Source organism: Thalia democratica, chromosome 7 (genome assembly GCF_965202585.1).
Source record: "Thalia democratica chromosome 7, ktThaDemo2.hap1.1, whole genome shotgun sequence".
NCBI lineage: Eukaryota > Metazoa > Chordata > Thaliacea > Salpida > Salpidae > Thalia > Thalia democratica.
Genome location: NC_139171.1, coordinates 36,640,824 through 36,712,912, shown reverse-complemented (window position 1 = coordinate 36,712,912; position 72,089 = coordinate 36,640,824). Strand labels below are relative to the sequence as shown.

Sequence of the window (72,089 nt, the reverse complement as noted above, 5' to 3'; positions counted from 1 at the left end):
TTGCGTGGTCCTCCGACAGTCATGCATTGAGACCTAAAAGTAATGACGTCTCACATGATCAATTAAACAAGCGTTTAAAAGTTATGAAATGATATATTACCAACAATTTAAATGTTAGCAGGGATACTAAGAAAAGCGCTAATGTTCTCAATGATCGCGTCAGAGATGTTGAGACTAAAATAAAGATCATGATTTGGAACATAGTGTTTATTCTATTTAGCTCTTGCTTATTTTGGTCGTTGGTGTTTCAGAAACTTCTTTTTTGAAATTCAGAATTTTGTTATTCGACGGTCTGAAGGTATGAAAGTATCGTTTTTCAACTAATTTGAGTAATTAGTTTTACTAGTTGCTTAATTTTCTTTAATAAGGTTTTAAAATTTATTAAGGAGGTTGTAAATTGTTGTTTCTTTAAACTATCGCTTGATCTGTTTTTTTTTTTGTGAAAAAAAAACTCTACAATTTAGTATGCCAGTTCAGTCATAATTTGTTTACAAATTAAACTGAAATAATCAATAGATAATATTATTATAGAATAGATAAATTTTTAAGACTCCAGCACATAGTTTAAAAAGAAATAATTAGAGTTGTTTACATTAAAAAGAACTTGAGAAAATTGGAATTTAACCTTAGTTTATCAAGTAACTATATTAATTAAGTAGCTGTCTAAATTGCACGAGCGTACAAAATTTCACGAGGGGAGAAAATTGCACGAAGATACTTTTGCACAAAGGTTCACTTTTACACGAAAACACTTTTGCACGAAGACACTTTTGCACGAGCAGACAATTTTGCACGGAATAATTTTTTTAGTTTTATATATTTTTTTTTACAATCACTGTTACCCCTAACCCTTATCCTCGGTCGGTAAGCTTTTTTTTTTTACTATCACTGTTACCCTTATCCCTTACCCTCGGTCGGTAGTTTTTTATTTTTTTATTATAATATAAAACAGTTGTTTATGTTTACTATCACTGTTATCCATAACCCTTACCCTCGTCAGTAACTTTTTTTTATTTTTATTTTTTTTTATTAAAGTAATTTTTTTTTTGTTTATTTTTTTTTTTTTACTCTTGTGCAAAAATATAACTCGTGCATTTTTGTGCCCTCGTGCAGTTTAGTAACCTCGTTCAATTTTGTCTTCGTGCAATTTAGACCCTTTCCCATTTTAACTATGGTATTCTTGAGTAATATTCAATTTATAATTTGATTTAGAAACTTTTCATTCACTTAATTCTTTTTTCAGTTGTTACGATCATATTTTAGTGGGCTAAATTTGAAACGCACAGTAAACGTGTTAATGTAGATGCTAGATAACTGCTTCACATTATCAAATTAAAATATTGAATATTGTAATAGCCTAAACTCTGCAATTTAAAATTTGTTGTCTACATTACAATTAACAAATGTTGTACTAACAGTTACGATTTAGACTTAATTTCACCAACTAAAAATTTTTCAAAACTAGATTATTAGCGATGTTTTAAAAATTGTCCCGTCCAAATGAGGTTATTATACTTATAAAATTTTAACGCAGACCATAAGATTGTAGCAGTCCTATTTTTACTACTAAACACAACTGGGAAAATATTTTATAAATCTATTTGTATGCTTAGCTTTTAATCTTTTCAAAAGATATTATTTTAAATCGTAAATATTAGAAAGTTTTCCAGTTATAGCTGTTAAAAACTGTTCAAATCATTTAGTTTTTGTAACAAAATTCTTCTTAAAATATACGTTGTTAGAACTAACTTTGTTTGAAAAGTTTCAGTATTTTTAGTCTACAGTATACTTAACTCTAAACACATAACTAAAATTAATTACCTAATTTGAAGCTAATTTACTTGAACATATCTTTAGAAATACTAAAACAAAGTAAAACATTTAAATTACTAAGAGTTTATTCGTTATAAATCTTCGATAACGAACGAAAAAACTTCAAAATAAAAACTCAAAAGTGAAAAGTTCATCAATCAGTAGTTATTCCCAATTTATTCTTGGCTCACGCAAACCTGCTTTCTTTCTTGTTCGAAATCGTAAAACAAATCGGCAACGGAAGCCAATCAACAATCAATATCTTTGTGAAGACATTAAAAAGCAGTTGAAAGCCGCTCATGGTGAAACCAGCACCAATCCTTTAGTGCCACTCTAAGCTGCAGGGTCGATATTCAAAGTAATTACATGCGGATACAACGCCTAACACCGAAAACGCTTCAGTTCAACGTTACTTCATTTTTACTTTGATCATCGCAGCTTTGTTTGTTAATGTTTATTACAACAGTTGCAGCGTACTTATATGCAGAAAAATAAAAGAGAATAGAGTAAAAATAAAAATCGATTTTTTTCTATGTTCGATGGTATTACAAGATTCGAGCATTTTAGGTTATCGATTAAATGGATAAATAAAACTTTAAACCACTTTTATTACATTATTTTTTTTATGACAGTAAAGTTAATCATGGAATAAATGTGGTTTTAAGTGGTTATAAATATTTTTATACAAATTGTCTGAAAACTAAAGTTTGTTATATTACTTTAAACACAGGATTTATTTTTGTTCAAATTTTTCAAACTTTGATGGTTTTTTCGTATTTTTTTCTAGAAGAAATAAATCTTTTTTGATTCTATTTAAGCAGTGTTTCAAATGTTTTTTTGTATAAGAATATACAAGGACGAAATAGAATTTAATTATACCAATTCGATCATCAGACCACAAGCCTTCGGTAGACTGAGACCGGTTTTGTCCTGATTAGGACTTCTCAACCAATTGGTACGATCAAACCTTATGTTAACTTGAGCTTGTCTCACGGCATATGAAAGTCCAGGCTTCGGCTCTGTAGACTTTCGCCAATGTTTTCGTCGAAGAACTAAACAAAACTACTTTTATTCGCAATCTGCATTTGAGTTCCTCGACACGCTATGTTAACAAATTTTCTAACATGTTTTTTTGTTTTTTCATCAAAGCATTTCCGGGTTAAATTCTAATTAGTATAAAGGATGTAGGCTACAATTTAAACATTTTTTAAAGCGCTTACTTTTGTTGTTAAAGTACGTGTTTCATTTCGTTTCATTTATCTCTTGTTTGTCGAAAAAATATTGTTAATTTAATTTTAAGAAGCTTTTCTTTATATATTTTGCGAAATCTGATTAAAAAACAATATTTTTAATCAATTTTTTTTTAAAGAATGTATAAATTCAAAACTACAACACTATTTTAAAGATTTGGAACTAATATGTGTTTAATTTTTGCAAATAATCAACTGCACTTCCTTATTTGTAAACTTACAACAATTAAATACCTAAGAATAATTCATCTATTAATTTTTCACATAAAAAAACATATACTTTTATGTCTTTATTTGTTGTCATAATTTCATTAAGTTATTCTATTAACACCTGTGGATTAGTTTTTTGAAGATAATTTAGTTATAGTATTTGAAGTAATCTATTGTTTTATTTTAATCAATGCATTAACTTAGGGATGGGCAACGTACGGCCCGCGGGCCGGATCCGGCCCGCGAAGTGAAAATGACCGGCCCCCAAACCTTTTTTAAATTTAAATGGAATCCAGCCCGCGGACAAAATTGATCCGGCCCGCGAGTAGATGATCCGGCCCGCTAGGCATTTTCAAAATTTATATGAAATCCGGCCAACCAATGTAAATATTACAAAATTTGTAAAAAACATTTTTAGAATTATTTTAATAAAACAAAAATGTAAGACTTTGACCCTGAAAACGTTTGTAAAATTGGCTTTTTATTTTTGTGGTGATAAAAACACTGTTTTGTTAAAGTATTTTTTTCTGTTTCGAGTCAGTTAAAGTAATGCTTTCTCAAATTATCCAAAAACAATTGTTTGCTGAACTAACTTTGATGATCTTACCTACCATAATGACTTTCATAAAAAATGGACGTGTTAAAAATTGTCTTTCCCAGATGTGTAGTGAGTTGTTCTTATACTTGTTTAGAAAAGTAAAAAAAATCTTTTTAAGCATTGACAATTATTTTATGTCAAACTGCTCAACATTAAATTTTAATAAAATATTATAAGTTTAGACTACAATTTCCACTCTTTTTTGCTATTTATTTTTTTATTTTTGACTTTTTGATTAATTATATGGTTAAGTTTAGTGATAAGCAATTGATGACAATAGTTTCACTTGATAATGAGTTTGGTCATCGTTTTTCAGACTTTCAAAAACTAATAGAATGATTTGATATTGTGTCATCATAGTTGACGTTTGACACCGAAAATGCACCTAGTATTATACGGTTAGAACTGCTTAACTTCAATGTGACAGTACACTAAAAAAAATTCAAACCTTAAAAGTTTGACAGATTTTACGCCCTACTGAACAAGTCAAAGTTTGTTAATTTAAAAATGATGGCAATGAAGTTACTTGTTCTGTTTGGGTCTACATATATTTGCGAACAAACATTCTTAACCATGTTTATAAACAAAAGTTAGCTGCGTTCAAATCTTACTGATACCAATCTGCAGTCATTACTGAGAATATCTACTTCGAATATACTTCCAGATTTTAAACAACTTGTTAAAAACTTTGATGATCCACAAATGTCTCATTGACTTCTTTTAAGTGTAATCATTCTTGCTAAACTTTTTAATCTTACATTTAAAATATAATATGACAGTATTATATGTTAGTTTTTCGTTTAGTACTATTTTCATTAGTGAAACTTATCTTAATCCAAAAGTCTATTAAATTTATATGGTTATCATGTTTAATTATTAATTAATCTCTTTTTTATTTTAGTATTTCGGTACTTTATGTTATACTTTTATAAAAGTATTTTAGATGAATTGTTTGACAATATTATTTTTCGAGTACAGAACTTAGTTAAGTTTCATAAGTTGATTCATTATTGATATTTTGAAAGTAAAAGTACAAGAATTATAAGCCAAAGTAGTTTTTTATCTAGGTTTAACTGTTTTTTGTTATGTTGATATGAAAATTTAAATCAAATATATAATTTTTGTTGCTTTTAGTAGATTTTTAGATATATTTTTTTGTATTATTGAACGAGCCAAAGTTTGTCAACTTCAAAATATGACTATGAAACTAGTTGTTTTGTTCGAGACTTCATACATTTGAAAACAAACATAACCGACCATAAACATTTAAAAAGGATTAGCTAATTTCAAAACTAATCGGTATTTCAGTGCACTTGCAGAATTTCCCAAACCGTCATGCAACTAGATTTAAACAACTGTAATATATGATTTACCTTAAGTGTTTCATCGAGACTTTTTAATTTAATTTTTTCGCTTTTTATGGTAAAACTGTTTATTATATCAGAATTATTTGTTGTTTGGTTTCTTTTATACGTGCAAAAATATGTAATGAATCTTTATTAGTTTGTTCAAATTATAAGTTAATAGTTTAATTTTGTAATATTAGTTAACTTCTGAATATTATTATTAATATAAACTCCAGCCAAGGATTGGCAAAATTAGATAATTTCGGATAGTTAACAATTTTTCAATGTTTTAGCTTGAAATATTAGGCTCGAATATTTTTTAGTAAGTAAGCTATTGTTTTTGTAAGACTAACTAGTATTAATTCGGTCCAGACTTATAATAAATATAGAGTTATGAATACTTAATAAAAATTTACACAAAGTTTCATGCTTGAGAACCTTGGTACTTAAAATATTAATTCAAAATTCTGAAATACCCGATCAATAAGCATCCAGCCGGATCGAAATCTTTTTCAAATTAGCTTCCATTCGGATCCGGATCTCTTTTTTTTAAATAAGTGTTTAGCCGGATCAGGATAATATTTTCAAATAAGGATCCGGATCTAAAAATGGATCCAGCTGAATCCGGTAGATCACTAACTCGAAATGCTCCGGCCCGCTGAGGACTATTTTTTTTTTGGATCCGGCCCGTCAACTATTTACGTTGCCCACCCCTACATTAACTGGTTTATATTTTGTACTAAACTATTTTTTTTAATTTTACAGCATAAAATAGCTAACCCACATGTTTGAAATTGACCTGATAGTATTAAAATCGTTGCTGTTGTTTCAATAAAAATTGAATTGAAAGAAAATTAATTTTTGATTCTTCTACTGAAACTGTTACTCCACAACCTTGTTTCAAAACAAAAGTTACTGATTTTTTTTGTAACAAACTAAATGGTTCAATTTTTTCACTTTCAACGGTTTTTAATTAAGAATAGATATTGTTTTTCAGACTATAAATATTGACTGACTCAAAAAATTGAAATAATATTTTTCTGAAAGTAAGATAAATATTAAAATTTTAACTTTAGAAAAGAAACCTAACTTATTTCAACTCAATTCTCTTAGTATTAAACTTAAAAAGGTAGAACTACACCGAATTAACGTAAATTTTACTGATTAGTTATAGATAAAAATATTAATCAAGTTTTTTTTTTCAACTTTTTGATTATACGAACACCAAAACCTATCTCAATACATTTTAAAGAAAATTAAGCTTTTTTAGTTCGTAAAATTGTTTTAAAGAAAGCAATAACTTGAAACTAAGCAAAACTCGCTGCATGTGGTTATACTTACGTTTGATATTTATCTATTAAAGTATTTCTATATCATGTTAAAGGAAACATATAACATGTTTTTTTCGTGCACCAATTCCTGAATCAAATATTTTGAGCGTATTTTTTGTCGTTCAATAAACTATAAAAAATACGCTGAGTATATTGCGCTATTTTTACTTTTAAAAATTACTCAAGATTGTTTTAGATGTATAGTTAGTTTTGTAATAGGTTCTAATTTTCTTTTTAGTAGTCGCTTTTATGAATTTTTATTTGATATAAAAACTTTTAATTTAAAAACAAATAACTGATTTTGTACGCAAGTACTTTGTTATACTCATGGGGTTTCGTTACTAAAAATATGGATATATACAGAGTGTAAACATTTTGAAATTTTATTTACCCCGTTTTAATTTCTAGCGGGCTTTAGTTGTTTGAGTGTCTAGTATTGCGTTATTACGTTGCACCTCAAAAACACAGTTAACTAAAGTTTTGTACAAAAGACAAAGTTAACATTTTCTTATAATTTCTGTACAATATCAAGCAATATTTGCAGACTTTATTCCTTAAAGCTTTAAAAATTACAAACTGTAAACATTTTAAAGTTTGAGTACTCTTTATTTTTATTTTCTAAAGTAAACTGTTTTTCATATTTCTTATTTCTAATATGCAGCATGGGTATTTAAAATGTTATTTGAAATTTATTTTTTCAAAAAACAGACATAATTTATGACAATTATACTGCTATGTAAGTTTTATTTAGTAATTAATTTAATTGTTCTTGATAACTTTTTCGAATAAAACTTTGTAAAAAAATATACTTAGTTATTTTGATAGTTTTTTCTGTAATGAATAGGTTATACTTTAAAACAATTTTTGTTTAGCGTTTGTTTTTTTTCAGTAATAAAGTATTAAAGGCACATGTATGCAAATGACGTGTTAAGATTAAAATCACTGCTGTTTTTTTTAAATACCATTTAAGTCAAGAGCAGTATGTAATTGAATTCTATTAGAAATAACAGAATTTTAATCTATCTATTTCGTAGAAATACGCAGATATTATATTAGTTTAAAATCACAACGCTGTTTAAAAACTCGAGTTACTAGAGTCTAAAACTTAGCTTTTAAGCTTATGCTCTGGTTTTATTCCACTTAGTATTTACAGTGAAAAATTAATTTGTTCTGTATTTCTAACCACAAATTAGTTTTACATGCAACTACATAAGTAAAGAGCTTAAGGCTTCAAACTAAGTTTATGGAAAACACAAAAAATTAAAAGAGTTAAATTCTCTTTGTTTTCTTAGAATTTTAACTATTCCTTAAGTTTTTTGTGCGATGTTTAATTTTGACAAAAAACTGCTTGTAAAACTAAGCTAAACTGTCCTGGAAAAGACATTAAAAGGTATTCGTTTGCTGCGACTCGATAACCGAAATGTTTTTTCGTGCATCAGGTCCTAGAACCAAATATTTTGAGCGTCCAAAATAATTTAAATAAATCTAAAAAATATATGCGACAGTCATGGAAAACAGCATTTAAACAATTAAATTCATTTAATTTAATTGTTTAAATGCTATTTTCCATGACTGTCACATATGTTTTTTAGATTTATTTAAGCACTGACGAGGTCTTTGACCGAAACTTAGTTTGTAAAATAAATTCTTGAAAGAATAAATTCATTATTTCTCCTCCAGTAGTTGAGATCTCTTATTTATTTTCTTAAAATAAAACATATAATAATTTTATAAACGTTAAAAAGTTTTAATAATTTAGAAAAAAACTAAAAACAACAACAAAAACATATTTTAAATGTTGTCGTCGTTTTTAGTGGTTTTATCTGTTTTTTTGGTTTAGTTCAAATGTAAAAAAAACCTTTTACAAGTTCTTTTAAAGTAAAGTTCAGGTTTAAAAAAAATTTATAAAAACTTAAGTTAAAGACGTTTTAGTGTTGTTATACTTGATAGAGTGGGTAGTATTTATTGTAGTCTGAAATTCTCGCTTAATTATCTATTCAAAGTTGTTTTTTTTAAAGGATTTCACCTATTATATTGCTGTTTTAAAACATGAACGTTTTTGACCATAACTCCTCAATACTAGAGGCTTGACAATCTAACAGTTTGGTCAAATATTTCTGAAAAATTTTCTCCAGGTTTTCAAAGTACAAATTTTTTAACCATTTATAGTATTAAATCTATATCAATTAAAAAAGATGTTTTTTGATAGATTTCAACTATTATGATAAAGTATTACTATTATTCAACTTTTGTATTATTCTATTGCAACCTGTACTATTATTTAAAAATATTTATTTTAAGTTCTTCTTATATAATTGCTCAAAAGCCTTATGTTGATATATACCATGTATAGCCATACAGTCCAGTTAAAGTTTGTTTTTAGTATTAATTTGATGATTTTTTACTAATAAGATGATTTATCAACCTGTTTAGTTAATTTTTTTTTTTTAATTTGCAACAGCTAATATAAAGTTGAATTAAATTAAAATTAAAACAAGAACTAAGTGCAAAAACTAAAGAAATTTAATTAAGTATAAATAACTAAATTAAAACTTAACTAACAATTCGTCTTATATTTCTACTTATTTCACTTCGCACTAGTTTTTTACAACAGATTTTTAGTGCAAGTAAAATTTCATCAATAAAAATCTTTACTTATATTCTGCAAAATACAATGAACTTTAACTAAAACAGTAAATGAAATATTGCCTTGCTTTACTAATAAAAAACTTGAATACACTTTTTTAATTCCAAAAGTAATAAAATTAACTATTTTTTATTAACATAGTTAAAAAACTATAATTTTAAAAAATTCCAGGTTTTTCATGATTTTTGTTCAAAATTTGAGGTTTTTTTTTTCTTAATTGTCAAATTCCAGGTTTTTATAGGTTTTTGGCCACTCTGAATCCAGGCTTTAGTAAATATAGCATTAACAACCTAATCTAGAATTACGGTACTTATTATTTTTATATATACTTAAACTATGTTCTGTAAAACAAGGTGCGCTGTTAAAAAATTTATAAAGAGTTTAAACCAACATAATTCTACTTAAAATCTTGTACTAAGACCATCTGAATGCCAAACTTATTAAAAACTTTTTCGATTGTTTCAAATATACATGCACATAGTCCAAATGGCTGAAGACATTTTTCAGTAAAAAAATCAAAATTTTGAACAATTCAATTTCGAAAGCGCCTGGTACTTATTAAAGATTAAGTAGCTTAAGAAAATTTTTATTGTCTTTTTTTGTATTTTACTTGTCAAGCTTTTTGTTTAGAATACTAAATAGATTTATCTACAAAACCAACTTTGTATCGACGCCTTTACTTATTTATAAGTGCTATTTTGTTTTTGATGTGAACAAAGTAACTGGAAAGTACATCTAATTTATCTTATTTTGATAAAGTGAGCTATCAAAATCTGTTTAGCCCAGCTGGAATGAAAAACCTTTTTTATATGAACCCTTTATTATCGAAAATGTTGGTAAGATTTTAACTAGAAAAATTACACAAATTTACTGACAGGTTTATTAAAAAGCGCATTAAAACACTCTACTTATAATTTTTTATAAAGTATAAACATTATTTGCTGCAATGAAACCTTATAAAGACTAAAGATGTATGTAAAAAAATAAGTAAACTCTATAGTTATCATTAAAAAAATATTTTTAGTTTATTAAATTTACCTAAAAATTGTTTACCAAAGTGATAAATTTTGTTTAAACCGCATACTTTTATGCAATTATAACATTAAAAGTTATTAATTTTCGTAAAAGGCTTTAAAAAAAGGTATTAAAAATTGAAAACCTAGTTTAACGCTTCTATCCAGTCAAAGACATTTTACAATCAAACCATGTTTAAACATCAACCTCAGACAAACCAAAACGCAACTTCACTCACCCAAAACAACCTCTTCCACGCAAACCTTCTCCTTGCAAACCTTGCAGTACCACTTGCCCTTGGGCGCGTGAGTGATTCCCACGCACCCGTAGTGGAACCACTCTATCGGGCAGCCGGCGCCCTCGCAAGCAATCATGCTGCCGTACGACCTCGCCTGGCAGAAGCAGTACTTGCTCTCGTCCACTCTCCTCTCCACTTCCTCCTCCTCCGACGAGCTGCTGGAAGAAAGGAGCCTCCTCTTCGAATTCTTTCTTTCCCGCTCCCACGCCGCCGCCTTCGACGTTTTCGTCTTCGTCCTCGGCGCCCTGGGAGACCATTGGTTGGTCTCCAAACCGGGCTCCTGCTTTATTTTAACAAAGCTCGGAAAGCCACTCTGCTCTTTTTGTTGCTGAGAAAAGCTGAAGATTCCCACAGCCGTTCTGTCAGAAAGGTTTATCAGTTATATATATAAAAAAATCTGTCTTATTTATTTTTTCCCAGTTCCTTATACTACACCTTAAATCAAGTGTTTGTAATTATAAAACTTGTGTAAGTTAATTATGCATTTAAATATTTTATTTTATGTTGAACTTTAAAATAAACCATTAACAAACCTCTCTGGCTCCACAAACTCTTGCTTGATTTTAAACGGCAAATTGTGCTGAACGATCTGCTTCTTTTCCAAAACGCGCGGCTTTTTCGCCGGCAACTTCCTCCTCTCAGCCGCCCTCACCACCCTCGGCTCTTCCCTGAACCGGCTCTCGATGACGGCGGTGATGCCGGGGCTGTCCTCTTCCAGCTCGGCCTTGTACTTCAGAGTGTCGAAGTCCAGCTTCTTCACGTACCTGCCGATCATGCCCACCACGCAGTCGGCTATCTCCTTCTTCTGCTTGTGCATGTCGACGATCTTCTGGTGGTCCGCGTGCACCTGATCCAGCGTCTTCTGCTCTCGGCCGTCCCTCTGGTCCGCTTGCAGCCGAGCGAACGCCTTCCTCTTCCTCTCGTTGCACTTCCACTTGAGCTTCTCCGCCCGCTCGTCGATCAGCTTTATCTCTTCCAGCTTGCTTTTGACTTCGTTGGGCAAGCCCTCGGCGATGTAAACGAAGTCTTCTAGGTGTTGCATTTGTAAAAATGTGTGCGTGTGTGTGCTTAAATTACTGCAAATATATATTTTTGTTGGAACTAAAAATCAAATGCATTTTTAGACATATATAGGTTTCTAAAAAATTTTATTGCCAGATATGTATGATAACTATTTCATTTTATCATAAGTTTCAAGAACATCTTACTAATTAGGCATTTTTCACCAAAATTATTCTTTACTAAATTTGTTAAAAAGAAAAAATTGCATTTGTGTGAGACATAAAAAATTATGTTTAAAGAACTATAAGATTAAAACAATGGGCACATCTAACAGCCAATGAAAATCATAAGAGTAATTATACCATTTCCAAAGAAGGTTGGTATTGTACTGTTTTTTGAAATCATTTAAACTTAAATTACATAAGTTATCATTAAATAACTGTATGTTAAAAAAATCATAATAATAAAACTTTAACAAACGAATAAGCTTTGGATAAAAAAAATTGTAAAAAAAAAAGTTTACACAAAATTTCAATTAAAATAATAATTTGTTTGAAATAAAATAGTATCAGAAATATTTTTTTGAAACAAATACGAAAAGTAGATTTTCTTTTAATCTAATTAAAATTGTAACAGTATTTATACTCAAGGTTGTTTATAAGAGTTATTTGTTTTTGTTTAAAACATTTTACACTTAGAATTAATATTGATCAGTAAAGCTAATTATAAATAAAACAATAATAGCATACTTGTAAAATAGTAAAACTTAACTTTAATATTCTAAAAATCCATCTGATTTAAAAATTTACTAATTATTAAAAGCAATTTTGAATTACCAATTTGAAATTTAGCTATAACTTTGTGATATCTTTTATATTTTAATGCACTTTTTTTTAGTAAAAGTAAATCAGCCAAAATAATTTGCTTATTTTTGATAAAAACAAATTAAGACCCGAGTGCTGAGGTGAATTTTCACATCTATAACAGTTTTAATAGTTAAATAATCGATATAGAAATTTTATTAAATACGTAGCTCAAAAAATGTGAAGTCAACAGTTTAAGATGATCTAAACACCTCTTAAAAATAATTTTTATGCATATAGTTTAGGTTTGGTGATAATCATAAAATTTTTAAATACTCTAAATGTTGGGGTAAAGTTTGAATTTTTTTTTCTCAAGATATATATCAATAATTTCTGATTTTTTGTAAACACAATAAATTTTAATTTTTTAAAGCACATATTTAGGCTTGAATAATCAAAATATGTATGCATTCACATTTTTTTTATTGAATTGTTTATGACCATTTTTAAAACTACTTCTCAAAGTACCTAAGACAGGGTTTCCCAAAGTGGTCCATGACAGATACTCATGAGGCCACGAGCAGCAAAGGGGTAAGAGGGGGGGGCATGAGCAGTAAAGGAGTCACAGGGGGGCCATGAGGTCATAATTTGAAAATTATACTAAATAATCTTGAGTTGCAGATGAAGAGCAAAAAAAGGTCATTGGTGTTTTTATGGTAGTTTGGTAGTTTATGAGTAATCTTGTTGAAGAGGGCCATGGCTTTTTTAATTTCTTTAAAGGGGCCATTTGCAAAAAAGTTTGGGAAACCCTGATTTAAGAACTATTGACTGAACAAGTGCAAATTATTTTTAACGAGGTTGCCTTACTCATTAGATCTAATTAAAAACATATTAATTAAATAAAACTAGCCTAATATGAAGGTTGCCACTCTTTGTGACAGAGAAAAATTGCCTGAGTTGGTTTTGATAAATGTCAAAAACTCTTAAATATGAACCAAAGTCTGAAAGTTTTTGTTAAAATTAAATTGAAATAACTAAAAATGGATGACTATTACATAAAAAGTAAAAGAAAACTAAATTTATAAAAAAGAAAACCCTCAGTTTTGCAAAAAAAAAGCTTAAAGTTTTTAAAACAGTTTAAACTAGCTTGATTGGCCTAATTTTTCCTGAGTAGCATCAATACCAAGCAAGACTGTATCAGGCTTTGTAAAATCATTAGTAAGCTTTAAAAGTATATTTATACATATTATTTATATAAAAGCCTTTGTTCTAACATATTTAAAAAAAAATTATAATCTATAAGGCAGCTAATTAAACTAAAGACAAGATTGAACTTTACTGTTTTAAAGCAAGTAAAAAAACTACTAGTTTAAGCTATGAGTAGTTTTATTAGCTTTATTACCAGTTTTGCAACTCTTTAAGTCAAAAAATAATTTTTTGTGACCTTAAATTATTTTGATTCATCCTGATTTTTTTGAATCCTTAAAAAAGTTTTTTTTACTCTGGCGCAAACACAACCTTATTTATTAGAGTAGTGAAGAGCTAGCCACATGGCTATAAAAAGTAAGCTTTTAAAATAAATAAAAATTAGTTGTTGATTAAATTTGGTTATAATTTAAAATAACAAAACATTTAATTATTAAATTCTGATTTTTTAATGATTAAAAACTATCTTGAATCAGCTTGAGTTTTAAAATAATTCAAATATCTTGAGCTATCCTGAGTTATTCTTAGAATTTCAAAATATCCTAACTTTCTTAAAATATCTGTTTCTTAAACTAATTGAACCGTACAGAATATAAAACTAACCAAAGAGAAATTTACAACTTATTTATAAATCAAATAGTATCTATCAGTTTAAGGATTATTTAGAGCTATTGTAATCAGCTTACTAAAATCTAATATTATTAAAACTCAAAATAAGATTTAAAATTACAAATTCATACTTTTATTCTTTTACTAAAATAAAAAGCTCTTAAAATCTAAATACTGAAAAATAGTCTAAAAAAATATTATGACTAAAAACAAAGACATAAAAGTATATTTTTGTTCATAAATTTAAACAAATATAAAAACTCAAAATCATGTTGACTTTATCAAAGAAGTAAAATGTTGGTTTAAAATAATCAATCTATTTAATTAAGTGAAAAAAAAAAAAAAGGTTACTGATTAAAGTACACAAAGAGTTATTTTAAATTAAATTATTCAACTAACTTTTCCACATATTTATATATATATATATATAGAATTAAGTTATTTAAATTAATAAATTAAATCTTTCACACTGGGCCCACTTTAAGGGCTTTATTAATAAAAAAGTTTGTTTTAAGATGTAAAACTCAAAGGACTCGAGTTTCGTGCCTATGCACTCATCAGCTTCATCCTTTCATTTGTGTGTTTTGTTTTGTGCTTTATTTTAAACTTGTGTTGAAGCTGATAAGTGCATAGGCACGAAACTCGAGTCCTTTGAGTTTTACATCTTGAAATAAACTTATATATATATATATATATTTATTTATTTATTTATATATTTATATAATGAATTACCACTTTTTAAAATCTTCGTGGTTACAGGGTGTCAAAAAACCTGTCCTGAATGAATAAAAACTATCCTGAGTAACCTTAAACAGTCCTATGCCATCCTGAGGTTTAAAAATTCCTAATTTTTCAAAATAAATAAAAGCCAAGTTTTTCAAAACATTGGTTATTAAATAACATAACATTAATATTAAATCAACTAAATCTCATTCAAAATCTAGATAAAAACATGCCCTGAGGTTTTTAAAAGTCTTAAAACTATCCTAAGATTTTTATTGAAAAAAGCATAACTATTCTGAATTTCAAAAAAAAAACATAGTATCTTGAGTTATCCTGAACTGTCCTGAATCATCCTAATATTTTCAAAATTTTCGCAGTATTCCGAGTGTCCTGAGTGTGTAACAACCCTGAAATTAGGTGAGGTAAAAGAAATATTTTATTCTTTGTTAAGTTTCTAATTACTAAAAAAAAATTATAAAAATTGTTCTAAATTACACTTCAAAACTTTAATCTCATGTCAGATATGCCAAAATTTTATAAAGAAATATAGCCAGCCGAGTAATTTAAAACTAGTCTGAGTTGGCCATTTTTATGATAAAAATCAAAACACTTTCTGACCAATGTACAGAAAATATTAATATTATAAATCTTAAATACCCAAAAAAAAAAAATATATTTAAAGTCATAAAAACTGCAACATAGGAAAAATCTTCAATGTTACTTAAGTTTTTATTTCAAAAATACAAATAAGCTTCAGTGTGAGTTAGTTTTTAATTCGAGACTTTTATGAGTAGCCAAACTGTGTAGCAACGCTTACAATGAATGAGCTAATGAATTAAAATTGAGGAAAAACTGCAGTTTCACAGTAGTGTTGTAAAATAATTTTTTCACCTTATTAACAACAAACTGTAGTTGATTATTGCAATTTAAAAGGAAACCTTTTTTATCTGGCTTCAAAATTAAATTAATAAATAACATTAAACAAAAATTTTTTTTAATATTTAAATTTATGAAACTTTTAAATAACACAAGCAGACGAAACTTGAGCTTTGTTTTATAAATACTTGCCAACCCTTTTCAAATGTTTTAAATAATCTATACTTATTCATCTTAGAGGAAAATAAAACACTTAAAAAGTATTTTTTTATAGGATGTAAGGCAGAAGTTAGTCAACTCACTTAGTTTCAAGTTAAAACAACAAAATTACATTTAGAGCTTTTTTTTTTAATTCTGACAGCCCTGCTATTTTTTAGTACTCTGAGTATTCTTTGTTAGTAATTAATTGACTACCTAAATCAACAATATCAACCAAAGGTGGCTAAATTCTAATATTAAATCAACTAATTATTAATAAAATTATAAATAAAAAATAAATAATTTTTAAATAAAATATATAAAGCTTTTGTTAAAATGTAGCATCACAAAGACTCTAATGGTTGACGTATTAACATTTGAAAAAGACTTAGTTAAAAACTTTTAAGCTAAGTTTTATTAACAACTTTTGAGTTTATACCTAAAATTGCTACTCACCTATTTTTTATCTGAGGCAAACAAAGTAACCAATCTGTTTGCTGCTGTAAGTATGAATCTTTACAAGTTTTAAAACCAAGCAAGTTCGATACACATTAGGGTGCTTAATTTTACAGCCAATTTTGAGTTTCTAGTTAAAAAGATTTTATGTTTTGGAAATATCATAAAAACTCTCTGTGCAAAATTTTAGACTTTTTGAAGAAACGTTTACCTTGGCACTAACAAATTTTATAAAACCCGACCAAATGTAAAATGTATAGGATTCAAAAAATGCGACCTTAAATACCTTAGCTGAAAATGTTTTTACATGTAGCCAACTATCACACAAACACATTGTGAACAATTTAAAACAAATTTAAGAAAGTTTTATGGTGGCATTTCTTTTTTTTTTGTAAAAAAGACTGGAAATCCAAGAAAACTTATAAAAAATGATTAAAGTTACATAAAATTAAGAAATGCCTCTATATAACTTCTTTTAAACCGTTTTAAATTGTTCACAATATTTTTGTGATAATTAGTAACATGTAAAACTACATTAAACCATGTTAACCACATGTTAAAAAAATTCAGCCTTAAACTCTAAAGTCACATTTTTTGGATCCTATACATTTTGCATAGGGGTGAATTTAGAAAATTGGTTGGTGCCAAGGTAAAAGTTTCTTCAAATCATCTAAAATTTTTCACAGGGTGTTTTTATGATATTTCCAAAAAAAAATTTTTGTCAGAAATTACAAGTAGCTGTAAAAATAAGCACCCTAATATACATGTATGTTTGTGAACAGTTAGTATAACTTGTTATTTTAGTCATGGTTGCCACACACTTAAGCTACTTTAAGTAGCTCAGACTAGTTTGAATTTTTTGCTTAAACTACTTGACTTTTTGTAAAACATTGGATTTTTGAATACTACTTCCCAAGTCTCAGACAGGTTGGTTTGAATTCATATGTTTTATTCTTAAAACTTGCAACTTACTTATTTCTTTTGTAATTGTTTTTAGATATGTAAGATTATTTAACAGTTATTATTATTAAAATAAAATTATAACACATTATTTTCAATTATAAACTTAATTTTGATCAAACAAACAATTAGTTAATTAAGCGCATAAGGTGATCAAGATTTTTATTTTTCACTTTTACTTTATTTATTTTAATGTATTTTCATTTGTTTAAAATTTTTCTGTATAGCTTCTACAGGCATTTTCAGACAAAAAGAAAAGCAGTAAAATAAAATCTTTAAAAATTTTAAACTTTATTTTTATGATCAACCATGATTTTTTTTATTTGAAAATCTAACAGCATTTTAGTTGAAACTAGGACATACTACTTTCACATAAAAAATGCACAAAATTGTACAAATTTGGCTTTAATTTTTTAAAGTTTAAATGTTTTTTAACATGAGTTTTTTATATTTTACTTGAATCCAAATACTGGGTTTTTGTTTATATAAAGAACGCGTCTCACTTCCACTAATTAAATTAAGATAAATTTAAATGCAAATATAAGATACTATTACTTTTATAATACAAAACAAGATATTAAACATGTGCTAACAGATATAATGCATTATTAGTTAGATTAAAGGTCCGATTGTAACGCTAAGATGTTTACCCTAATAATTGATAAGTCAGCAATTTCTTAAGTAAAGTTAAGAAAAGTTAAGCTTTAATAACTAAAACTTTAAATAACATAAACAAAAATATTTTTTGCTGATTCAGCAACTATTAGGGGAAAGACTCGTGAAAGTCGTAACTCGTGATGCAATACTTTTTTGTTTATAGTGTTTGCAAGTTTACTTTTGTACTGTATGTTTATATTTTTATTACTTATTATGAATTGAGTATAGATTTTTCTAAAAACAATATCCGAATTTGCCATAAATTTTTTTTGAGATTTTTGTTTGTTTAACATAGTATATTATATTTTAACTTTGGTTAAATTAATAGCTTTTTACATTTTCAAATTCATTACTTTTTTTAATCTTTCTAAATGTTGTGTTTTGTTTTTTATAGCTTTTTGTAACATTGAAAATGTTGTTAAATGATAAAAGCTTTAAACACTGTTTAGGTTTGTTGTTCTATTAAGTAGCTTTGTTTATAGCTCTAGTAGCGTTTTTGAATATGTAATATATTTCGTTATAAAACACTGTTTTACTCCACTCAAGGTCTTTAAAAAGTTAAAAAAAACTGAAATGCAGACATCTTAGTTTAATTTAAACTTACTAACTATACTTAAGTAAAGCTATTCTAAAACAAGTAAAAACTAGAAAAAAACTTAACATAAGTTGGACAAGACTGTTTAAAAATATAAAAAACAAAATACTTAGAAGTAAATTTTTTAAGATAAATTAAAAGAATTATTAGTTAAAAACATTTAAATACTATCAACAAAAACATCAGCGAAAGTTTTCAGAGCAGAAGCTTGGACTTTTGTACGCCGTGAGACAAGCTCAAGCTTACAAAAGGGTTGATCACACCAATTCGATCATCAGACCACAAGCTTCGGTAGACTGAGACCGGTTTCGTCCTCATTAGGACTCATCAGTTAGTCACAACTGATAAAATTGCAGTCTTTAATCTACAAGCAGTTTTTGATGCTTTCGATGAAAGCAACCGTTTGCTTGTATTGATCAGTGACGTCAGCATTGTCTTTTGCCGTGCAACGTTAAATATTCTGTCCACTAGGCAAGACATCTGGTACGATCGTATTAAATACAATCAACAAAAACAACCAATGCAATTGAATTGGTGTTATCAACTCTTTTGTTTGAATACTACTTTGAAAATAATAACTTTACATTTTAAAAACTATACTTATTAACAAATTTATAAACTAAAGCCTGAATAACTTTTAAATTTACACTAATAAAAATACTAGTCACTAAATACACAAGTCTTACTTAAAAACAACCAAGGTAAATATACATTTATTCCACATTTAATTAAAAAGGAACTGCCAGTGAACATAGTAAATAGTTTTTTAAGTTATGACTGTTTTCACAACCAAGGTCATAACAGATAGTATGCTCAATTTTTACCTACAATATGTCTTGTTTTTAATGTAGCTTCTTTCAAAAATAGATAAGTTTAGAAAATGTGCATCCAATAAAATATTTGTATGAAGCTACTTTTAAATAGCTTTGTAAGTGAACAAACATTTTATGCTTTTGTGAAACTTGAAAAAAAAAACTCTTTAACATATAGTAATTAAGCTATTATGTTTTCATTAACAATGCTTTAGATAATTTCGGACTGTTTATTTAACTCAGACACTCTTTATAAGTAAGAGGCTTCTTATAAAAAGTATCCCACGGCACGGGCTAGTTTGTATTAAAAAAAATTTACAGTCTACTAGTTATAAACTTTTACTATAAAAATATTGTTTATTGTTCTAAAAAAGCATGTTTTTTGCTTAAAAGTATATATTAGACCGTATAATTTGCTATAAATGCCCGTTTGGCTCCCGAAATGAAGCTTGCCGAACCTTATTGTAGAATGTTAATGCAGTATAATTATTATGGAATTAAATATACTTATACCAAGTCCTCATATGTGCATTCGATCTCTGTTTAGATTCTAGTTTTAGTCATTTTAGTCAAATACTACAATTCCCAGCTGACTTGATTAAAATGTTTACCCTAGTTACCTAGATTCATAAAAAAATATTAGGTTTAAAGTATTTTGATTGCAAATTATACAAAAACTAGTAGCAACATATAAAATTAAATGGTTAAAAAATATCAGCCTACAACTATACCCCTTATAACAATAAACGTTTACCTAGGTAATTACCTAGTATATAAAGGGTTTATATGCTTCAGGATAAGTCTTTTTGCATTATAAGCAAAATTCAAAAATGTTAAAACAGATTTAACAAAGGAAACTATTCCAGATTATGGTTCATGTATTAAAGAATATTTATTTAAATGTTCATACAGTTACTTTTTACAAGTACCTGTCTTATATCTCAAAAGTTACTTTGCTTTAATTTATCCAGTAATGATAAACATTGTCCTTGTTTTATTTTTTAAAGAATAAGACTAACTAGTTAAAGGACATAGGGGAGAGCAGGTTAAGGCTTTTTCTTACAAAAATTAACATTGACTCTTAAAATGCAAACTATAAATGATTTTTTGTAGATTACAAAGATGTTAAACTAACTTTTGAGACATAGTCATTTTTGTGAAAAGTTTCAAAAGCAAGTGTATTAACTGCAATTTTTTATTGTTGATATATTCTAATATTAAAAAAAATCACTTGTAATCTATTGTCTTCTTAATTTTTCAAGTTATTTAACTCAAATTTTAAAAAAATGTTCCTTGCATTACAAGAAAATTTCATTCTAACAATTTTTTAAAAGTGAAAAATAACAAGTTGATGACCAAAAGAAGATAAAAAAATTGATATAATTTCAATCTTATTAAGGATAAGTACATTTTACTAAAAGTAATAAAAATTCCTACATAGGATTGGTAATTAAAGATTAAACTGAGAAGTTTTGAGAAAAAAATTCTTTAAAAGTGTAGGGAAAGATAGATTTTTAACAAAATTGACTTTTTTTCTACTTTTTTAACTTTTCCCTTCCATTAGAATCCTATTTTGTTCTCCAAATTTTTCCCCTTTATTTTTTTTTCAAAATCCAGGTTAGTTTTTTGACCTACTTTTTTTGAAGTTAAAGTTATTACGGTATTTACAAGTATTTAAGCTAGTGTACTTTTCACTTTTGAGATTACAATAAAAGTTCATGACTTAAAAATAAGGAGAATATTATCACTTCAAATTTTTAAACTATTTGGTCAAAACAGTGTTTCACTAGTTTAAAGTAACTTAACCGAGGTCCTCAGTTGATTAATAAAGTCCTAATTAAGTAGAAGCTTGAATATAAGAACTGATGAGTTAGAGTTGCTTGCAAATGAACGCGCCAAACGGAGATCTACCGTACACAAAATACTGAAAGAAAGGGAAAAAAGAATACTTTAAGAAATCAAAGAAGATGAAGAAATGATAACCAGAATGAATTTTGTTTATTTGTATTTTTATTTATTATCTGTTTGTTTAATTTATTGTATTACTGTCCTTTTTACATTATTACTATTTATTCCTTATTTTCTATGCAAGTTACGCATAGCCAATCCTGGCTGATGGCGGGCCTTTTATTATTTTATTGTTATAATTAAATGGAAACAAATAGTATTTAAGCTTAACTTAGAGAAAGTTTTTCAAATTTTGGCTCATATTATCTTTTCAAATTAGGCAAACTCATGCTAGCTTGATGACACTCAGAACTAAGTTGTTTGTCTCAAAAAGACAGTTTTGTAAATACTAATAGTTCTATAATTTTTTTATTATTATTAGTGACTAGATTAATCAAAAGTGGCATTTAAATTTAATCCACAATACCTGGTTATAGGAATAAAAAAAGACTCTAAGTGTACAAACAGCTAGTTAACTAAAAAAAGTTTTATTTTGTTTTTTTTTGTGTTTTATAGAACACAAAAACTTCAAGTTAAGCTTCAGATCTTTCCCAGTTGGCAAAGTTTTGACACTTCTAATTTTTTTCACACAGTCCTTTATAACAAAATGGAAGTTGCAAAGTCTTTACAAACCGACGAACTGACAATCGAGGAGATCCTGCAGCAGATCGAGCAGGAAGAGACGTTGAACGAGATGATGCAGCAGTCGACTGACGAGCTGAAGCTGACCGTGAAGCAGATGGAGGAGAAGCTGGAGTCGGTGGAGGAGGAGGGCAATGAGTGGAAGACGAGGTGCGAGAACCAAGTTGAGATCAACAGCAGGCTCAACTGGCAGGTTAATGGACTTTTATTGAAGTTTTTACTAATCATGTACGGTTGTGAAACCTAATTGGTTTATGTAGGTTGCTACAAAAAAAAAATTTATCAGAAGTAATATCAAGGGTAAAATTTATTGCGTTTGCCAACAAATAAGTAGAGGTAGCTATTTAAGTTATTGTGCCCAACTACATGTAACCTAGTAATGTGTTTTTTTTTATATGTTGTTAATTATTTTTTATTAACTTGTGATTTGATTTGTATAAGTATTAAAAAACTGGGTGATTCATATTTTTTAAAATAAATATTACTCAACAACAGTTCAATTATTGTTTGTTAGTATACCTAAGTATGTGATAAAAACTAATTTAAAAACTTTTGTTTCACAATGATGCTAATAATAAATATGAACTGTTATATATAGTTATATAGGTATACTGTTTAAGTTTAGTTTTATAGACATCAGTACTTTAGAAATAATAAGTTAAATTTATAACTAGTATATACATTTTTCTATTCTATGAAAAAGATTTTTTTTGAAAATAGCCTGTTTTGAAAAAAAAAATTGGCAAAAGCTATTGAAGAAAGACATTTTTAAAACTTTTAAAGTTTAAGGTATACATAATTTCTTGTTTTGTAGGCTAATTACCTCATTTTTTAGTTGTATAGTTCACTTAACTAGCCACAATCTGAAATAGTTTTTTCTGTTAAGGTATTAAAAAACTACAAGTTAGAGCTTGAGTAAGATTGCTGAAAAATAATTTTTGTAAATGTTATTATAAAAACTTGATCTTTTCAATTTTTTCTTTTCAAGTTTTTAACTTCCTTCTTAAAATATTAAATAATGTTGTGATACTTAAGAAATTTTTATAGACAATAAGTAATACATCAATCCAAGTTAAATCTTAAAATATTTACAAAAAAAAATTAAAATAATTATTTTTACGATACAAAATATATGATTAAACTTTTCTAAATATCTTGTATTAAGTCAATGAGTCAGTTTAGTATTTTGTATACCGAATTGTAAAAAACTAAGCATTTAATTTATTTATGTTTTTGTTTTTATATATTTTCAGTTAAGAAATAACGTTCATAAACAACTTATATGGTATTTATCATATATTAAACATTTTTAAATTTTATTTACTACACCGCAGTTAATTTTTTCTAAATTTTTAAGCTGAAAAATGTTAAGTACAAGGATTTTAGTTTTTTTGTCAATAATTTGCAACACTAAAAAGTGTTAGTTAACCACTTCTTGTTATAATTATTTATAATAATTTAAGTTGTCTTGATGTTTCTTGTTTTTAATTATGAATTTAAAAATATCAACGAATCTCGACTAGTAAATAAAAAAAACGATAATATTTAACTAATTTTGTTTCACAATATACAATAAATAATGTTTAGACAACTCTGTAGTTGTAGTTGAGTATGAATTTTGTCTGAAATTTTCTCTTGTTTCCACAATCTTGGCTTCGTTTAACTTTAAACTTTATTTTTAAGTGATTAAAGTGAGACTTTTTTAAGGTTAGTTAAGTTCTCAATAAGTTGAAGAAAATAACAAAAATTCAAAATGAATATATAAAAGTATATAGTGAAGTATGAAAGTATGTAGTGATGTATGAAACTTAATTTTTGCACAGTTGTATAAAAGTGTAAACTTAACTTACCAAAAGCATAAAAGTACTGTTTTAAGAAGGTAACAATCAAACACGCTATAAATAGTCTTCAGTGCAGTGTTTTCCAAAGGGAGCAATATCGACCCTTTTTAAGCAATTTGAGTAAGTCAGGGGCAAAGGAGTTGAAGTTTTTAACATTTTAGCTTACTATTTAGTAATTTTATTCTTCTGTTTAGTATTTTACTCTTTACTAGTAGTAAGCTTGAAAAAAAATTGTTTTGGTAGTGAAACTAACTTACACCAGACATTATAACAAAGGGTTTGTAATAAAGAGTAAAAAAAAGTTTGTAATTAACACTACAACTGCGGCCACCAAGATTTTATTTTCAAAATTCGGCCTGCACCCTAAATTTCTGAGGGCGATCGCAAAAATGAGTTTGAATAACCCTGCTTTAGTGGTTGTGTCTCCTTAATTTTTGAGTTTGTATATTTTGTAACTGAAATCTATGCTAAATATAAGTATATTTTTTTCTTTTGGAACAATAAAAGTTATCAATGATTTTTATTCTTTTCTAAATTTTAATCTTGTTACAGGACCAGTGCTCGAACATTGGTAATAATAGTAAGGTTTCATAAAGTCTTTCAAAACATTAAATTAACTTTAAAAATATTTTTTGTTAGCAGTCTCTTCTTTAAGTTTTTTGTCGTTCAAAAAATATTCAACACCAAATTTTTTTAGATAAATGACTTGAAAAGAAAACTCAAGCTCGAAGAGAAGCCTTCAAACATTCAAAACGTCAAAGATGCGTCGGGATCTAACCTGAAGTCCTTAGTGCTGAAACTGGAGAAGGAAAAGAACATCAGCGTCAGCCACCTCAGAAACCTGGACTGGCGGCTGGACCAGGAGTCGAAGGCGCTGCACAGGGCCATGGACCGGAGGAAGAAGATGCAGACGGAGATAGAGGAGGCGCAGTACAACCTGAGCAGCTACCAGAGGCTGCGCAAGAGCAGCGAAGTGAAGAAGTTCCTGTTGAACTCGATCAACAAGCGTCGATAGTTACTGACTATATACAAGAATTTTCCTCTCAAGTACTTTGAACACAGCCTAAAAGTGCGTACTTGACAGGCATACCTTCAAAGCTCGTACCATACTACAATTCCGTACAAGATGGAGTTGAGCATTATTTAACTTATTCACTATTATGTTTTTTTGTTGGTATTTTGTTCATCATTATTTTTTGGTTTGAGATTTTTTACAAGAAAATTGAATTGTAGCTTTCTATACTTCAAGATTTTATAGAAATAAAAGTTTACACCCTTTTAAACTTTTTGATGTTATTTAAGTAGTATTTGATACAAATGAAAAATTTAATTAATCAAAACTTCAAAAGTTTTCTAAGCTTTCTGTTGTGTAAAATTATTCTTAAAACATTTTTAAAAGTTTAATATAAAACCAAAATATACTAACTGCCTTTTTTGCAAACCACAATCAATATGAATTTAAATGTATATGTTTAAATTACACTTTAACCGTCCACTGTATTTGATTAATATTGTATGCTAAAACTGTAAGAATATCTATAAAAAGTTCCTTTTTGTTGTTTTGTTTTTTGATAAATGTTTCTAAATAATGTTGATTATGTTTTAACCATGAGATTCTAACACAACTAGACTTAAGCTAACTACGTCAGTTAGTAAAAAACATGTTTAAAAAAGTTAAGTTACTACATAAAATGCATAAATAATGTACTTATGAATTTTGTCAAATTAACTTTTATTTTATGGTACCCTGTAAAGTTTTTTTAAGTTTTTTGAATCATAAGGTAAATAGTTTTTAACAGAAGTTATTTTTTGTCATTTGTTTATTGTTTTAACAGATAGGTCAAATTTGATTGTTGATTAGTTTAACGCTTTATTTATAATTTACTTAATTTATAATTTCTCATTTTTAAAAACACTGACGTTTTCAAAATAAAAATAATTCTGGTCTAGTCATGCGTTTGTTATTAATAAAGCATTAAATCGGGCTGTTTTTCAAGAGACTAAATTCTTTGGACAAACACTTTTTAAAAGTACAACAATCGCAGTAGTGCAACAAACACATTTTACTTGTTCTGTTTTCATAGATGTTTGAACAAAACAATGTATAGAGTGTTGAAAATAGGCGTGAAGGTCGACCCACCGACGTTGATAGTGACTTACACCGACAAGTCAACTTACAAGTACCGGTACAGATGCATGCCTGTCAGAAACTTCAGGAAAAACTCAAGTATGTTAGAGTTGTTCGTTTAACGTGTAGATGTCGTATGTTCTGTGATATTATTTACAGGTTAACAGACGAAAATGATTTATACAATTACACCCGGGTTGCCACACATGCAGGCTACTCTAGTTTGAAGGTTCGGAAAGTTCTGGCTGACTCTAGCTAGCTTTGATTTTTTTTAAACTCAGACTAGTTTTTATGACTTTAAATCTGTTTTTTTTTTTCCTAAAAATAATGTTTTTATTAAGTCCTTTTGTAATTAGTTTTCTTTTTCAGATATGTAAGGTTGATTAAAAGTTTTTTTTTTTGTTTAAAATTTTAGTTCATATTAAGTTTTTTTTTCAATTTTCGTAAAAATTCAGGTTAGCTTAAATTAATTCATTTTATTTTTTGCTCAATCAGACTGGATTTTTTGCCTCAAAGAATGGCAAAACTGTTACAATGTTGATTTAAATTTATAGTAATTTGAAAAAGTAAAGTGTAATCTATCTGATGTAATTTTAACTAAATTAAACAAAGTTTTTCACTTGTTTAAAATTGTATTTACTTCTAAGGGTTCAAACTTGAGTATACAAGTTTACATTAAAAATTGACAATGGATTTATTTGTTAAACCTGTTACAGAGTTGCCAAAAAACCTGGAATTTGACAACTTAGGCTATAAAAAACCTGGAGTTTGAGAAGTTGTGAAAAATGTACCTGGAATTTTGAACAAAAATCACTAAAACACCTGGAATTTTGAAGATTTTTTTTTCAACTTGGAAAAACTTAAAATTTTAAACAATTTTCACATACCAAGAAGTAAAATTTTAGTTTGACATCAAAAATGTACCATATAGACAAAAAATATTTGTAATCATCAAAAGAATTATTCAGTAAAAGCACATTTAAAGTAGCTTTACAGTATCTTTTCTCTTTGTTATACTACTTAAAACAGTTTTTAACATTAAACTTAGCTTTAAACTAAAAATAGACCCAAAAACGTGTACTTTTAAAAGCCAGGAATATATTCAGAAAACCTTGAAAAAATTTCTCAAAGAAATTTGACAAGCCTGCTGTTAGTAACAACCTTCGACTTTAAAGTTAAGTTTAGATAATCTGTGTCTATATGCTTAAATTATTGAATAGATAAAAACTTACACTTTTATAAAAAAATTTATAAACAACTAAAAAAGAATCACATTTTTCTTTTAATTTAAAATTTTGTAATGATAGCAACAGCAATAATAGTAATTAATATTATAACTTTCATTATAAATATTCATTATGAGACTCATTAATTCAAATTTAAAACTGTTTACGATTATATACTATTATCTGTTTAGTTTTTTAGATGTGAAAGAAGCTGTAGAGGAAATAAAGAAAAATCAGCGACACAGAAATTTACTGGCAAATGTTTCAGTTGTTAGACTCGAAAAAAACCTGCTTATCATACAAAACTACATGAACGGTGTGCGGCTTTCTTGCTTATAAAAGTATACAGCGTAGTTTAAGTTTATTTTCAAATTTTGATCGAAATTATTTAAGTATTTTGCATACTTAAATCAGTTGTATTTTTATAGGCAGTTTTAGTCGATGCTTTAACTATTTTAATGTTTGTTTGGTTTACATGGTTGCCACAAAGTCAGGAAAAACGATAAAAATTACAAAATTTAGGAAAAGTCAGAAAATTTAATATAAACATATCTTAATAAGAAAAGTTTATCATTACTAAAAACTGCATTTTGCTAAAGTTTTTTTTTATTTATCTTTTGCAATCAATCTTTTTTAAGGGCTTTTTGAAGTTTTGGAACATATAAGTATCTTTCATGTCTTTGGTTATGTATTTTTGAATTGGTTTTAAAAAGAACTTGAGTCAGGAAAAATCAGGAAATTTATTTCAGCTTAATTTGTGGCAACCCTGATTTAGTAGTAGTATTTGCTTCATTATTTAAACTTTTTACAACTTTAGGTCTATCATTAGAGGAATCAATAGACAAAGCAAACTATGAAATGACTATTGACCCCAACAATGACCTTAACAAAGTCGATCCGTCCGAAGTAATTTAATTTTTTATATCTAATTTCTGTTTCAAACATGTTAAAATTTTTCAGAAGGATATATAAAAGCAATGAATTTTTAGTTACATAATGAATTAAAAATTATAGTATTCTTTTTTATTAAAATTAAGTTTTTTAATGTAAGAATTTATTTAAATTTTAAATAAACTGTTGTTTTTCACCCTTATATATTTTAGAAAATTTTTAGGCTATTTTCTTTTTTAAAGCGATATTCACTTTATTCATTTATTTAACAAAGCAATCTATTTAAATTAATTTCTAAAAATATTTTATCAATTATTTTTTCCAAAAATGCTCTTACTTTAAAATGATTATTTTTGTTTCTCAAGTTAGTATATATTTAAGTTTCAACTAAACAAAAAAATTTATAGTATACTTTTTAATGAATCTTTTCTCAAGTTGTAACAAATTTATTTAACACGAATAATTGTTGATTAATAATTTCTTAGTATAGGCAAGTAACAAAAAAAATTGAGCAATATTTTTTTCTGAGAATTATAAACCTTACAATCTACAAAACTTGCAAAACATAAAAAGCACAATTTAGTTTTAATCTCAGTCGAATTTTATTATAAAATTGTTGATGATTGAACCAGCTTTAGTTTTCTACAACTATTTTCAAACAATGCAAAAACTATTTGTTTACTGTTACAAAGTTTGGCATACTCGTTGTAATTAACTTAATGAAATTGATTTAAAAATTTCAAGGCAGTATTACTTAAAATCAAACATTCAAAGGACACCTAACTAATTTAAGTTGGTGGTTTTACTGTTTGTACGTTAATGTGAGTCGAACTTATACTATTTTTAATAAAAATTTAAGTTTAATTAACAATTAAAATTATGTTGTCAAAATATTTTGAAAAAAATATCTTTTATAAGGTTGTCAAAGCGAAAAGGATTATGGACGAAAAGTTCGAAAAAGTTCAAATAAAACCTGAAGACGAAAGTTTTCAGTATGATGTAGAGGTAAGTTACTCATACTTGTTGAAATATTTTTAGTTTTTTTCTTGATATAAATTCGAAAGCTATAATTTTTTTTTAACTTTTATCATTAATAAAAAATAAAATTTGAAGCGGTAGTTTAGTTGTTGATTACTTACAGGGTTGCCAAAAAAAACAGGTATTCTGGAAAAGCCTAGAACTTGGCAACCTAGGCATAAAAATAGAAAGCCTAAAACTTTCAACAAAAATCACTAAAAAAACCTTTTAAAAAAGTTAAGTTTAAAAAAACTTTTACATGTAAAATGATAAAATTTTGATAAGGTACAATGATCTATCACATACAATATTTTTTTATAATTTAGAATTTTATTTTTTAGAAAACACATTTAAAGCAGAGTTACAGTGTATTTTCAATATTTTATACTATTTAAGAAATTTTATTATCTTATAGTTTACTTTATACTAAAAATGGTCTAAAAAATTTCTATTTTTAAAAACGTTGAAGAAATTAAAAAAACCTTGAAGAAATTTTCAAAAAAACCTTTGGAAACCCTGGTACTTATTAGTACGTGACTATTTGTTTTTTTTTTTGTGATTATAAAATTTTACATTCCAACACAAAAAACTTTGAAAACAACAAAAAAATCTGAAAAGAAAACACTTGAAGCTGTTTTCCTTCTTAATCTTTAAAGTCGTTTTATCAATTTTAACAATACTTCAGCTAAATAAACAAGTTTAAGTTTCTTGTTTACTTTGAAAAACTATGTGTTACTTTTCAAGTAGCTGATCTCAAAAGATTTACTAACCTCAAAAGTAAAATGTTTCGAATGTTTATTTTGTAGTTGTACATTTTATAGAAAAAAGTAATTCTATATAACTTTTATTAATTTTCAAATGTTGCTAGTATTTTCAAGTTGGTAAAGTTAATTTAGTTATTCTATATTAGTTATTAAAAAATTGGTTTAAAAACTATTGAAAATAACTGTGTTAATTCTTAAAAAAAAAACCGAGCAAAATATTTTTCATTTAATAAAAACTATTTTCTATTCTTTTTAAAATATGTTCTTAATCAAACACATTCTTTATTAAATATTTCAGGTGGATTTCGGAGGTTCCGCTTGGAGGAATTCAGTTTGGGACTCGAGCGATGATGACGACTTCTGATTGGCTTTCAATTTCAAAATACTCGATTGTTATTGGTCGCGAAATTTTTACTGTAATGATGCGACATGACTTTTTATTAATTGCGGAAAATCACCGATTTGCACCAACTGATATTGTTTTAAAACGTTGCTTAGCACTTGTACAATCTTTTTTACTGCCCAAAATCTAAATAGTTTTGATAACTGTGTTTTTTTCTTCTAAACTTTATTAAATGTAGCTTTCTGTTTTTTTATCGTTTTAGTTTTATATTAATATCTTAAAGTTTCTTTTTTTTTCATATTAATTATGCTAGTAAGTAAAAAAAATGTTTTTTAAATCCCTTAAGAGAAAAACTGTGTTTTATTTAATTTTCAAAACTCTTTTTAAATAAATGCTCTTTTATAAACTTAAAATAATATAATTAAAACGAATTAAAAAAAAAATTAGTTGAGAAATATTTTAAAGTACGGAAATATGTAAAATAAATGAACTTAGTAAACTACCATAAGTTTCAGTAATACAAGTTCTGAGGACAATGGAACTGATATTTTAATATTAATCAAATTTTGCTTATATTTAAGTATTATTTGTTTTATAACATCTGACTATACTTGTTTCAGAATAAAAATATAACTTTTATCTTTTTCAATAGTTTAGGTAATCACAAAATGTATGTATTCTAGTCTCATATGTAAGTGGTCAACAACTTTTCGTTTTCTTGGTATGGATAAATGTTTGTATGGATTCAGCACAGTTTATTAAGTTATAAACTGCATGAGCAAGTAAAAATACTTTTAAAACATATGTTCCAGGTCTCAGTCTACCGAAGGATTGATGGTCGAAATATTAAGATTAAACTCTTATGAACTACATTGAAAACTTAAGGGTTCCGTTTGCAAATGTGAAACAAGAGGTTTTTGTGAGTTTTTATACGAGAGGTTGTGAAAATTTTTTTAATAATGACGCTGCGCGGTTTTTTTAATTGTTAATAGTGTTTTTTTAAAACATGCGTGATATTTGAGTGATTCTATTTAGGGTAAATTGCTTGCACTTGAAATTTCTAAACATTGTAGTTTTTTTTTTTTGTCTAAGTCTAAAGACTACTTAAAGTTGAAACTATATAAGTTAAACGATTTTTCTAATCTAAAAGTTATATAACAAGCTTTCCTAAATTTGTAAATTAGACCTAACTTTAAACTTTTTATAAGGAAATTATATTAGGTCTAGGATTTTTTTCAATATATGAATAATTAACAAGTTTGAAAAAGAAAACTTTTTAGCGTTAAAACTTTAAATCAAAAACTAAAGATGTTTTAACTATAATTGTAGTGCACGACAGTTCAAGTTGTTTAAAAATTGTTAAAAGGACACAACTCTAAAAATAATGCATATATATTTCTTAAATTGTTAAATGTTTTTTGTGGTATGACTAAAATAAATTTAAAATATAGTTATTTTTAATACTCAAAAAAAAATCAATTATTGAAAGTTTTGCAAATATGAAAAAAGCCTTGTAGATATTAATAAGACCTACATACCTATTTTTTAATGTATTTTACTTTTAGAGATACGGTCTCTTAATTTTTTGATCAAGAATTTGAATTGTCATGTAACCCTAATTATTGTACAAATTAGCTTAATTAAAGAACTGACTCAGAAAAGCTTTCTTCATAAGCACTTATGTTTCACCGAAGTTTAATGAGAAAAAAAACTTCTCAGTAATTTAAGAGTAAACTTTAAGTAAACAAACTTAATTTAATGATAAAAACTAAGGGTGAAATAATCAAATTATTTTTTTTTTCCTCAAAACACTACAGATTAATATGTTGAAAAAAGAAGAACTTAAACTAAGTACGTTTTGAAAAAAATTCAACTTGACACAATACAATTTTGTTCTATACCTTTATAAAAAACTACAATAAGTCATTACGATACTACTAATAAAGCTAAAAATAGTCCGTTGAGCAGATTGCGAAAAAGACTAAATACCATTCACGTTAGATTTTCTTAAACACACGAGTCATTTGTTTAACGTTTAATTAAATTGTTGAAGCTTTTTATTGCTTATCTAAGTTTTCTTAGACTTAAGTATTAGTTTACTTATGGTATATAACTGTCACAGATTTAATTTACAAACCAACAAACACAGCTAGTTTTTAAAATTTATGATAAAATCTCAATAATAAAACATTTAAGAGAAAACTTAAGTTAATTTAAAAAACACAGTAGTTTTATTTAAAATGTAACTATATATATATACATATATATAGTTAAGTTAGTACAGTTTAAAACTTAAGTGTTTTTGCATATTTTTTTACAAGCTATTTATAGTATTAATAACAAAAGTATGTGTTTAGACATAAATAAGAACAAATAAACGATAATACAATCCTATTATATCAAATTTATGTGATTTTTAACATTTAAAGTAGCTTACTTTTATAAAAAATGATATTACATCAAACTAATGGTAAATTTTTAAGAAAAAATTCAAGGATTTATTTTGTTTTTCCTTACTGGTAAGGTAAGCTGTCCACCAAAGCCAGGTAAAGGATGATTTTGCAATTTTTCGAGGTCTTCAGATCGTCCCTTGCCGATTGTTAAATAATAAACATTGTTATTCCTCCGCCAGTGACTTAGTCAAGCTATTCATGCATCGCATCCGCGCTATATTTAGCGTTACAAATTTCGTTCCAATCGTAATGCATTCGTCTACTAATTTCTTTTTTACTCTTAAATTGTTTTCAATATTCCAAACACACCGCCCTGAACTGTAAAGGCGAGTATACCTGCTCCAATCTGAAAAACTACCTTCGTTCAAGGTACCAACGCCGTGCTTTTCTGTAAACAGTTATTAATTTTAGTTCAACATACTTTAATAGATAGCTTGATTAGGTTGTTCAAAAATAGTTTAACAAACTAATTTATATACAAAAAAGTTTTTATTTAAAATTAGTATTTAATTTATTTGTAAATGTTTGTAAATAGATTTATATATATTTAAAATGAGTACTTGTATTGAGATAATAAAACATAAACAAATTTTTCCATTGTTAACTTAGTCCGTTTAAAAGGGCTTTTATATATCCTTAATGCAAAAACAAATGCTTCAAGTTCTCAAGTATAATAACACTTAAAGTATGCAGTAAAAGAAGCTATTGCCGTTGTGTATGTTTTTAATTGAAAAGACTATCTAAACGAAAGAAGCTAATTCATCTTTTTTGTTGACAAACTAAAACTATCACATATTGTTTTTGTTTTTACAACATTAGAAAAACCGTAGTTTTACAACTTTTTTGTCATCAAATTGTATAACAGTTGTTCATCTCTGCTATCAGATTGTTTTCAAAAGCATAATTTGTTTTTGACATAAACTTAATTTTCATCTAAATTGTGTTTAACCAAGTTATTTATTTACATATCATTGAATATCATTTTCTATTAAAAGGACAGATTCGATTTAGTTTTCTCATTTATAAATTATTTCGGTGTTCATGTTAGCTTCACTTTGTATGGCAAAACTTTCGCATTATGAATAAATTAGGACTTAGGTATACAATATATAAATATATGTGTCTCATTTTTTAGAAACTTAAAGAACTAGACTGTTTTTAAAGATTTTGCATTCTGTTTTACTGTTATTTTCAAATAATTTAAAGTTTAAACATTTTTTTGAACCTGAGAAATTTTACACAGTTATGTAGTACACATTTATGTAATTTTCTAAAGTGTATCGTTAAAAGCAACTAAACAAAATACTCTAATATTGAACAAAAAATAAGTGCAACCCCACTGAAAAAAGTCTAGACACGCCCCTGGGCTATACCACCGAAAAATAATTAAAGCACAACAATGATAAGCATAAATATGATGCTAACAGCAAAGAGTTTAATAAAATAAAACAAATTTTATTTAATACTTTGTTTATACAATTAACCTAACAGCCACTTATAATAATAATGGTAGTCTATTACTAAATTATAATTATGCTTTTATTTCAATATGTATATGCAATAATGAATTTGGTTCAGTGATAGATATACAACAATTTTTAGTAAAATTAAAAACTTAAACTTAGTTTTAAGTTACTTAAAAGACTGTATTTATTATAATTCCTTGGTTAAATTACTAAGCTATGGGCCATACTTATGCACTTATGCCTTCGTAAAATTAAAAATTTATAATCTTATAATTCTAAAATTGCTTTGTAATTGAAATAACGAAAAGTATAGTAATTTTCCGAATCATTAAAACTATCATTTCGAATAGAGTTTGCATTCACAGTTTTTCAGATTTTATGTACATTTCAAAGTTCTAAAGTTGTGGGTTGTAACTTGTTTAAAAAACATAACTTTTAAACTATAAGAGATAAAGTTTTATAAAAATTTAATATTATAAATGCTAATGTTTAAGAAACTGATATTTAAGATAATTAAAATCAAAACCTTTTAGTACGTCGAGTTCTATTTTGTATTCGTCATCTTGAAAAGCATCTAATATAAAAATATAAGAGAGGAGAAACATAAAAATAAGAGCGACCTTCTTCTTGAGATTTCTGCAGTTTAAAATGAAACTGAAGCTTTAACGTTGCACTTTTAGCTTCTAAAGTCAAATGTGTTGTTCAACTTTAATCTGTTGTTTCTTAAACAGAAAAACCCACTCAATTTAATAACCCACTCATTTAAGTAATGAGAAAGTCGTGAGAAAAGCATGAAACAAACATTTTTTAGAAATACTTTGAAAGCTAAATTTTTGATTAGTGAAAATTATATTTTAATTAATTTTAGAATAACCTGAAAATACTTATACAAAAATTACTGTACAATTATGTATATCTTATTTACAAGTAATAGTAAGATTTGTATACCAAAGTATTATTTTTTTGATTTAAGAATTGTAATTTACAGAAACAAATCCAAAATCGATTTAAAAAAACAAACAGTAGCTAAAGTTTTCTTTTATATTGATCTAAAACTATAAATTACGATTATTTTAATAGAAAAAGTCTTGTTAAAAATTTCAAAACGAACAAGTAACAACTAAATTTTGTGACATTCACTCATTTTTCTTTATAACTTAACTTAGATCTGAGAAACTGTAAAATGCTCTTTAGACGTTAAGTTGTGAATATTGCATTTATAGATCCGGATCTCAATTAAAAAAAAATATCTGGATGTTTATTTGGAAAAACATTCGGAACCGGCCGGATCTTAAGTTGAAAAAAAATCATTAATGGTCAGATTCGAAGCTTGTGGATCCTGCAGATTACTAGCTGAAATATTAAATTAAAATAACTAAATTAAAAGAATACTGAATTAAACTTTAATGCAATGTTTGACAATATTTTATTGTATTTTACTTACTTCAAAATTACAAAAAAAAACTACGATAATCATATAAATAACTTTATAGACGTAATAATACTGTACAAAATAATTTCAAAATGATCAACCATCGATAAATAACAACAAGTAGTTTTAATATCTTAATGGCTTTTATGACAGAAGAAAAAGATTAATATGCTTTAACATCTTGAAATTTGTAAGTTAGCAGAGTATCTGATGAAAACAAGTTTATTTTTGCAGAGATTATTAGAAGTTGTGAGTGTAAAAATTTGTTTGTTACTTCTATTAACTCAGTTTATCTAATAGGACTAAAAACTTATAAACTGTTAATAACTTTACATTTAGTAGACATGCATTTTTAAGTCTTAAGTGTTTCAATAAATTTTCTTAAATGAATTCATTAGTAATCAAGAAGTTTTACCAACTTGTTTTAAGATTATTTTTGAGAATATCACTTTTTAGTTCAACCGTTAAAATAGAATAACTACTTTTTTATCCATATATTTGTTTAGCAAAAGAATTCATCTTTAAATATATAGTCGCATGTCAAATTTTACCTGCAGGCCATATGCTGTTCAACCTTTTTTTTTATAACAAACTTGTTTGAATAGAAAACTAATAAGGCAAATTTTTTAAAAACTTTTAGTTATTAAGTAGAGTTTAAGTTAGGAACGGGCAACGTACGGCCATTGGCTGTACCTAGCAGAAACCTTTGGCTAGATGTTTAGTTTTTTTTATTGGGAACAAACTTCTGCAAAGAAACAAAAATTGAGCTTTTTAAAAATAAATATGCGAATAGTTAGACAATTAAATTAAACTTAGTCTAAATAGATTTGAAGGAATTTTAAATTTAGTAAAGATTTAAGTTTCTACTACATTGTTTATTCATTAGTACGTAAAAAAACATATTTATTTGATTTTATTTGTTTACTTTATAAGTTATTTTATAATATTTGAAAATTATTTTATAACTTTTTTTTTATATAACTTATATCATATAAGTATATGTATATACCGTACTTACTGAAGATTAAAGCATTTAGCTTTTTAAAACGTATGTTCTGTTTTTTTAAATCTACTTTACTTAATAAATTGTATATATATATATACACGTTTGAAGTCTATATAAGGTAATAGGTATACTTAAAGTTTATTAGAACGGTTTAAATCTGTACTACTTAACTTTAGTGTTGAGGCCCTATACTTACCATTTACAGCTAGCTATTGTTGTGAATAGTGAGTTTTGAAATATTCAAAATATACAAATGATAGTAATGGGAATTAGAAACTGTACTGCAGTGCTTCTCGACCTTTTTCTAGTGGCAGAACCCTTTTTTAAAGTTCAACTTTTCTGGGGAACCCCTAATTTAATTTTACATAAAAAGTTTAACAGGGTTCGTGCGCGTCAGGCTAAGTCAGGCTAAATCAGGCTAAATCAGTTTTTTTGAAAAAAGTTGAAAAACGTCAGGCTAAATCAGTTTTTGTGTTTAAAAATTTGAGAATCTCAGTTTTTGTCAGTTCAAATGCATGAAATTTTTTTAATTAAGATCAAATTGAGATGTGAATTTATTTCTAAGTAAAGATTTAGTTATTAAAGACAAAATCAGTCAGTATTTGTAAAAATAAGTGCTTAAAACCTTTTGTTGAATCTCTAAAATAATTTTAAGAATCTTCATTATTTTGTTTTTAGTAGATTATATACGTCATAATTATAAAAATTCATAAAAAAGTACAGTTTAAACATTACAGTTTAGTTCAACAACTTGACTCTTTGTTTGAATTTGTTTACATGAGCTTTGTTTTTCAGAGCTTAGTTGGTTAAACTGTTTTAATTTCTAATATAAAGGCTTTATACCAAATACTTTATAGATTAATACTCTTAGCAGTTTGTTCATATATTTTATTTTCTGTTTATTCAAAATTATTAGAGATATTCACAAGACTAAAAAATTACTTATGTAATATCATGATTATTTTAATTAGTTATTTTAAAAATTAAGATGCTTTAATGATAATATAAAGTTTTTGAGAGATGTGTTTAATTACATTTTGTTTTTCTTTTACAGACTTATTCACATTTCTGTTTTAATAAAAGCTTCTGGTCCAGTCATGTAACTTATAATTGACGAATTCAAGTACTAATTGACACGAACCTTGTATATGGGTGATAAGTGGTGGATGTAACTAAGCCCCAAAATTTAATAAAGGTATGAATTCATTGAAGCAGAAATTATAATGACCAGTTAATAATATTCAAGTTGCTGGGTAAGGGATTGATAGATGATGAAAAATAATTCATTTAAATTTTTATTTTCTTTAAAAGTAGTTTTGTGAATACTTTTATTGCGTTAATTTGCTAATTAAGACCCCCCGATACCCAAAATGCCTTCTGAAGGTGATTTTTTCTACTTTAAAAAATGTCAGGCTAAGTAGGTCTCTGTCAGGCTAAATGAAAAGGAATTTTGCGCACGAACCCTGGTTTAATATAATATTTTTTGCAAAAAACAAAAGAACTTCAGTGAAATTAAAGTAGCATTTTTTAAGTAAAAAATAAGCTTTTATACATATTAAATTTTAAATCAAGCTAATAGACATCTTTTTAAACATTTTTACACCATTTGAAACAATATAATATACCAGAAATAAGTTTCTAATAAAAGTTTTTTATTTTGTTTTATTGTGTAAACATTTAGAATTTGTTTTGATTGCTCCTACATTATTTGCTTTAGTGATAATAGCAGTATTTTCATGACTTCACTAAAAATAGAAATTCAAAAATATGCGCAACCAGGACACCTATTAATTATGAATACCTATTAAAAATCCTACCACTAGATACACACTAAACAGATCAATGAATGCTATAATTATATATGTTTTCCATTTTTTTATGAAGTTTTATGATTTATGTTTTTTTTTTCTTTCAAATTTCGAAAGGCTTCGCGGAACCCCTGAAAGACGTCGCGGAACCCTAGGGTTCCGCGGAACCCCATTTCAGAAGCACTGCTGTACTGTATCTAAAACAGTGCTTCTGAACCTTTTTCTAGTGGTGGAACCCTTTTCCAAAGTTCAACTTTTCAGTGGAACCCCTAATTTTAATTTTACATAAAATGTTTAATTAGATAAATGTTCTTTTTTAATTTCGAAAGGCTTTGCAGAACCCCTGAGAGGCTTTGGAACCCCATTTCAAAAGGACTGATCTGAAATATTTAAAGTTAGGGCCTTGCTGTTAAATATTAATATTTTAAAGGTTGTATATACTAAAGTTAGTCAGCTTAGATATACCCAAACTAGCAAAAATTGCTCAAAAAAGATAGCCACCAAGTTTTGTTATTTTATCTGACCATTTTTTTAGCCTTGCAGCTAGCTCTTTACTACTACTCATAGAAATAACATTGTGGTTTTTGTTTTCAATCTGAAGTTAACATTTTTCATGGTTTGAATCTGTTTTAGACAAAAATAATTTAGAGATGTAACATTTTACTCTACACTATAAAGTTTTTATAAACATTCTAATTTTATTTGCAATTAAAGTTTTTTTTTGTAGTAGAAAAAAATCAGTCTTACTCTTCCCTCTAAAACTATAAAATTTTTAAGTTTAATAAAATAATATTGTTTTATATGTTATTAATTCATATATAATTTGTTAAAACCTATAAATACTTTTTTTCAATAAACAAAGCTAAAGGAAGAGTAGTGTTGTCTTACTTTTGTATGACAGGTTAAAGTTTTATTTATTAATCAATGAAAATAATTATAATGTTATGGACAGTATTTTCTTAAAAAAATCAAACATTAGGTATAAGTAGTTTGCTCCATAGGAGAATAACTTTTTTATCAAATTTTAAAAACTCAGGAAAGTTTATAGTCACTCAGGACATTTTTTGGTCACCTTTTTACAATTTAGTCATATTTTATTGAGTTTTAACTAAGCTACAAGTTGCTTTTTACAGACTTTTAAAGCTCAAAATAAATTTTGACATATAGCAGGTCAAAGTCACATACTACAATATGAGAGGTGCAAACTAAAACAGCAAATAACTAGAAATAACTAAAAATCTAGCTCCTCCTATGTTTTTCAACATAACTACCTCAAACTTTCAGGAAATGTTCCTTGCAATATTTAAAACATTATGTTGGAACAGAATTATAGAAAATTAAAGAAAAATTTAAGAAAATAAAAAAGAAAAACTTTTTTTTGTATTTTATTTTATTAAACTTTAATTTTTCAAAACTTTCACATGTAAAATTCAGGGTTGCCACTCGGTCAGGAAATCAGGAGAAGTCAGGAAAAATTTTAAAAAATGACAAAAGTCAGGAAAAAATGGGGGGTTTTAAAAAAAAGTCAGGAAAAGTCAGGAAATTTGATAAATTAAAAAAAAAAGTCAGATTTTGTCAGTTTAAATTTAAAAAATTCCTTGTTTTCCAAAGCCTTCAAATGGTAAAAATTAAATAAAAGATCTTTGAAGTCAGAAAAAAATTCCAAAATTTTCCTAGAAATTTACAAAAATATTTAATATTATTTCCAATGCCTTCATCTGGTACAAATTAGTAAAATATCCTTTATAAAACTGCAAAAACTTTCTATTAATTTATTGAACAAGTACCCTACTTGAACAAGCAGATTTTGTAAGTATTTTAGTATTGATGATCTGTAGCAAGGACACTTCTATAGTGAAACTGTAATATATACACAAAAGTTTATCTAGCATAATTTTAGAATCAAAGTGTTTTTTGTGTAAGTAAATAATTGAGTTCTTTATAACTAAGCAGTTAGTTTAGTATTTTATGTAACAAGTTAATGTGTATACTTCTTTATAATTTTTTCAAAGTTATTTAAATTTATAAAATAAGTTGTAAGAGAGGAGGTATATGCCAAGATTAAGTTTACTTAACACTTGTATTTTTTGTAGAGTAACTTAAGGTTTTAAAGTAAATTATAGTATATCTATTTGTTACAAAATTTATGCTAAATGATAAGAGGAAATATTTTATACAACAGATATATAGTTTACTTTTTTATGTCTTTTTTTACAGTTACTTAAGTTTATTCTTTTTTAATTGATTTTTAATTTAAGGATTTTATATTAAATAGTTTGGGTAGTATTTTATTAAACTAAGTGAACAATTTATATAAGTAAAAGATGTTTTAAGTTAATGCTTTTTATTATTAGATATTTTTAACTTCAAGGTTGTTTTACAACTTATATGCTAAGTCTGACTAAAGTTTACTTTTTAAGTTAGATAAATAGCTTATTACTGGTCGAGAGTAAGTTTATTTTTAGTATTAAGGTGTTAGATTAGAATTATTTGTACAAAAAACTATTAATTTATGTATTGGGTTTTCAAAATCAGACTAACCGTTGTTATTTTTTTCAGATCAGTATTTAATTTTTTAAAAATATTTTAGTTATGTCAAAGTTTACATATTCTAAAAAATTGTGTTCTTTATTGTTTAAGGTTTAACTGTAAAAATTTGTTATTGTTTTAATATTTTAGTTGTGAAAGTTCCTTGTATGTCGTTTGTTTCTCTAGATACATTTATGCTAGGAAATGCTAAAAAATTGTGTCTTTTTTGAGACAAGCTGTGTTTATAAGGTAATAATACAAGTATTTTGCTGATAGAGCTGTTTATAAAAAACATCAATCATACACAGATGGTTTAAGTAATGTACTGGAAGTTTGATGATAGACTTCAGTTTTTAACCTGTATTTAAAATTAGATTGAAAGATTTATATAGTTTCAAGTGTTAGATTATGTATTTTAGAATAAGTTTAACTTAAGAGTTTGATTTAGAAAAGTCAGGAAAATTTTGGTAAAAAGTCAGGAAATTTTTCTCAGCTTGATCAGTGGCAACCATGAAAATTTAAATTAGATATTTTTTTTTTTTTATCATTCAGAGTTTTAATTATTATAAAACACATTTAAACTATACTTTCAATATTTTTATTCTAATCAAGACATTTTTTACCTTAATTTAATTCTATACTGAAAATGGACAAAAAAATTGTAGTTTTGAAAACTTGAAAAACTTTTACAAGAACTTTTGACTACCCTTTTCTTATTATCTTTATTGTAAGTATTTTAGCTTATATAAGTATTATTTTTTGTTCACATGACAATTCAAATTCTGATAAAACTTTTTGATTAATCATAAAGATGGGTGACAATCAAGAACAAAAAGCATATGACTTGTGGAGAGTACAAAAGACAGCCTTAGAGGTAATTTACATAAATTAATTTTAAATTAATTTATTCTTTCAAGAATTTATTTTACAAACTAAGTTTTGGTCAAAGACCTCTTCAGTGGTTAAATAAATCTAAAAAGATATGTGACAGTCATGGAAAATAGCATTTAAACAATTAAATTAAAATAAAGACAAATTTTTACTCAAAATTTTCACTTAAAAAACTAAACAAATTAAATTTCATTTTCAAGTTCTTGAAAGAATAAATTCATTATTTCTCCTCCAGTAGTTGAGATCTCTCTATTTGTTTTCTTGAAACCAAATCATATAAGTTAATTTTAATTTAAACATTAAGTATATTCTAAATTCTGAGCAAAATTCTGAATAAAATATATCTATTAGAAATAATTTTAGGTAATTGTATTTTTATATTTATTTCTAAATATTTTAAATATATTGATAAAAAAGAAAGAAAAATGTGAACGCTCACAACTATGGCCAATGGATTGGTGTGGGGAAAAACCTTTGGGTCATCAAGCCTCACACCATATATTTTGAAAATAACTTTAATAAGTTTCAATAGAACTTAAATAAAATTTAATTTTAAGAACAATATAAATGAATTTTGTTTTTTTACTTATAATAAATAAAGAAAATAATTTTTATAGAAAAAAATGGTATACTTTTCATTTTAAGCCTATTTCTGCCAATATTAACTATGAAAACCATAGTCTACCATGGGCACCACACCGTCTCCTTCCAAAGATTTTGATTTTTATGATCATGTACGTTTATATTTTTCTTATTGCCCTCTCTACAAGAGCAACCCTGAAAAATGCAATAAAAAGGACAATAATAAAATGAAAAGGGAGAAGTTGTAAAATTGCTATAACTAACATATCTTTTTTATATATGTAAAAACAAGCATGAGTTTAAGCATTAACTGTAGAGCGTAACCTATTCTAATAAGATCTACAGATCTATGTGCTTACAAGTACAAATAAGTAAAAATATTTAAGGGCATAGGGGGGGTCCACCTTGATTTTTACAAGTTAATCTTAATTTATAGAGTTTTATCTGAGCTATAAGAAATTTTTAACCACTGGAAAAAATTCAAAGTTTTTTTTGAAATATTTACCATCAAAATCGGTGACCTCAATAGGTTCCTAATGAAAGGCGCAAACTAAAAACGCAAAAAAAGACTATTTCACTAAAAATCTATCTCCTCCTTCATTTTTTAAGCAATCTTACTCAAATTTTCACAGAAAGTGTATTATTAAATTTTAAAAAGATTGAATGCAGGAATTTTTGAAATTTTGAAAAATAAAATTTTTGTTTAAAAAAAACCACCTATTTTTTTGTTTTTTTTTTATCTAAAATTTTTATTTTTCAATATTTTTAAAGTTCCAACATTTAAAGTCTTTTAATCTATATAAGGAACATTTCCTGAAAGTTTGAGGTCTTTAGCTCAAAAAATAAAGGAGAAGATATATTTTTAGTGATTTTTTAAATTTCCGAGAAAAATGACCCCAAAAAATTTGCAGTCCATTCGTTTGTATTGGAAACTTTTTCTAAAAGTTACAATATCTCAATAGTTAAATAATATTTTTTAATTCTATAAAAACTGGCTTGTTGTTTGTACTTTTAAGCTTTCATATAAGATCCAATGTTATTTTTATTAAAAAAAAATGTCAGACCCCCTCTATGCCCTTAATATTTTTTTATAGTTTACAATATGTAAATTACTCAAGTACAATAACTAGTTCTCACACTAATAAATACCAGATACATGAAGAAAATAAATTAAATACATTTTGAATGTACAACTAAATGTTTTTAAAAAATAAATAAAAAAGGGAGAAAAAAACTTAACAACTATTTAGGTAAAGAACAGATAAATTAGTTAATAAATTTCACTTAAAAGCAAAAAAGAAAAAAAAAATGTTCTATAACTTTTATTACTTGAAAATTAAACTTAACTATTATTTAGCAAAATAAATAAAAGTAATAATCATACTTAATTACAAACCTCACATGAAAGATATTGATAAAATAAGTAGTGATAGAGAAGTACTTGTAAATAAAAACTTTAGTATAAATTAATATTATTTGAAGCAGTATTTTATATTATTTTAACCATTTAGTATTATAACTAAGAGCATAGGGGAGGAGGTCCAACATTTTTTTAGAAAAAAACAACATTGGCTCTTATATAAAAGCTTTAAGTACAAACTACAAGCCAGTCTTTATACAATTTAAAGATCTTATTTGACTTTTGAAATATTGTAATTCTTGTAAAAAGTTTCCAATGGGCGCAAAATTTTCAGGGTAATTCTTTTTGGAAATTTAAAAATCCTTGCAGAGATCTATCTTCTCTTTCACTTTTGAGCTAGAGATCTCAAATTTTCAGGAACCGTTCTTTTTATATATTTAAAATACTTTAAATGTTGCAATTTTAGAAATACTAAAAAATAAAAGTTTAAGATAAACAAAAAAAAAGTGTTTTTATTTTTCCAAAAAAAAAATTGCATTTAATCTATCTTAATTAAGTGATTGATTTTCGGTAAAAATTTGAAAATGATTTGTTAAAAATGAAGGGTAACATACATTTTTAATGAACTTTTTTTTTGTGTATTTAGTTGTTCCCTCTATTAGGAACCTATTAAGTACACCAACTTTGATTGCTTATTTCTCAAAACTTACTTTTAATGTTTTTAAGCAGTTAAATATGTCTGATAGCTCAGATAAAACTCTACTAAATAAGATCAACTTGTATAAATTAAGGTAGACCCCATATATCCTAAATCTAGCTTTTCAAATTGTTTTTAGTAAATTTGTATGAGCTTTTTAAAATAATTACATATTGATTTTATTTACCTGATAACTTTTGAGTTTGCAAAATTTTTTATTTCTTTTTTCTAAAGTTTTTGGTTAATAACATAAAGTTTTAAGTTCATTTAATTTAAATAAATTGACTATACAGTAAATCTGTTCTAATCAAAAATCATATTATGTATATTTTTTAGCAGTTAGCTAATGGCATAGGGGAGCTAACACTTTTTTATTACAAAAACTTATATTAGACTTTTATTGAAAAGTAAGAATTATAAGTCAGTTTTTATAGATGTTAAAAAAAACTAACTTTAGAGGTAAAGTTTTTTAAAGTTTCACAAAAAAAATTATGGACAGGAATTCTTTGGTCATTTTTACTCCCAACACTTTGACTAAATTATATTTTTCAAGGTTCATTTCTGTCAAATTAAAATTTGTTTTTAGCAATACTGCTTAAAATATGTGAATCATTAGTATAAATTTAAATATCATATTAATATAGTAGTTTTTCAAGTTGTGAATTTATTTCTTAATGAAAATTTAGTTTTTGTAGTCTTATTTCATTAAATTTAAGATTGGCAAAGTTTCATGTTAAATCAGAATAATTCAGTGGTCCCAAACTGAGAGGGCCTGCATTCAAAATATTGTTTCAATTAAATTATAATAATTTTATATTCAAAAAATTTTTTTTTATATAATATAGTTGTTTCTTTTTGAAGCTGCGGACAGGCCCCTGGTACAGATGCTTCAAAGTTTCTGAAATTATGAAAAATACTTGAGAATCTATTTTCAAGCACTAGTTTTAAGTGAAATTTGTTTTAAACTTGCACCTTCAATAAGGAATGTTTTTATATCTACAACTTTGATCTTTACTATCAAAGCAGTGTTTAACTTTCTAGTTTTGAAAAATTATAGATAAAGAAATAAATATTAAAAGAAACTTGTTTTTTTCCTATCTTTTTTCACACACGTACTCAAGTCAGTTTATATCAAAAATTAAATCAAGTTTGGGCCAAAAAGTGCTAAAGTTGGACTTTTTTCAAATAAGTTGATATTTTTTGAATATTTCAAGTTAATTCACACTATGAAAAACTTTTTTATTTGTTTGTAACCAATTATTGTTTTCTAGCTCAATGATATCCAACTTATGTTCTTTTATTCACTAACTGTTTCAAAAAAATTCAAAATTTACTTTGTTTTTGATAAGATTTACACTATTGTAACATTGTAAAAAAAAATTTCATGCTTTTGTTCTTTATAGTTATTTTTATCATACTGAATTAAATAAGAGAAATTTTTGTTAATATTTTAGAAATTTGAACCTATAAATATGTTTAACTAAAGTTAACCATGTTCTAGATCAGGGGTCTGCATATTCAAAACTTTGTTCAAACTCATTTAATATAATTTGGTTTTCAAAAAATATTAAACTGTTACTGTTTTAATCTGTTTTACAACATTTTTACTGTTATCTTAGATAGATAATCTAAATGAAACATTGGCATAAGTCTACAGAGCCTAAGCCTGGACTTTTGTATGTCGTGAGACAAGCTTAAGTTTACATGAGGTTGATCATACCCAGTTTGATCATCAGTAACAAGCTTTTGGTAGTCTGAGACCTGGTTTTTGTTCTTAATGGAACTCATTAGTCAGTTGCAAACGAGAAATCTGCAGTCTTCAACAGTCTACAATGAGCTTTTAATCGGATGATCGAATAAGTATGATCCACCTCATGTTAACTAAAATATAATCTGTTGCTTAATTGAAAAATAAGTTTTTGACCTGCTAATCCCTGTTCTAGACAATAATATTGAAAACAAGTTACTTATCGATTTTTTTTATTTTAAAAATAAAATGTTATATAAATTTAATTTTATTTAGAATTATTCAATGTGATCTTTTTCTAAAATCAAAATTAAGCGAGGTCTGTTAGATCACTAATACTAACTAAGTTGAAAATGTAAAGGAATAGTTAAACTAGAAACCAATGAGACTTTCTGTAAATTTTAAAGTAATCACTTATCTATACCAAAAATTAATTGATAAAACTTTATGCACATTGTTTTTAGATGCTGTATGACCGTGGCTATCAAGTGGCAAACCAACTTCTTGTTCAGACTTATGAGCAATTTATACAAGAGTATGGAGAAAGTGTGTCGCGAGAATGTCTTGACATGGAGGTTGTGCATTGTACAGATGATACCAAGAAAGTTCAATTACTTTTTGAAGGTGAGTATATGCATTTTTAAAACTTTTTAGTTTTTCGTTAATAAAATGAAACACACCATAAACAGTCATTTAGTATAGTGTTTATATGAATCACACCATGGTATTCAAGTTTTTGAAGTAAAAAACTTTTAAACTGTAAAATTGTAATAGTTTATTGAAAAAAAGTTTGTATGTATAACATTATAGAATTTAAACTGAAATTGTATTTTAAAGATGGACCTAAACTTACCAAGAAAACTCTACTAAACATTTATCTGGATATCCAAAATACGGCTGCATCAGCAATTGTTGTGGTTCCAGACGGTTATACTCCAATGGTGAAAAGAGCCGCAGTCGATTGCAATATTGAAATTTTCCTTGACAAAGAGCTTATGTTCAATGTTACAAAACACGAAGTGAGTGGATTATTTTTTGCTGTGCAGTTGACACAAAGAGCAGTATTTTGAATAAGTTTCGGTTTTTTATATAAAATGAAAAGAATGGTAAAAACTTTACTCAACACCTGATTCTAATACACTGGAGCAAGTTAAAAGTTTTGTTTAAGCTTTAGTAGCAGGGTTGCCAAACAACCTGGAATCCTTGAATTTGAGAAATTTCGAAAATAAAACTGACATTTTGAACTAAATTCACTTACATTACAACCTGGAATTTTGAACTAAAATTACTAAAAAACCTGGAATTTTAAACAGTTTTCACATGTTAAATAGTAAGATTCCGATTGGACACAAAATATCTATTGTAAAGATAAAAAAAATTGTGATAATCAGACTTGAAAAAAAATTAAATAAGCTTTAAGATATCTTTTCAATGCCTTTATAGTATTTAACACAGTTTTTTACGTTAAACTTAATTTTAAACCAAAAGTAGACCCAAAAACGATTAATTTTAAAAACCTGGATAAAATTTGCCAAAAACATTTGGCAACCCTGTAGTAGTCTAAACTAGTGGTTCTCATGGTGTACACCTACGCACAGAAATTTTATTGGAGTAAAAAATCTAGACAAGTATAATTTGTCTTTTTTTGTCAGGAAAGATTACTTATAACATAAGTTAACTTCTTTTAACATTTTTTTATATCATAATACCTAAAATATAAAACATAGTACTGTTATATAATAAAAAAAAAGTGCAAAGAACTTATATCTCCGTATTTACTGCGCACAACTTCTGAAAATGTTGAGTACCTTTGGTCTAAAAGTAACCCCTAAAGTATTCAATAAATTTTAAAAAGCGTTATTTAGTAAAAAACAAACTTTGGGTGTTAAGTTCTAATAAATAAGTAAGGTGGTATAACTAAATCACTATGAATTAGACCAGGGTTTCCCAAACTTTTTTGCGAATGGCCCCCTTTATAGAAAATTAAAAAGCAATGGCCCCCTTCAACAAGATTACTCATAAACTACGATGAAAAAACACCGAAAACCTTTTTTTTTGCACTTCATCTGCAACTCAAGAATATCTAGTGTAAGTTTCTAAACTAACATAAAATAAACATGAGACCTTTTTTTTTTTTTGCTTTTCATCTGCAACTCGAGAATGTCTAGTGTAAGATTCATGTTATGGCCTCATGGCCCTCGTGTGGCTCCTTTACTGCTCATGGCCCCCCCTCTTCCCCCTTTGCTGCTCTTGGCCCCCTGAGTATCTGTCATGGCCCCCTAGGGGGCCACTTGGCCCACTTTGGGAAACCCTGAATTAGACTAATGTATATTTGATTCTATTTTTCTAAATAAAAAATTGAAAACTTGCATCATACAAGTAAATTAAGAAACTTATACATTTGTTATCATTCAATAATTAACTTTATTTCTGTTTGTAATTATTCAATATTGAAAACAAACTTTAATGAATTTGTTTAAAACCAACAGTTTTAGTAACCAATATTTTTCATTTTAGATTCAACCAAAGTTTGAGCCTATGGATTTAGAAGAAAAAAAGAAATTGCTAAAACAGTATTCAATAAAAGACACACAATTGCCCAGGATGTTAAAATCTGACCCGGTCGCACGCTACTATGGACTTAAAAGGAGAGATGTTATCAGAATAGAAAAAGATAAACTCAGCTCAAATGAAAAATATTATACCTACCGAATGGTTTGGTGAACTTATCACTCTGAATTTGTTTTTTACAATATAGGAAATTTTTATTAGGAGTTTTCAAGTTTAAATGATTTTAGTGTTAGTTAATTTATTAAAAAAAGTTTTTTAACTAAAAAAAGTCCTTTAAAATAAATATTTAATAACAGTCTATCATAAAATTTACACTTAACATAGAATTTAAATTTTATTTCGATGTGTAATAATAAATAGTATGCTTACATAAAATTTTGTTGTAAATTACCTCATTTTTTAAATAAAAAATATAAAGTTTTTTTTGATTTAAAAATGTCTAACGTCATCATGAAACAACAAAATTTTGAAATGAATAACACTATAACTGTTTTAAATAAGTTAAAAAATTGTAAAATAAGTGTGCGTTCGAAATTCTCTTCTACAAATTGAGGTAATGCTTTTTACAATGATTTCTTTTAATAGATTAAAAAGAAGCAATAAATAAGTAATGGTGATACATGGTTACTATATTAATTAACAAAAAAAGTTTTTGTAGCAAAGTTAGAACGGGACTTGTTAAGAAGTGTATTTCACATGCAAGTTCTTCTTGTGCTTTCTACTTTTTCAATTGATTTACCTTCGTTGTAGGAGTAATCTGTAAAAAACAAAGTTGTTTACGAAACTTTTACTGTTTACTGGTTGATCTGTGCCCGCTAAAGATTTAAAATTTTTAAAGAAAATTTTTTTTTTTATTGTGTGCTCAACGCTTGAATGTAGGTAATACCAGTGGCGTAGCGTGGTATTTTGGTCAGGGGGTGCGCAAATTTTTTTCTCAAAATATCCTCTAGATTAAAACTTTTGTAATTAGCTATAAAAAAACTTTTTATAAGTAATATAATTGAAATAAATTTATTAAGTAAAATAAGTTCGTTAACTGTTTTAAAAACATTTATATATTACAAAATTAAACAATTAAATACAAGTATAAATTTCATTAGAATTACTTACATTTGCAAAAATGTAAACTTACTAAATAAAAATTGTTTTTATTACTTACAGTAAACTTAATACCTTTACAAATTAATATATTCAATAAAACGAACGTATCTGTTTTATTTACGAAAAAAATATCAATCTCTTTAACATTACAACAGTGATAACAACACCTCATTGCACATAATTTTAATAAAGTTACACAGAATTTAAAATAGACCAACTTTATAACTGTTATTACAGTTTATTACAACTTTGTAAAATAGTTAAAAGTATACTTTTTAAATTTATTTTATTTGATTGTTTAAAACCAAAATCACAAACAAAGTTTATTTCTCATAGGCCGACACGCTTATCTTGTATGTTTACAAAAATAAAGTTCAGAAAACTAGCAGTAGTCTTAACAATGTAGCATAAAAAAAATAGTTTAATTTTTCTTTAAGTGTGACGTATTTTTGTAGAAAAATAATTTGCCATAAGGTTACACTACAGCGGTGCGCTATATTAATTGCGTACTTTTTGAGTCTAAATTCTTATGAAGTTAATGAACTTGTAAAATTTTTCCTTATGGAGTTTTTCATCAACATCGGTGCGCATTTGCAATTACGCACCGAATCAGTATATTGAGTAATAACATGTACTTTCCTAACTTGTCACTAATTAGTATTCAAAATTTTGTTTAACTTTTTGAATACTAGATAAACATAGTTGAAAAAAGGCAAATTAAGCAGAAAAAAAAAACTATCAAGGATAAAGATATTACATTCTTTTTTTTACATTTTTCTTTTTTTGGGTGGCACGCATGCGCCAGTGTCCCTCCCCACGCTACGCCCCTGGATTATACTGAAAATAAATTTTAAAAATGATTAATTGAACAATGAGTTTCAGTTCAAAAACTAACAAAAGAATTATATTAATTTAGACTTTTTCCAATAGCAGCTATTTAAAAAAACATAATAAAATGTTTCGGTTTATGTTTTTAATAACTTAGTACTATAAAGTTTTCACTAAAACCTAGATATAAAGATGAACAATCTTGAAATTTAGCTGTATAGGAGAGTTTTTTTTTGGATTATTTATTTTATAAAGTCTTTTAAAAGTTTGAATTTCTTAAATAAATTTAATCAGTAAATATTAAGAGCTTAAAAGTATAAGTTAAATACGTAATCGCCGTAATTCTTTTATATAATAGACGCTTAAAATAATACTTAAGTGAAAACATTTGTTTTCAGTTAAGTAAAATGAATACAAGTATATAAGCCAGGGTTTCCCCAGTGGGTTATTTTAATAAGTCGGGGCAATAAGTATTGATGGGGAGATTTCAAAATTTTAGGCAGCCATAATTTTTTTACTTTTAAGCATGTTATTTTGTAGACTTACCTTCTTTTTAAAATTTTACCCTGATATAAGAGGTTAAAACAAAAGTCCTTTTTGATCAAGTAAATAAAAGTAAATGTTTAGAGCAGGGTTTCTAAAAGTGGGTCATTTTACCCCTTAATGCTGCAATTTTAACAAACAGGAAGAAAAAAGTTGGTAATAAACTAGTAGAGGGACGATCATTCTTAAAGGTTTTGTAAAGGAGGAGATTGTATAAATAAAATTTGATAACTCTGACTTACATACAAACTTCAAAAGGAGTTGAAAGAATAACTATGTTTCTAAAATTTACTATATTTTAAATTGGGATCTACATACGTTTACTCCTGTTCACATAAATTATACTAACCTGCGTTAACAATTAAAACTGAATATATTTAATTATTATTAATTTTTTGAAAAAATTATTTTTTAAAAAGGTCATTTAAAAAAAAATAATAAATACTTTTAAATTACAACTGACTGTGAAGCGCATAATATTCTGTGAATTAACTGGTCTAAAAACAACTTACTTGAAGTGTTTTGAAATTTTACAACCAAAAGTTGCTGTAATATTTAGAGTCAAATTTGTTGTTGAAATTTTTATCAAGCTGGATTGATTAACTACTCAAACATAAAATTAATTAAAATTATTCTTACTTAAAAACTATATAAAATACAAACAATATCATTACCACCTTATGTTTTCTTAAAATTAACAATAAAACATGGTATTTCATCTTTAAATATCAAATTAAATTTTACATTACAAAAATTTGTTAACTTATTGTAGCAATACTTGAAATCTGAAAACAAAATTTTGATATATGTAAACATTTAAGATTTTTTCTCCTTGTTTCTTTAAACTAGTTTTGAGTATAACTAAAGTTAAAATACAATATATAAAATGAGTCTACAAACTACTTAGCAAATAAACGTTTCAATTTTTTTTTAAACTGAAGTACTCTTAACATAGATAATGCTTAATAATAACTTATTATTAATAAATAAACTTTTAATATTAGCACTAAAAGTAGAAACTGACATAAAACTATCTAAGGCTTTATTAGCTAATAGTCAAGCTATTATCACTATAATTTTTTATAACTGAAATCAAAACAATGAAAATGTGCTGCGAAACATTCTATCAAAACAACAACTGATACAACTTTGTGTAAAACAAACCGGCAGTAGAATCGTCGTCTTCGACGTCGCACCGCGGCAGCCTCCCGTGTTCGCTGACCAGCTTGTGAATTTGGTAGTTGAACTCCACGGGTACGAGCATGAACGCGAAGCTCACTATGACCAGCAACGCCGCCACCAACCGGTACACGCTGAATATTTCCCCGCGAAACAGCAGGTCCACCACTGAGATGTTTATTAGTATTATTGTTTTTGAAATTTTGTATAGTTCAAACATTGCTTTAGTTCAGGAGTCGGCAGATTTTCATAATTATAAGTTAATTGTTTCAAAAAAGCTGCTCACGGGCCGCACTGTATAAACAAATCTTATATACATGACAAACCGAGGTTTGAAATGAAGGGTAAAAAACTTTGTAACTAAAAATACAAATGGACTCGCAAAGTTTGTTTTTAAAATTTGGCCCGCGACCACCAAATGTCTGCTGACCCCTGATTTTAAAAAAATTTATAATCAGTTGTTTGAAATTTTGGAAGTATTTTGAACATTTAATAACTATATTTAATGAAAAGTAAAATCTGACCAACAAGATAAACTCGGTGCTTTAAAACAAAGTCTGTATTCTAAACTAAACTGTCTTAATACTAAAATTTGCATGTTGATATTATAACATATTTTTAAATGTTTCAAGTAAAAATGTTTTATCAATTCCTTTAGATAAACTTCTACCAATATGTTTGTGATTACTATAAAAGTTCATTCTTACATAATACGTAAAATACAAAACTTATAGATCATAAAACTCAGCTAATTCAAACATCTCGTATATGGCTATTTTAAGGTTGACAAGTACAAATCAGACACTTGTATTTTTAATTCACTATTTTCGTTTTAAAATTGTCGAACTAAAATTATAGGCTTAATAATACATGCTTTGTATTGTTTTTGTGCATTTTTAATCAAGTTAATATTTTATGAAAATGTCAACTCTTACGTTTCATTAGTAAAAAATAATTTGTTTTTTTATACAACATGTTAGAATAACTTGTTTAAATAATATAGCTATAATTTCACAGAATATACTAACAATTTTTTTAATTAATTGCAAATACAAAACTAAGCGTTTCTTAAAACTTTAATCGCTATTCTGCTTTTATTTTGTAAAATTAAGTTTAATTTTTATATTTACAAAGTAATGTACTTATGTAAAATATATCTTGTAAATTTAAGGATTTCTACATTTTAAAAACTGAACAAAAAATAAAACACAGTTACTTTTTCGAAATAAGTAAAGTAAGTTAAATTAAAGAACTATTTCTCAACGAATTTTATTAAAAGGTTAGTATAAAATATATCAGTGTTTTTCAAAATATATAAATTTTCACAAAAGTATCTTGTGTGCACAGATTTTTGTTATGATTAACTTTAGGTGGGCACCAATATCAAAGTGTAATTCGATATACAGGAATTTTTAAGCTTTTTTAAATAACTTTCAGTTTTATTTTGAAAATAAGTACATAAGCAGGGCTTCGCCCTGCTTATGTACTTATACTACTGAATGTAATTTTAGGTGACTCTTCAACTGTATATAACAGTGTCATTTCAACAATGCGACTTTTAATGATTTTTATTCCTTTAGTATTATGGTTTATGTAGGTTACATATCGCTGTGAATATATTATAAAAATTAAGTCGGTTTTTAGGCCTTATTAAAATCTAACGATAGTGTCATTACAATTAAGTGTCATTTCAAATTATATTTTACAATAATAGATAAACTGATATTTTCTGTTATTTTCAATAATAATAATATCGGAAAGCTAAAGATATTTTATAAAAATAAATTCTTTTTTTTTGTAATATTATTAAAGTATAGATTTTTAAAAAACTTGAGTTCAGTATTAATAACTATATTAAATTAAATAAAGCATAAATAGTATTATTTTAAATTAACTACTATTTTTAAAAAAGTTATGTTAAATAGTTGTCATTTAAATATTATCCAACAATATTTTATCGTATTTGAAACTTCATCATTGATTTTTAAACTTTTACCTATTTTCATTTTATACGATTTTTTAAAACTATTTTGTCATACAATAACTTACTTTAAAATTAAAAAGCTAGTATTTAGTTATATGTACAACACTACAGTAATATCAAGGACTTTATTTATGAAACGAAGTTAAATAAAACTATTACATTTTTGACATAGGAAAAAAAAATGCTGTTTGCTAATAAATCGTTTAAAAACTATATAAATTTAAAACTACTGTTTATAATTATTTTAACTCTAACATTTGTACCTTAATTTCAAAAAATGTATTTATTACTTGGACTTAAAAAAAAATCATAAACGAAATAATAAACAAACGAAAAAACAAAATAAACTTTTTTACTATGAAAAACTTTACTTTTAAACATAAAGCTCTTGGTAAAAAACAACTCTTATTTAATAACCGTAAAAAACTTTAATTAATCAAAATAATTTAAATAATCTTTTAATTAAAATTATCTAGTTTGTAACGAAAAACAAGTACTTTTCAACAAAATCATTCAACTTGATAACAGTGAACGTTGATTAAAATGAAATTAAAGAAGTAAATTTGAAGACTTAACTTTACACTTAAACATTAGTATACGTACTTAAGTTATAACTATAACGATAGTTAGTATAAAAGTTGTTGAAAATTGTTTATAACCTGTTAAAACATTATTTAATGACTTGATATACACAAAAAAGCAAAACTATACTTATTTCATCTTAGAATTACAGATAGCTAAAAAAATTAAGGCTCATTGATGTGCCGGCTGAATAGTAAAGCTTTGCAAGCCTTCAGGAATAAGTGATCACGAGCCAAGAGCGATCTCTTTAACATAACATACTAGACTCTTTTTTTTATTGCAGAGTTTAATAGTAAGTTTTATATATGTATCGATTTATAGTAATTAAAATTTGAATAAAAAAAAAACATTCCGAAAATTCAATTTTTATTAAATTAATAAAGTTACTTATTATATTATCATACTACCAGAGTAAACTTTAAATACATTTAAAAGCAGTAAGTATTTGCAAGAAAAATTAAATTGCCTGATATGTTGTTTGTATATTAAAAACTCAGAACAATGTATTTGATATTAAACGCTATATGCATGTTTTAATTAAAAAATTTTGGTTGATAACATAGTACCAAAACAAACAACTTTATCTAAACTTTTAAGACAAACATTAAGAAATAAGAAGTACTTGTTTTTCATTACAAACTATATAATTTTAATTAAAAGATTATTCAAATTATTTTGATTATTTAAAGTTTTTTACAGTTATTAAATGAGAGTTGTTTTTTACCAGGAGCTTTATGTTTAAAAGTAAAGTTTTTCATATTAAAAAAGTGTATTTTGTTTTTTCGTTTGTTTATTATTTCGTTTATGATTTTTTTTTAAGTCCAAGTAATAAATATATTTTTTGAAATTAAGGTACAAATGTTAGAGTTAAAATAATTATAAACAGTAGTTTTAAATTTATATAGTTTTTAAACGATTTATTAGCAAACAGCATTTTTTTTTCCTATGTCAAAAATGTAATAGTCTTATTTAACTTCGTTTCATAAATAAAGTCCTTTATATTACTGTAGTGTTGTACATATAACAAAGTACGAGCTCTTTAATTTTAAAGTAAGTTATTGTATTTACTTAGTTGAATTAACACTATAGTTAGAGTTGAATAAGGCCTAAAAACCGACTTATTTTTTGTAGTTAATTCACAGCGATATGTAACCTACATAAACTATAATACTAAAAGAATAAAAATAGTTTAAAAGTCGTATTGTTGAAATGACACTGTTGTATACAGTTGAAGAGTGACCTAAAATTACATTTAGTATTATAAGAATTTATTATTATAAAATATATTTAGCTTCCCGATGTTAATATTATTGATAAGAACAGAAACAATCAATTTATTTATTAAAGTAAAATATAATTTGAAATGACACTTAGTTGAAATGACACTATCGTTAGATTTAAATAAGACCTAAAAACCGACTTAATTTTTATTATTAATTCACAGCGATATGTCACCTACATAAACCATAACACTAAAATAAATAAAAAAATAGTTTAAAAGTCGCATTGTTGAAATGACACTTTTATATACAGTTGAAGAGTCACCTAAAATTACGTTAAGTAGTATAAGTACATAAGCAGGGTGAATGCTTATGTACTTATTTTCAAAATAAAACTGAAAATAAATTAAAATAAAGCTGAAAAATTCCTGTACATTGAATTTCACTTCGATATTGGTGCCCACCTAAAGTTAATCATAACCCAGATTTTTTTAAATTATATACTGTGTCTATCTTTAAAAAATTCTAAATTACTGGTTACACTATTATTTTGGTATATATCTATTTTTATCTTTTTGTAGAAATAGATTTTAAAATAGCTGAAATCTTAATTCTAGAAAAAATAAAATGAAAAAACTTGGTCTAGTTTTAATTCAAAATTAAATAGACTAATGAATTCCATTAATTGATATTCCTTTTATACTCTAATGTAAGTAATAAGTTTTGATTAGAAATAATTAGTACCCAAAATTATCCTTATTTTTCAACATTTTATATCTATTATAAAAAGTAAATTGTTTATATAAAACTGTCTTTATTGTGAATGCACCTTTTTGTATAACTATAACTAGTATTTAGTATAACATGATCATTAAAGATTTGTGTTATACCTTTATAAAGTAGTGATAAATACAGTAAAAATACAAAACAAAAATTTATATACGTTTAGAACTCATGTAATTAAAAAGTATATAATTAGATTAACTTAAAATAGTGTTATGTTTAAAGTCAATCTACAAAAACATACAATTTATAGTATCACTAGGATTATAAATTAATTAACAAAACGTTAAAAATTTCTTTTTTACTTACTTGCGTTCAAAGGAATTCCCAACATCATAGCAATTGAAACGAACAAAGGGTAAGTGTAAGCAACTCCAAAATTCACCAAAAAGTTAAATGCTGAAAAATAAATATTTTTAATTTATGTTATAATAACTTAGGCAAAAACAATTTTCAAAACATGTAATAAAAAACTAAAATGAATTTAATCAATTTTATGTATAAAACAAGTTATAGTCTTTTAATTCAATAAAAGCTAGCCAGGGTGTTTATAGGCTTGAGTTTGTAGTAAATGTATAAATAAAAAGTAATAATTCATTAAATATAATTTCTAACCTGACAGTTACACAAGCTGGGCAACTATACATCAAAATTAAAAATGAAAACATAATATTTTACAAATTTTTTAAAACTTATAAAAACAATTTTTTAATCAAAATAGAATTGCAAATAGTGCATTAGCTTAAGTCTTTATCAGTAGCTTTGTATATAATAGCACGGGTGTTTTGAAAAATTAATTTTAACTTAAAAAATATAAAATTAAGCTTTTGATATATATTAAATTAAACTTTAAATAATGATAACAATCACCTTTGTCACAGCAAACATAGAACAACTACCTAAACTAAGGGAAGAAGATGAACAGAGGTAGTCCCAAGGTATGTCTGCAGCAGTGAAGTATTCTACTTTTGTGAAGTACAATATGACTTGTATGAACCACAAGCAGACCGCGTTCAAAACTCCCAGTATGGACAGGAACAAGCAAACCTGACCTAAAGACCCTTTGTATATGGACTTCTTGAACAGCACCTTTTATTATTTTAAACGATTATTTTTTTTTAGGAAAACATTAAACAAAAATATTTGAATTTTTTTTTTTACTTTTCTTAATTGGTTGATAAACTACAATATAATTAGATTGTTAAAACGTTAAGTAAGCTACATTTCGTAAGAAAAAATACTTTCCACTAACTATTAAGTATAAAAAATACTTGCAGAAAGCTATATAAAAAATCGAAGTAATTCACTTTTGAAGCTTATTATTGCTGTTGCTTATGAGAGGACGAATGTTCGATATAAACTAACTAATAAAATTAATAATTTATTATTTTTGAGAATAAACAATTACTCAGTTTCACCGCAGAGCGGATTTTCAAATTGTAAATCTGTAGTAAAATAACAATGCTAAAAATGACAAATAATTAAAAATTGGTTTGAGTTAAGTTTTTATACAAAAAAACAATAAATTAATTAAAAATTATATTGATTATAAACAACCTTTAATTTAAAAACTATCAAATTATAGTCTACAAACAATACAATTAAACCATGGTATACAGTGGGGTACTGATATCTAATGGATTTAAAAAGATAAAAACTTTTACAGAGTTAGAAGTTATGGAGTAGTAGATACATATTATTAAGCACACAGTTCTAATAATAAATTAATAATGTAATAATGTTCAAAATACTGTAAATCTGTAGTAAAATCTGTAATAAATTATTAATTATCATTCTCCTATTAGTGGATAGATTACTGTGTCCTATTTATTTGTTCTAAACTCTATAGTTGAATAACTAAAGAAATACTGAATTACGTAGAAAAAAAACCGAAGAAAAAAGTGTAATAACATGAAACAAAAACCTTGTAGCCAGCGGAACCGAATGCGGAAGCGAGCGCAAGAAGAACGCCGACCAAGTTGTTGGAACTTCCGTTTCCGAAACCGTCGGCATACGCGAACAACACAACTCCCGCTATTGAGAGCAGAACCGCTAGTATCTGCACAAACATACATGTGTTTAGAGATGCAAACTACTTTGAATGCAGTAGGAAGGGAAATCTAAAACTGCTATGTTGTAGAGGAGTTGTAAAACATATGACCTTTTAATTGGCAAGTAAAAAAAAAAGTAGCTGGTTTTAAAAGCTTATTTTTTATACGACTAACTTAATAACTGTTTAAAATAATAATTTTCTAAGCCTTTTAAAATATGAGGTATTTTTTAAAGATTATATTTTTAAAAAATACTAAAGCTGTAATGATTAAAGCATTATAAACTTATAATTATACAATATAAAAATATTTTAGTATAAAATATTTTAGTAACATCAGACTTAAACTTATTACGTGCAAAGTGATCAAATTTATTTTAAGAAAATAAACCCTTTTTAAAACTAGAACTCCATATAAATAAGGAAATTTTCAAATTATACAAACAACTATTATGATAAAAAAGCAAAATAAATAGCTATTAAACACCGAAGTTTAAATATTTAAACAAAGCAGAACTTCAGTACCAACTAAATATTCGCTCATTTCGCAAACAACCAACCCTGAGTATATAGAACCTCTCCTTCAGCATCACCACAGACATGACGTACACGATGGCGACGTTGGAAGATATGATGGCCGACGCGTCACTGGCCGCGATGAACGACAGGGCGTACACGTAACAGTAGTTCGTGGCCACCCATATCAGCGTGAAGGACAAAATTTTCAGCAGCACCGACTTCACCTTGAACTCCCCAGCAGAAAATATCTGCTTTGTTTCCCTGCAAAATTTATTGAATGTATTAAGGAGGGGTGGAAAAAACGGTACACTTCACAATTTGATGAAGCTGGAACCTTGTGGTAGTTAAATAATTGTGTCGGAGTACTTATGGAAATTGTAAAGATGAGCTCGTATTAAAAATGTAAGATAACTGTTCAAAAAAGATGAGTGCGATCAGTCATGATAAAAAGAAGTTTGTGTTGTATTAAGAGAAACAAAACACATAACTTATAAGTAAAGAAATTCTTTGGAGCTGACAGATAAATTTATTTTACCATTTTTGAAATTTATTCAAAGTTACATAAATTATACACCGTATTTTTAAACTAGTAAAACGCTACTAAATCTTGTGTAACGAACTAATAAAACTATAATAAAAATTACCAAATTGTATGAAAATTAAATAAAATGGTCTAATTAAAAGTATAAATAGTTAAGGTTTTACTTTAAATAGAGTAGCTTTAATTTTGGTTCCTTAAAATATTTTTCAGAGTTTGTTTAAAGATTTTTTGTAATAATACTTTATACTGTTTTTAAAAATTAATCATAAATTTAAATGATATCAAAACATTTTAATACGTTTTACTGATTTTTTTCACTTTTCTTACATTTTTTAGATTGATTTAAAAGTTTCCAATTTGTTTTAGTTATACACTACCAAACTAGGCTAACAAAAAATTAAATGTTAAACCTACTTTAAAGTTCTGAAAAATAAATAAAATTATTGGTACAATAAAAATTTACAGATACTTTTGATTTAAAAACTAAGTTTATCTATCTGAAATTAAAAAAATCCTTTCTGTTTTATATTATATAACTGTCAACGGAAGTTTTAAAATTAACTATTTTCTGTATCTACCATTAAGGCCATAGGGGGGGGGTCCACTTTGTTTTTTACAACTTGATCTTATTTTGTAGAATTTAATCTGAGCTATCAGACACTTTTAACCGCTTAAAAAAATTCAAAGTAACTTTTGAGATATAAGCGATCAAAGAAAGGGCGTTCAATAGGTTCCTTATGGAAGGCGAAAACTAAAAATGCGAAAAAAGACTTTTTCACTAAAAATCTATCTCCTCCTTCATTTTTTGAGTAATCTTTCTCAAATTTTTACAGAATGTGTATCATTAAATTTTAAAGAGATCTATTGTAGGAATTTTTTAAATTTTGAGTAAAAAAATAATTATTGTCAAAAAACTACCCTTTTTTTTAGTTTTTTGTGGATAAAATTTTTATTTTTCAAAATTTCAAAAATTCCAACATTCAGATTCTTCAAAATATTAAAAGGAACATTTCCTGAAAATTTGAAGTCTCTAGGTCAAAAAATGAAGGAGGAGATAGGTTTTTAGTGAATTTTTAAATTTCTGAGAAAATTGACCCCAAAAAATTTGCGGTCTATACGTTTGTATCGGAAACTTTAAACAAAAAATAAAATATTTCGAAAGTTAAATTACATTTTTGAATTCTATAAAAACAGGCTTGTAGTTTGTATTTAAAGCTTTCATATAAAAGCTAAAATAATTTTTTGTAAAAAAAAAAGTCGGACCCCCCCCTATGGCCTTAAAATAAACTCGAGCTTAGATAACAATAAGTGACGCATTATTCACCAAAAAAATAAGTTCGAAATAAATGAGTATATTTTGTATAGTGTTACCTATAATGAGCATTTAATTAACTTAAAGATTCTTTTTAAACTGAAAAAGATATGTTCAAGTATTTTCTATATAAAACTTTCCCATTAAATTTACTTTTAACCTTGTTTTAAAACATAAATATTTGACTTTATACGGCTGTTTAAAAAAGTTTTAATTTTCAATAGATCAAAACATAAAACGATTTTTTACTCCATAATCATTAGGTAGTGTTTTTGAAATCAGCCATAAGTTTGTTTTAAGATATATATGTTTAATATTGAATGAATTTTATAATTTTAAAACAACTCATAAAAATTTAATTGTATACATTAACAGTATTTGTTTTAAACTTTTTAATAAGTATACTTCTATAAGACGCATTGTTTAAAAACGAAACATTTTCAGTTAAGTTATTTATAATATTAATCCTATACACTAAAAGTAAATGGAAAAAAGTATAGATATAAATCATAACAAAATATAAAACTTCGATAGAATGATAAACTTATTTGTTTAAAATTTTAATTTGAACTAATTTATTGAAAAACAATATACTTTAAAACAACTTTCACCAATAAAAAATGAAACAAATCATGACAGTGCAGATTTTATGAAGTTTGTTTACAAACATTTCTTAATTCTTTCAAAACATCAAACAAAAAGCATGTAAGATGCATGGACGTAAACAATCTGTTCGATTATGTTAAATCCAACCAACATAAACAAAACAAACTGTTTCATCATGACGTGTAAAACTATGAAGCATTTTTACAAATAAAATATTTTAGTTTTTTAAGCTATCCAAATAAAAAGAGAGTATAACTACTTAACGTTTAATAATTTTATGATATTGCTCTTATATCTATATAATTTTTGTACTACAATTATACTATCATAAATTTTTTTACATATACATAAGTCTAATAATAAAATACTTATATTTAATAATTTGATAACTTTTATTTTAATGTATTTCGTGATACCCTTATTATCATTTATATCTGTGCAGAACATCAATAAAAACCTTAAAAACCTGATAATAAATTTTTTTGTAATACTCGAAGTGATTTTGATACAACTTAACAAACTTAGACTAGAAAGTTAGAATAATTTTAGTTAAACTGTTTCAAAGTTTTAACAATAAGTTTTAAATATGCTTAAAAAGATTTTTTTCTAATTTCACTGCAAGTTTTTCACTATTAATTTACTTGGAAATTTAAAAATTCACTTTACTTATTCATTTTTAAGCTATTAACCTCAAATTCTTAGGAAATATTTCTTGCATTAATAGAAAAGTGTTATTGTAGAAATTTGAAAATGAATAAATATAAAAATTTTATGACCTAAATAAGATAAAAAACATTTTTATTTTATAATTTAAGAAATATATTCTTACTCAAAATTTTAATTTCTACAAAAGGATTCTTTATTGCTATGTTAAGATAAAACTGAGAAATATTGCTTAAAAGTGTAGAAGATAGAATTTTAATAAAAAAGTATAATTTTGCTTTTTTAGTTTTACCCTTATATAAGGGCCCTATTGATTTCTCCCACTAAATAAAATACGGTAAAATTCAACTGTTAGGTTAGTAGAATATTTTAAAATAAGATCCACATGTAAAAAGTGCCTTACACCCTATGTCCTTAATAACGTACAAACAAGTATTAGAAAAAATTCTGTCTGTTGAAAGATTTTAAAGTCAAATTGACATAAAAAAACACTACAGTATTGTTGTTAGAATTTAACATAAACATTGTTAAACTGATTTTTTTGAATAGTGTGGGTGGAATTATTAGTTTTGCTAAACATATAACAAACGAAGTGAGTAACATACTTTACTTATAAACACTTTAATTTACAACATAAAAATTTACATAAAATATACATTACATATTACAAGTATATTATAAATACATTCATAAATAAACGTGAAAGCTGTTATATAACTGTTTGACAAATTACATACTTTTTAAACAAACTGGAAATAGACAAGAGAATGAAATTTAAAAAAAAAATCTTATTTTTAATTGCACTTATGATCAGCCAAATTCATAATCTCAAAATTAGGTTTCAAATAATAAATTGCAAACTTCAACCACTAACTGAAAGTTTTGGGACCAATTTCTTTTTGGCACAGTTGCAAAAGTAAGCAAGCAATAGAATGGAAAGCAAAGAACCATCCAACAAGTGCTGAACCATGTAGTAAAGAACGGCGCGTAAAAACTTCTAACTGCGCTTTGTGACAACTGCTGAGCACCAACCCATGCTACTGCAATTGAGAATACCAGAAGTAGACCTGTTTCAAAGTTTATTCAGTTTTAGTAATAAAGTACCTAAAAAATCAAAATTATTAAACTTATATTTTTTAATACTTTTTTTGTTGAACTAATGGTTTATTCATTAAGATAATACAAAACTAAAACTCATTAATGTTTTATTGAACATAAACACGAACAGGAGTACTTTTTGCCAACACTCATAACCACTTACTTAATTGGTGTTAAAAATGTTGTAATAACATTAACTAAAATAAAATGAGTCTTTAACAAAATTAATAAAGTTTTAAATAACCATAACAACTAATAAAATAAAGCAAACATTTAATCAGTGATATACAAATGTAACACAACTATACTAATTAAGTAAATAGAGCATAAAATTAATTAAATTAAGTTCAACAAAGTTATATATACAGTAAAAAAGACAAATTTATTTTTGTTTTCAAAGTTATTTTTTAGGCTTAAAATGTAAATTTTAAGATGAAAGTCATTACAAGCTTGATATTACTTTAAAGTTATATTATATATAAGTATTATAAGTATTATATATAAGTATATATAAGTCATATTATAAATTATCAAGCATTTCTAACTGTTAAGCAAATGTTGACCAGTTGCGAACTACTATTTATTTTCTGCAGTTTATCAACTTTCTTTTCCTTGTTAGTTACCCTAAGGCGTTAAAAGTTAGAAGGCATAAAAAATTCAATTAACCACCTATAAGATAAAATCATTGAACCCTAGAAAATATCCCACCCTATTTTATTAAGTATCCAATTCCATCAATAATTTTTCCACTTTCATTGAGTTTCAATTGCTCTATATAATTAGCTGAAGTACCAAAACATGAAAAATGTCTTTTGTCATTTCAGTTCATAAGAAAGGTAACAAAAACAACGCGTCACACAACTATAAGCCAATATCTTTAACTAATGGGTTTTCTCGAGTTTTTGAACACATTATATCTGTAAAAATTTTAAAACACCTTTTTGACTATAATTTACTACCTGATAAACAATTTGGTTTTGTCCCTAACTGCTCCCCAAACATTCAACTATTAACATGCATAGATTCATGGATAGTTCCTTATCTTAAAAACAAGTATATTAAAGTAGTTTACACTGATATCAAAAAAGCTTTTGATTCAGTATCACAAAACGATTGTTAAAATATTGAATCAGTTAGACTACATGAATCCTTAGTAAAGTGGTTCAATAGTTTTTCAATTTGGAGATCACGGAGAGTGGTCATTAATGATACACTGTCAGACCCTTTATCTATATACGGTGGAGTACCACAAGGTAGTGAAATTGGTCTCTTCCTTTTTTAATTTACATTAACGACATTAGTTCAAACATTGATATTAAAAGTGATATGACTTATTTGCAGATGACACAAAAAAAGTTTAGTGAGTCAAATATCTCTTTACAATCTACTCTAGATAATATCTACAAATGGATAAAAACAAGAAAACTCGATTTAAATCCTACTAAATGTAAGGTTCTAACAATTAAGAAAAACAAATCGTTTGACCCAATTGACCTATTTATCAATAAAACTAAGATACAAATAGTTAAAGTTTTTAAGGAATATATATCTCTGAAAATTTAAAATGGAACAAACACATAAAGTATCTATATAATGTTGCACAAGTTTCATCCTATCAGATGTCAAAAAGTTTTAAAATTAATTCAGCTACTAATCTGACAAAACTATTAAAAATATACGTTCGCCCCAAGCTTGAATACAATACACAAATTTGGTCACCCTTTTTAAAAAAATGACATTAACAAAATTGAGTCTGTGCAAAAAAATTTACCTGGTTGATATGTAGTCGTTGTAACATATCCCATTCATCATATAATGATATATTAGTTAAACCTGGATTGAGGTATCTAGAGTATAGAAGATGAGAATTTAACTTATTCATGCTTTATGAAATTATTAATAGCAAATATAAGACTTTTTTCAGTCAATTTTTCAGTTTTTCCCATAATATGATTAGAAGGAAATAATAAACAAATAAAATGTAAAAACAATTTTAACAACAGTCAGTGGTAAGGTTAATTTTTTCAAAGAGCAAAGACTATGTGGAACAAATTACAACAGGATGTAGTATTGTGTGAGAAGGTGGAACATTTTCGGTTAAAACTAAAAAGATTTAATTTAAATAGTATAAATATCAGTAAAGTTCAGTAACTTTTCACAAAAACAATACGGAAAAACAAATAAATAAAGATTTGTATAGTATTTATCTCATCTAAATTAGCTACCAATTTTTTCATTTTTTTATTTGTAATATTAATTAGTTTTATTTCCCTACGCCTGCCCCGTGGCAGAACACTAATTTAATTTTATTAATTTTGTACAAATAATTTTGTAAGTCATAAGTTATTGCCTTTTATATCAATCAAATATATTTAAACTTATTAATGAGTTTTTATAATTTTAACTATGTTTATTTTTTGTTGAATATATATTTTTATTTTCATTTTTCTCATTGTGTGTCCTGTTTAAGTGGCTCAGGTTTTGATGTCTGAGTCCAACATTGCACAATAGACAATATAATAATAATAATAATAATAATAATAATGATGATGATGATGATGATGATGATGATGATGATGATGATGATGATGATGATGATGATGATGATGATGATGATGATGATGATGATGATGATGATGATGATGATGATGATGATGATGATGATGATGATGATGATGATGATGATGATGATGATGATGATGATGATGATGATGATGATGATGATGATAATGATAATAATAATAATAATAATAATAATAATAATAATAATAATAATAATAATAATAATAATAATAATAATAATAATAATAATAATAATAATAACAATAACAATAACAATAACAATAACAATAACAATAATAATAATAATAATAATAATAATAATAATAATAATAATAATAATAATAATAATAATAATAATAATAATAATAATAATAATAATAATAATAATAATAATAATAATAATAATAATAATAAAAATAATAATAATAACAATAATAATAATAATAATAGTATTAGTAGACAATTATTAAATACTGTTGTATGTTCCAAACAATTCAAAAACAACATATTTTCATTATTAACTAAATTACTCATATAAAGGTTCTAAAATCTTAGTTTAAATTAAAATTTTCAAGTTTAAGTTATGCAAACAACATTTTTATGCAAATATAACTTTTACAAATTATTTATATCTTTTTTAATTGCCTTATTTTTCCTGTGATTAGAATTATAGATTTTTTTTTATTTTACACTAATTGAACTTCCTTATTTGGATTAATTTAAGACTGGTACTTATTTATACTGATAAAAATAAGTTTAATTAATCTCTATTAAGATGTTATTAGTTATGACTTGTGACATACAATAGTTTACTCTTTGCTTATTATCTTTTTGCTTTAAATTAATTAACACGTGTTAACAAAAAGCATTTGTACAATGCTCCTGAACAAAACCTTTATGAATATTATAAAATATATCTAAATAAGTATTTAAGAAAGTATAACTAATAAGTTGACATTATTTAAGTTTTTGTTTATTTGTTGTGAAAAATACTTTTCTATTGTCTTTAAATCTTTTGTGAAGTATAAACTATTGTATCTACTAAAATATATAAGGTTTATACATTAAACTCTAAATTAAAATAAAGTGGTAATAACATACAAACCATAAAATACTTTTTTGCTTTCTTTTGTTTGAAAGTCACAACACTTGTTGTTGGACTTAGATCTCTTTTCTTCTACAAGTTTAGTACCTGAAAAAATATTTTTAGTTTACAATTACAACAAATTTTAAAAAGTTGTTAATTAAAGGTTATATATGTTTTTAAATACTAAATAAGTTTTAGCCAGTAATTACTTAGGCCACCATCATGTAGCAATTGAATACATAGAACTTACTAACCTGATTCCGAAAAATCTACAGTTTCAGAGTTAACTTTACTCATTTTATTGTTCCTGCAATATATTAGTTGAAAATGGTTATTTTAATAACGTATAAAGTTATTCAATAATTCAATCTTTATGCAATATATTTTGTATATATATATATTTGTTAATAATTTACTGCTGTATAAATATTTTTAAATTTAAGTTGAGAAATAAAATTGAGCACTAGTATACATATTTTAAAAGAAAAAAAAAAGTATAATTTTATTACAAATGTAATATAAAATGTACATTGAAAAAATATTTAGCTTTATGAAAATATCAACTTAAAAAACTATATTATTTAGAAAAATAAAAATCAATATGATAAGTATATTAAGTATGGCCTCTGTTAATTATGATAACTAAAAAAATTATAGTTTTTTTATGAAAACTTAGTTACCAATAAACTTCTAAGTTTTGAAATAAATTGTTATTTAAAATATCATACCAGTCTTGTTTCTCTTTGATAAAAAAGGCCAGCCTGAATAACAAAAATCTTATTAAATCAACTTAAAGTGTTTTAAAACTATTAAGTAACTTTAAGTGACTTTATTAATGTATAACTAATTGAATTTAGTTTAAGTTACAGTGGTGAAAATGTTTTAAATTATTAGTAAATAAAACCTAGTTTACTGTAAAGATAAAAGAGACTAAAATCTAAGTAGTTGTTAGTAACAATAGACAAACTAGAAAACTGATTTTTTTTTTGCTAATTAACTTAAATTATAAAAATAATCTGGTAGGATTTGGTGAGGTAATACTTTGTTGAATTTTTTTACAAAAACAACAGTGATTTAATAACTAAATAACACTATCTATACTTTATAATGCAATTACTGAAATAGTAAAAATATAGCATTTTCTACAGAATCATTAAAAGTTCTGATAACTTTTCTCTCACTTAATACATCTACAGACTTTTAGATCTTAATTCAAATAACTTTTTTAATTCCTTAACAAAAATTAATCTTGTAAGCTTTGACTTAGCTCATTTAGTATTTAATTTTAGGACTTTGGACTGTCCTTTAATATTTTTTTTTTGCATTTGAAGTTACTACTAGAAGTGTTCAAAAAGGGAAACTACCACAAGTAAAAAAAAACAAAAGCTTGATAAATACAAACTTACGAGTCGTGACACGATATAATTTTATTCTTGTACTATTTGAAAGTTTCTTTTATTTTACTTCAGTAACTTATCAAGTTAAACATTAATATATACGACCGACATTTTGGCTATTTAATAATAAGCAAACAAAATTTTTTGATAAACACTTAAAGTTTTTTTTTTTGTTAATCAGTAGTACATTTTAATGTATTCAAATGTTTTTTTTTACTTAACTAAACTTTTTTAATTGCTTCTTAATAAAGACCTCTATTAACTTTACTAAAATCACCTAAAATAATCTCTATGCAGTTTACTTTTTAAAAAGACCTAAGTATGTTTTTGCTTATCTTTTTTTAATCAGAATAATGAGTTTATTTCATACTTTTAAGCAATTAGAAAATATTAGAAGTAAAAGAGAATAACAATAAACAACAGTAGTTTAGAACTTATGTATTAACTGCTTCATATGTTCATAAATTTAGTTTTTGTATGAATAAACTTTAAATGAGTAATATTTCTAAGGTTAAAAACACAGCAGTAAAAACTGTATTAACTAAAACAAAGCTTAACTTGTTTGTGTTTTAAATGGTAATTACTAGAAATGGTTCACTTTAAAATAATCTTAAAAAATTATTCATCGATTAACAAAATTATTGATACTTGTGAATATGATAGATAACAAGTATGTGAAAAAATGTATTTAGCAATCAATATTTATAAATTGTTTTTTTTTTTTAACTAAAATAAGACTTCTATAAAAGTACTTTTATTGTTTGCTTTAGTGTCTATACTTATATGATAAAATAAACTATTTATTATAATCATTTTCACACTACAAATAATAACTTACTCACATCCTTTAAAAAAAAAATTACTAGAATTTTACTTTAATAGGTTCAAAAAAAATATCACACTAACAAAACTAAGTTCGCTGTTGTAGTGAGTTTTAGGATTATTTATAGTAATTTAGTAATCTACCATATTAAGTATCCGGATCAAAGTCCGTCCGAATCTCATTTGGAAAAATATATTCGTATCCAAAAGTTTTGGATGTGGTAGACCACTAGCTAAAATACTAAACTAAAACAACTAAATTTTAAAATTACTGAACTTATCTCTAGTGTTATATTTATAAACAATTTATCGTTTCTTACTTATAATGTTAAAATTTTTAAAATTATACATTTTAAAAAACATTTTGTACAAATTAATTAGGATTAAATAAATAAATTTAATTATTCTAAGTTATGGATCATAAATAAAAAAAGTTATAACTTATTAAAATATGTTATCTTTTATATTTATATTCAAAGAATACATTGTCGAAAATCTAACACAGCCGAAGATTGGACTTTCGCGTGCCGTGAGACAAGCTCAAGTTAATATGAAGTTTTTATCACACCGAAATGATTATCAAACTAAATCTCGTATCTATATATACATGATTAAATGTTTAGAGTTTGGAAATTGTGTTTTAGTATTTTACTAGTGTAAAAACTAATTCACACTGCTTGAAAACTTTGTACTTTATAATATAATTGTTCACATTATATCTAAATTAGGAAGTCTGATTAAGTTATGGAATTTTCTTTACTGTTTCCGCTATCAGACGTGCTGACTGTCTTGGCCTAAGGGTTTCCCTACTTAAAAAACAGACTTTTTCTTTCCATATTGTCTTGTTAGTGAGTAAAATACATATTATTTAATCAGGAAAAGTAAACACTTTAGATAAAGTGTTTTACTATTTTTTTAAAGGTGAGTAAAACAGAGAACAATACATTTAGAGAAATATGATTTTAAAAAAAAGAAACTTAAGTAACACTTAGATTAGCAAAAAATAATTTAGCGTAACTAATTCAAATTAATTATATTTAGATTAATCTAATAACCTACATGGTACAATAAACAACAACCAAATATAAATTACAAACGAACCCATAAAAATATGAATGTACGATTAAATGGTTAAAAACAATATTTTGTATGGTTAAAAATACAGAAACTTCCACCTAAACAGCTTAAATGTCAGTACTAGATTCAAGCAATAGACTAACATTAATAGCTGCTTTGTGTATATTTACACTGTGACAAACTTTACCATTCTTAGCTAGAGATAACCTTTGTCTTTGCTTTATCAAAACTTAGTTTACTGCTGCTTGTGTGTTTGCAACAGTATTAATGATGATATGCTTTTTCGTCTATTGTTGACATTGCAATTTCAATAAACATGTTTGTAACATTTACTGTATTCAGAACTTAAAACTGCTAGTTTAGGACTTAGGTATCCTCAACCAATACTGAAACAATGGAGTTGAAATTAATTGATTTTATAATTAGACTTAAAAAACACCTTGATTTGTTTTGAGGCAGCAAAAAGAAAGAAAAGGTTGTTTGTCGTTTACTGAGGACTTTGAATACATGTTACCGCGTGAACTTAGACATTTCTTCATAATTTTCTTAAATCTCACCACGTAATAACCGTGACTCAATATTGCTCGCAAAGAAGAAAGCGTGGTTGAGTTAGCATAATAAGGTTGATTAAAATTTACCTGTTTAAATGTTTTGGTAACAACGGGAATAATGAATAGTTGTCGCGCTACATCAGCATAAGTTTTTCCGATGATGTTGAAAATAACTTCCGTGTCATCTTCTTCCACTGTGAAAATGTAATCGACGTATGAAAAGTTTTGATCTGCATCCAACGAGTCAGAGAACTCGTTTACAGTTTTCAGGTTTGGCATATTTTGTAACCCGTGTACGAAACATGCTTTAAAGTAAATTTTCAACAAAAATTTTAATCGGTTTTGTTACGTATTTACCGATTGTAAAGCTTAACTTCGTTTTTGTTGCAGTCGAGTAAAGTGTACGCATGATTGTTAATCAAACTGTTCTCCAATTATTTCTCGGCAAAAATCACTACCAGTAAAAATTTATCATTTATACCTTTAAAGATCATGTTTGAAACTATAGATAAATTTTCATTTGAACGTCTTGAAGTTGACTTAAAATGTTCAAAGAAGTTGTTTCTAAGACTTAAAAAATGTCTATCTTTAAAACAAATTCTGCCAACTCATATTTTCTACCAAAATGTAAGTCTACTAACGGTTTTTCAAGCATTTGAACAACCAAGTTTTCGTTGTGGCTAGTGCTGAAACACAATTCTTTTGATCAAAAAAACAAGCTGAAAGACTTTTTTATTCTATAAACATCAAAGACTCTTTTACAACAATTTTATGAATTTTATAAAGATTAGAACAAATTTTGAAGGACTTTAGAGCGAAAAATACTTTTCTCATTGAAAC

General features: G+C 25.8%; 5 protein-coding genes across 6 annotated transcripts; 3 read left to right on the top strand and 2 right to left on the bottom strand.

Moving 5' to 3' along the window:
• Nucleotides 1-10,438: 10,438 nt before the first annotated feature.
• LOC145841339 (uncharacterized) lies at nt 10,439-11,548 on the bottom strand. Its single transcript, XM_082948699.1, has 2 exons — nt 11,040-11,548; nt 10,439-10,865 (listed from the first exon to the last, which is right to left on the bottom strand). The coding sequence occupies exons 1-2, from the start codon at nt 11,546-11,548 to the stop codon at nt 10,439-10,441; spliced, it is 936 nt and encodes a 311-aa protein (XP_082804825.1).
• A 10,409-nt stretch (nt 11,549-21,957) lies between these two features.
• On the top strand, nt 21,958-25,099 carry LOC145840832 (coiled-coil domain-containing protein 169-like). The gene is made up of 2 exons (XM_082948171.1): nt 21,958-22,185; nt 24,531-25,099. The coding sequence occupies exons 1-2, from the start codon at nt 21,958-21,960 to the stop codon at nt 24,846-24,848; spliced, it is 546 nt and encodes a 181-aa protein (XP_082804297.1). The 3' UTR covers nt 24,849-25,099.
• A 725-nt stretch (nt 25,100-25,824) lies between these two features.
• On the top strand, nt 25,825-30,537 carry LOC145840774 (centrosomal protein of 19 kDa-like). Of its 2 annotated transcripts, none has more exons than XM_082948103.1 (5): nt 25,825-26,060; nt 27,387-27,503; nt 28,005-28,093; nt 28,997-29,083; nt 30,158-30,537. In XM_082948103.1, the coding sequence occupies exons 1-5, from the start codon at nt 25,934-25,936 to the stop codon at nt 30,221-30,223; spliced, it is 486 nt and encodes a 161-aa protein (XP_082804229.1). In that variant the 5' UTR covers nt 25,825-25,933; the 3' UTR covers nt 30,224-30,537. The 2 variants fall into 2 exon arrangements, with proteins under 2 accessions (XP_082804229.1, XP_082804230.1); XM_082948104.1 differs by having other exon boundaries at nt 25,935-26,060; nt 27,379-27,503.
• An 11,092-nt stretch (nt 30,538-41,629) lies between these two features.
• Nucleotides 41,630-48,942, top strand: LOC145840988 (DNA-directed RNA polymerases I, II, and III subunit RPABC1-like). The gene is made up of 4 exons (XM_082948347.1): nt 41,630-41,770; nt 46,638-46,797; nt 47,011-47,192; nt 48,691-48,942. The coding sequence occupies exons 1-4, from the start codon at nt 41,708-41,710 to the stop codon at nt 48,895-48,897; spliced, it is 612 nt and encodes a 203-aa protein (XP_082804473.1). The 5' UTR covers nt 41,630-41,707; the 3' UTR covers nt 48,898-48,942.
• Nucleotides 48,943-49,423: 481 nt separating this feature from the next.
• On the bottom strand, nt 49,424-67,705 carry LOC145840450 (solute carrier family 35 member F4-like). The gene is made up of 9 exons (XM_082947713.1): nt 67,657-67,705; nt 67,421-67,507; nt 63,530-63,722; nt 59,575-59,794; nt 58,889-59,023; nt 57,864-58,053; nt 57,274-57,363; nt 52,381-52,563; nt 49,424-49,501 (listed from the first exon to the last, which is right to left on the bottom strand). Exons 1-9 carry the CDS (start codon nt 67,697-67,699, stop codon nt 49,437-49,439), a joined length of 1,206 nt encoding a protein of 401 aa, XP_082803839.1. The 5' UTR covers nt 67,700-67,705; the 3' UTR covers nt 49,424-49,436.
• Nucleotides 67,706-72,089: the final 4,384 nt, after the last annotated feature.

Coding starts and splice junctions, on each gene's coding strand:
- LOC145841339 (XM_082948699.1), bottom strand. CDS start 11,548: ATGCAACACCTAGAAGACTTCGTTTACATCGCCGAGGGCTTGCCCAAC. Junction 10,866..11,039: donor GAGTTTGTGGAGCCAGAGAG/GTTTGTTAATGG, acceptor CCTTTCTGACAG/AACGGCTGTGGGAATCTTCA.
- LOC145840832 (XM_082948171.1), top strand. CDS start 21,958: ATGGAAGTTGCAAAGTCTTTACAAACCGACGAACTGACAATCGAGGAG. Junction 22,186..24,530: donor ACAGCAGGCTCAACTGGCAG/GTTAATGGACTT, acceptor AAATTTTTTTAG/ATAAATGACTTGAAAAGAAA.
- LOC145840774 (XM_082948103.1), top strand. CDS start 25,934: ATGTATAGAGTGTTGAAAATAGGCGTGAAGGTCGACCCACCGACGTTG. Junction 26,061..27,386: donor AAACTTCAGGAAAAACTCAA/GTATGTTAGAGT, acceptor TTAGTTTTTTAG/ATGTGAAAGAAGCTGTAGAG. Junction 27,504..28,004: donor CATACAAAACTACATGAACG/GTGTGCGGCTTT, acceptor TTACAACTTTAG/GTCTATCATTAGAGGAATCA.
- LOC145840988 (XM_082948347.1), top strand. CDS start 41,708: ATGGGTGACAATCAAGAACAAAAAGCATATGACTTGTGGAGAGTACAA. Junction 41,771..46,637: donor TACAAAAGACAGCCTTAGAG/GTAATTTACATA, acceptor CATTGTTTTTAG/ATGCTGTATGACCGTGGCTA. Junction 47,193..48,690: donor TCAATGTTACAAAACACGAA/GTGAGTGGATTA, acceptor TTTTCATTTTAG/ATTCAACCAAAGTTTGAGCC.
- LOC145840450 (XM_082947713.1), bottom strand. CDS start 67,699: ATGAGTAAAGTTAACTCTGAAACTGTAGATTTTTCGGAATCAG. Junction 63,723..67,420: donor AAGCAAAAAAGTATTTTATG/GTTTGTATGTTA, acceptor ACTTTGAAACAG/GTCTACTTCTGGTATTCTCA. Junction 49,502..52,380: donor AGACGACGATTCTACTGCCG/GTTTGTTTTACA, acceptor TGTTTTTTACAG/ATTACTCCTACAACGAAGGT.